Raw genomic sequence first — 72,089 nt, 5'->3', positions numbered from 1 at the left:
AACCTCAGTACTCGTCGGTACCGCAAAATATTTATCCAACCTACACATTTTCTCTGGTATTGCAACTGTGTTACAAACATTCAGAGCCGCTAACACCTCCCCTAGTAATACACGGAGGTTTTCCAGTTTAAATTTAAAATTTGAAATATCTGAATCCAGTCTGTTTGGATCAGAACCGTCACCCACAGAATGAAGTTCTCCGTCCTCATGTTCTGCCACCTGTGACGCAGTGTCTGACATGGCCCTAATATTATCAGCGCACTCTGTTCTCACCCCAGAGTGATCACGCTTACCTCTTAGTTCTGGTAATTTAGCCAAAACCTCAGTCATAACAGTAGCCATATCCTGTAATGTGATTTGTAATGGCCGCCCAGATGTACTCGGCGCTACAATATCACGCACCTCCCTCTGAGCGGGAGATGTAGGTACTGACACGTGAGGCGAGTTAGTCGGCATAACTCTCCCCTCGTTGTTTGGTGAAATTTGTTCAATTTGTACAGATTGACTTTTATTTAAAGTAGCATCAATACAGTTAGTACATAAATTTCTATTGGGCTCCACTTTGGCATTGCAACAAATGACACAGGTATCATCCTCTGAATCAGACATGTTTAACACACTAGCAAATAAACTTGCAACTTGGAAATACAATTCAATTAGAATAATATTAAAACGTACTGTGCCTTTAAGAAGCACAGAAGATCTATGACAGTTGAAAATTAATAAATTGAAACAGTTATAGCCTCAATCCTTGTAAACAACACAACTTTAGCAAAGGTTTAATCCCATTAGCAAAGATAACAAATTCTGAAAGCAGGAAACAAATTACAGAATAAACGTTTTTTATCTCAGTCAAACTACAATTCTCACAGCTCTGCTGAGAGAAATTACCTCCCTCAAAATAAGTTTTGAAGACCCCTGAGCTCTGTAGAGATGAACCGGATCATGCAGGGAATACAATGAGTTGCTGACTGAAATATTTGATGCGTAGTAAAAGCGCCAAAAAACGGCCCCTCCCCCTCACACACAGCAGTGAGGGAGAACAGAAACTGTCAGAAAACAGATTAAGCAACTGCCAAGTGGAAAAATAGTGCCCAAACATTTATTCACTCAGTACCTCAGTAAATGAAAACGATTTTACATTCCAGCAAAAACGTTAAACATAATCTCTAGTTATTAAACAGCTTTATGTATTTCTTACAGTGTAATTCTAGTGAAGTACCATTCCCCAGAATACTGAAGTGTAAAGTATACATACATGACATTATATCGGTATGGCAGGATTTTCTCATCAATTCCATTATCAGAAAATAAAAACTGCTACATACCTCTATGCAGATTCATCTGCCCGCTGTCCCCTGATCTGAAGTTTACCTCTCCTCAGATGGCCGAGAAACAGCAATATGATCTTAACTACTCCGGCTAAAATCATAACAAAAACTCTGGTAGATTCTTCTTCAAACTCTGCCAGAGAGATAATAACACACTCCGGTGCTATTTTAAAATAACAAACTCTTGATTGAAGATAAAAACTAAGTATAAGCACCATAGTCCTCTCACACATCCTATCTAGTCGTTGGGTGCAAGAGAATGACTGGGAGTGACGTAGAGGGGAGGAGCTATATGCAGCTCTGCTGGGTGAATCCTCTTGCACTTCCTGTTGGGGAGGAGTAATATCCCAGAAGTAATGATGACCCGTGGACTGATCACACTTAACAGAAGAAATACAGGGCCAATTGTCAAAATAATTAACCATGTTGAGCACAAATACTCACCAACGAGATAACCAGGGGGCATTTGTCTTTCCTCAAACTGGCTCCACAGGGACGACAGAGAGAGGATGCGGGCATCATGACAAGCCCCTCCAAAATTCGCATACACATGCATAATCCTCATCCGTGCGTCACAAACATACTGCACGTTGAGGCTATGAAAATGTTTGCGATTTCTGAAGGGCAAGTCATCAATTGGAGCACGCAGCGCAATGTGGGTACAATCTATGGCTCCCAAGACATTGGGCAATTGAGCAATATCAAAGAATTCCCGCTTCAGGCGCCTCCAATCACCATCATTCTGTGGGAATCCTATGTATTGCTTACTGATACGTACCATGGCGTCCAGAAAGTTATCAAACACCACAGAGAATGTACCTTGAGCCAGGCCATGCATGTACAGTTCTCCGGATTGAAAACTCCCGGAGGCCAGGACGTATAGACAGCTTAGCATCTTACTCATGGGGGGAACAGCAGTCCTTATTTGTATACGTGGCTCCAAATGAGGTTTAAGAAGATCGTAAAGGCCAATGAGCTGTTCGCGATCGAGCCGATACTTATCAAAAACCTCAAAGTTGCTCATGTTTTCCAAGGTGGGTCTCACCCTGTAGACACGAGGACCTCGAACCAGACGACCCCTTCGTCTCGGTCTGAGCCGCCGAGGCTGCCTGATTCGACCAACAGCTAGTTCGCCAATAGCAGCACCAGCAGCGTCTACCATGTCATCGTCATCCATCTTTCAAAACAGCGTAACAAGGTAAGCACTTGATCTGATGTGGATCACAAGTGATGCATTGGCCATGTTGTTTGGGGGATTTATAGTACGATTAGTCCAATGGTATTGAGTTTGTAATGATTGCTGATTGTATTCACTTGTTTGTATGTGAGCGGCGCGAATGCTTTCAAAGTGGGCGTTGTATTTTTTTGGCTGAAATGTTGTTTTCCGCCAATAAATCTCAATGTGAAAGTGTCAAATATCACACATACAGTGCATGTTTGTAATGTTTGTTCATATGCGTAATCAATATTTATTAAACGCGATCTTATAGTAACAAGCACACGTCCAGGCTAACATGAATGAAAGTGCATAGTTGTGTATAATGTGCATCGAATGTGATCGATCAATGTTGCTGCAACATTGTTTGTAAACGATAAAGTAACATCTGCCATCTGTAGTATTGTATATATAAGTGATTGCCGAGCTGTCAATATTGTATGCGTCCCTTTAAAATCGCAATAATAATTCCGAACTTCCCGTCTGCCATCTGTAGTATTGTATATATAAGTGATTGCCGAGCTGTCAATATTGTATGCGTCCCTTTAAAATCGCAATAATAATTCCGAACTTCCCGTCTGCCATCTGTAGTATTGTATATATAAGTGATTGCCGAGCTGTCAATATTGTATGCGTCCCTTTAAAATCGCGTCCCTTTAAAATCGCAATAATACTGAATAACTTCCGGCTGTCATCTGTAGTATTGTATATATAAGTGATTGCCGAGCTGTCAATATTGTATGCGTCCCATTCAAATCGCAATAATAATTCCGAACTTCCCGTCTGCCATCTGTAGTATTGTATATATAAGTGATTGCCGAGCTGTCAATATTGTATGCGTCCCTTTCAAATGGCACTAATACTGAATAACTTCCGGCTGTCATCTGTAGTATTGTGTATATAAGTGATTGCCGAGCTGTCAATATTGTATGCGTCCCATTAAAATGGCACTAATACTGAATAACTTCCGGCTGTCATCTGTAGTATTGTATATATAAGTGATTGCCGAGCTGTCAATATTGTATGCGTCCCATTCAAATCGCAATAATAATTCCGAACTTCCCGTCTGCCATCTGTAGTATTGTATATATAAGTGATTGCCGAGCTGTCAATATTGTATGCGTCCCTTTCAAATGGCACTAATACTGAATAACTTCCGGCTGTCATCTGTAGTATTGTGTATATAAGTGATTGCCGAGCTGTCAATATTGTATGCGTCCCATTAAAATGGCACTAATACTGAATAACTTCCGGCTGTCATCTGTAGTATTGTATATATAAGTGATTGCCGAGCTGTCAATATTGTATGCGTCCCATTCAAATCGCAATAATAATTCCGAACTTCCCGTCTGCCATCTGTAGTATTGTATATATAAGTGATTGCCGAGCTGTCAATATTGTATGCGTCCCTTTCAAATGGCACTAATACTGAATAACTTCCGGCTGTCATTTGTAGTATTGTGTATATAAGTGATTGCCGAGCTGTCAATATTGTATGCGTCCCATTAAAATGGCACTAATACTGAATAACTTCCGGCTGTCATCTGTAGTATTGTATATATAAGTGATTGCCGAGCTGTCAATATTGTATGCGTCCCATTCAAATCGCAATAATAATTCCGAACTTCCCGTCTGCCATCTGTAGTATTGTATATATAAGTGATTGCCGAGCTGTCAATATTGTATGCGTCCCTTTCAAATGGCACTAATACTGAATAACTTCCGGCTGTCATCTGTAGTATTATATATATATAAGTGATTTGCGATCTGACAATATTTCTTAATTGTCCCATTGAAATCTCCATAATAATGCTGTTCAAAAGTGTGGTTTACGTATATGTTGTATTGTAGTATTGAGTGTTAAAGTTCCTAAAGGGGCGGTACAGTGGTGAATCTCTGATGTGTATGGTTGAATCTTCTAATGACGTCATGATATTATTAACCTGCCTATGTAGTTGTGAAATCCTCATTGTGTTGTTGTATTGTGCTACATTGTTATTGTGTGCTGAATAAAATCTAAATGTGTGCTTTGTGGTTGCGTGATGGGTGATGCGTGTTATGTACATATACGTATATATTGTGATTGTGTCCCACATATGCTGACTTCTATATAGCGGTCTGGCATTGTTGTTCCTTCCCATAAAGTGACATCTGTAATCTGGTGTAATGATGTATTTTTTGTAGGTAATTCCTAATGGTTTATTGTGATGGAATAATGATGTTACAAGTACCGTCAAATCCATATGTTGTGTTTTGTGATTCCTGTAGAGAATGTAATGTGTTTGTCCACCATCATTTGAATGCACATGTATGAGTGAATGTTAAAAGTAATATATGTGCATCCATGAGTGATTATGTGTTAATCCTATGTAAATATGCAGTTGCTGCAAGCATATGAGTTGAATAACTGAAATGCAATAATAAAGGTAAATGAGAGGTGTTTCCCATTGTGTAGTGTTTGTGAATCCAGAAATGTGTATTGAATTTTATTTTAATTTTAAATGTAATTTTATTGAAATAATAATGTGTTACTAGTGATGTGGATTTGTAGTTGATGTAATCTAAAAGTGTGAAACAAATTTATGGTGTTGTGAATATTTAATAATTAAAAACCATAAGTCCACCATAGGGAAATAGTCATTTCTTGATCTATTTATCATAGCTGTGTCTAACGCATGAAATCATGTATTTTCTAGCGCTGGTATTTGGAGTTTTTCAGTCTACGCTATTTGCGTGCGTTAGGGAAATGAGGGTTTCGCGTGCACGAGCACGTCTTCCCAATAGAAGTCAATGGAGGCTCTAAAGATTTATAATTTTTTTTTCTAAGACTGGTTTTCCTCATAAAGTGAGTGACGTCATGAGCTTGTGTGAAAAAGTAACTAAATCGTGTTCTTTTTGTAATAAATAAATATTTTGTGTATGTCATGTGGTGTATATTGTTTGTATGCATCGATGAGTGTATGTTTGTGATAATGTTATTAGTTAGATGTAGGTATATGAGGGTCTTTTCCCGTATGTCCATGTAAGTCAATGGGAAAATGGATTTTTGTGGATTTTTTTCAAACACCCGAGATCTCGCAACTTTAATCCTTTGTATTTTACCGAAAACAAAATAAATATGAAAAATAAAGATAGTGTAGTGTTTGTATGAGTGTAAGTGTACTTTGTGTAATATTTGTTTTGTGATTCGTGGATGTTGTTTTTGTCGGTATATGTTTACTACTGGGTCTGAGGTGGCGGTAGAAAGGTGAGCGTTAGGTGTATTTTGAGTGGCGGTAAATAAACTCTAAATACCGGAGTGCGTAAGAAACCAGCGTTAGGAGCCTCTAACGCTGGTTTTCACGGCTAACGCCGAACTCCAAATCTAGGCCTTAGGGTTTATTTTATAGGTGAGTATTTAGTTTTAAATAGGAATAATTTAGTTAATGATAGTAATTTTATTTAGATTTATTTTCATTATATTCAAGTTAGTGGTGTTAGGGTTACATTAGGGTTAAACTTAGGGTTAGGGGTTAATAACTTTAGTATAGTGGCGTTAGGGGTTAATAACTAATGTAGGTGGCGGCGACATTGGGGGCGGAAGATTAGGGGTTAATAACTGTAATGTAGGTGGTGGCGACGTTGGGGGCGGAAGATTAGGGGTTAATAACTGTAATGTAGGTGGCGGCGACCTGTATAATGTTTCACATATAGATACATGATTCTCAGAGGTATTATTCACACATATATGCTATATATTGATATCTAGAGAGTTTAAGTGTTTTTAAACATGTATGATTGAATAGTTAAACCAATAAAGATAAAGTATGAATGGTTAAAAATCATTCCTGTATTATTCAGGGAGAATTTTTCCTAAATAATTGCAGGGGTAAAGCACTCTTTTTTTTTTTTTTTACAGACTTTGTAACTCATTTATCTATGAGTCTCCTTCGTGCTATATTGCCCCCCTAACAGGTGCTTGTTGATTACAAAAATATTTGGCACCTATAGGTACTTAACATTAGTATTACTTTACCTACTATATTTTTACTATAGTTTACACTATATATTGTTTTCTTTTTTTTCCCTTTGAGGATTTTTTTCAAGACCATCAGATTTGATCACATCACTCATTGGACAAATCCTTTATATTTTGAATATATTATAGATCTTTGGATCTTTTATTGAAAACTTTATTACACTTTTCTTTAGTGACATCCACTATCACATTTATTTTCACATTTTTGTTTTTTTGTGATTGGTTTGCACTTGTATATATAGTCCTGAATTGTGTGTCATTGTTCTAGAATTTACTATTATCTACAAAATCACTGCAACATCTCAACTCAAAAATTGTAAAGATCAAAGTGATTTGATCACGTTCATTTTCACAACTGTGAATTCAGTTCCATCATTATCAATGGATTTGTATCTATCTTGTAACTGTTCACTTCTTTTTCCATAGAATGAGTTCCACTGTGAAAGATACCAGTATCACAAAAAACACCTTCAAAACATTGCAAAAATAATTAGATTAAAACTGAAAATATATACCCTCCATAGAACAGTATTCAAACCTATGCTCAAAAGAAACCTTTAAATAATTAGACAATCTCATCCTCTTTGAAGTAGGGAGAGATGACCATGAGACAAGGAACTTAACAAGGGCAATAGAGACTTTATGAATTCTGCATACTCGGTTGAGGTGAAAAATCATGATCACGCCCCCTGGTCACCCCTCATTCTGTCTGCAAGGTGAAAAGATATATACAGGAATATTTTTTATTACAAAAATAGTTGGCACCTATAGGTACTTACCATTAGTACTACTTTATCTACTATCTTGTTACTATAGTTTACACTATATATTGTTTTCTTTTTTTTCACTTTCAGGATTTTTTTCAAGACCATCGGATTTGATCACATCACTCACTGGACAAATCCTTTATATTTTGAATATATTATAGATCTTTGGATCTTTTATTGAAAACTTTATTACACTTTTCTTTAGTGACATCCACTATAACATTTATTTCTCTTTTAAGGTGTATCCAGTCCACGGGTTCATCCATTACTTGTGGGATATTCTCCTTCCCAACAGGAAGTTGCAAGAGGACACCCACAGCAGAGCTGTCTATATAGCTCCTCCCTTAACTGCCACCCCCAGTCATTCTCTTGCAACTCTCGACAAGATAGGAAGTATAAGAGATATGTGGTGACTTAGTGTAGTTTTTACCTTCAATCAAGAGTTTGTTATTTTTAAACTATACCGGCGTCGTACTGTTTTACTCCCAGGCAGAAATTAGAAGAAGAATCTGCCTGGAGGTTGATGATCTTAGCAGTTTGTAACTAAGGTCCATTGCTGTTCTCACGCATAACTGAAGAGTATGGGAAAGACTTCAGTTGGGGGAACGGTTTGCAGATTACCTGCTTTGAGGTATGTTCAGTATATTTATTTCTAGAGAGATGATAAGATCTAGAAAATGCTGACACAGACTTGTATAATTGAGGTAAGCCTGATGCAGTGATTTAACAACGACTGGGATCATGCTTACAAAAAAGGGTAATATTCATGTTAATACTCATATTTCTTAGTGTCAAAACGTTTACATGTTATATAGAAAGAACGTTTTTTCTCTGAGGGTGATAAATCGTTTTTTGGGGCCTAGTTTCCACATGGCTAGTCAGATACTCCTAGGAGTATTTTCTTAAGGCCCTCTGACATCGAGTGCATGGTGGGAGGGGCCTATTTTCGCGCTCTAGATGCGCAGTTCTTATTCAGACTGAGACATCCAGCTTCCCTAAAGGAGTCCTCTGGCATCTGAGGACCACTATAGAGGGCTTATTTCTTCCCTAAATCGTATTTGAGGGCAGGTAGGAGCCACAGCAGAGCTGTGGCAAGGTGTTTAACAGTTTTTTAACGTTTTTCAAATCCGGTTTGGGGCCTAAAGGGTTAATCATCCATTTGCAAGTGGGTGCAATGCTGCTTTAGTCCCTTATACACACTGTAAAAATTTAGAAGAGTTTACTACTTTTTAACACTGTTTTGCAGTTTATGTGATAGTTTTTTTCTCTTAAAGGCACAGTACCGTTTTTGTTTAATTGCTGTTTCACATTTATTAAAGTGTTTTCCAAGCTTGCTGGTCTCATTACTAGTCTGTTAAACATGTCTGACATAGAAGAAACTCCTTGTTCAATATGTTTAGACGCCATTGCGGAACCCCCTCTTAGAATGTGTACCAAATGTACTGAAATTTCTATAAATTATAAAGACCATATTATGGCATTTAAAGATTTATCACCAGAGGTTTCTCAGACTGACAAAAGGGAGGTTATGCCATCTAGCTCTCCCCACGTGTCAGAACCTATAACTCCCGCTCAAGTGACGCCAAGTACATCTAGCGCGTCCAATGCGTTTACCTTACAAGACATGGCGGCAGTTATGACTAATACCCTCACAGAGGTATTGTCCAAACTGCCAGGGTTACAAGGAAAGCGAGACAGCTCTGGGGCTAGAACATATACAGAGCTTTCTGACGCTTTAGTAGCTATGTCCGATATACCCTCACAATGCTCTGAAGCCGTGGCAAGGGAGTTGCTATCTGAGGGTGAGATTTCAGATTCAGGGAAGACGTTACTTCAGTCCGATTCTGAAATGACAGCCTTTAAATTTAAGCTTGAACACCTCCGCTTATTGCTCAGGGAGGTTTTAGCGACTCTGGATGACTGTGACCCCATTGTAGTTCCAAAGAAATTGTGTAAAATGGACAAATACTTTGCAGTGCCTGTTTACACTGATGTCTTTCCAGTCCCTAAGAGGTTTTCGGAAATTATTACTAAGGAATGGGATAGACCAGGTGTTCCGTTCTCTCCCCCTCCTGCTTTTAAAAAGATGTTTCCCATAGATGTCGCTATACGGGACTCGTGGCAGACAATCCCTAAGGTGGAGGATGCTGTTTCTACCCTAGCTAAGCGTACAACTATCCCCGCCGAGGACAGTTGTGCTTTCTTAGATCCTATGGATAAAAAATTGGAGGGTCTCCTTAAGAAAATTTTTATCCATCAAGGTTTTATTCTCCAGCCTCTTGCATGCATTGCCCCAGTTACTGCTGCAGCGGCTTTTTGGTTCGAGTCTCTTGAGGAGGCTCTACAGGTGGAGACCCCGTTAGATGATATTTTAGACAGGATTAAAGCTCTCAAGTTAGCTAATTCCTTTATTTCTGACGCCGTTTTTCATCTAACCAAACTAACGGCTAAAAATTCAGGTTTTGCCATTCTGGCACGCAGGGCACTATGGCTTAAGTCCTGGTCAGCAGACGTTACTTCAAAGTCTAAGCTTCTTAACATCCCCTTCAAAGGACAGACCCTATTCGGGCCGGGCCTGAAGGAGATCATTTCTGATATTACTGGAGGAAAAGGTCACGCCCTTCCTCAGGATAGGTCCAGTAAATTAAGGACCAAACAGAATAATTTTCGTTCATTTCGAAACTTCAAGAGTGGCGCAGCTTCAGCTTCCTCTAATGCAAAACAAGAGGGAAATTTCGCCCAGTCCAAACCAGTCTGGAGAGCGAACCAGGCTTGGAACAAGGGGAAGCAGGCCAAAAAACCTGCTGCCGCCTCTAAGACAGCATGAAGGAGTAGCCCCCGATCTGGGACCGGATCTAGTAGGGGGCAGACTTTCTCTCTTCGCCCAGGCTTGGGCAAGAGACGTCCATGATCCCTGGGCATTAGATTGTTTCCCAGGGATATCTTCTGGACTTCAAAGCTTCATCTCCAAAGGGGAGATTTAATCTCTCACAATTATCTGTAAACCAGATAAAGAGAGAGGCATTCTTACGTTGTGTTCAAGACCTACTGGTTATGGGAGTGATCCACCCAGTTCCAAGGGAGGAACAGGGGCAGGGCTTCTATTCAAATCTGTTTATAGTTCCCAAAAAAGAGGGAAATTTCAGACCAATCTTGGATCTCAAGATCCTAAACAAATTTCTCAGGGTCCCATCCTTCAAGATGGAGACTATCCGAACCATCCTCCCTATGATCCAGGAGGGTCAATATATGACTACCGTGGACTTAAAGGATGCTTATCTCCACATTCCGATTCACAGAGACCATCATCAGTTCCTCAGGTTCGCCTTCTTAGACAGGCATTACCAGTTTGTGGCTCTTCCCTTCGGGTTAGCCACAGCACCAAGAATCTTTACAAAGGTTCTAGGGTCCCTACTGGCGGGTCTAAGGCCACGGGGCATAGCGGTGGCTCCTTACCTAGACGACATTCTGATACAGGCGTCGACTTTTCAAATCGCCAAGTCCCATACGGACATTGTTCTGGCCTTTCTGAGATCTCACGGGTGGAAGGTGAACGAAGAAAAGAGTTCTCTCTCCCCTCTCACAAGAGTTTCCTTCCTAGGAACACCGATAGATTCAGTAGAAATGAAATTTTTTCTGACAGAGGTCAGGTTATCAAAGCTTCTAACTTCCTTCCGTGCTCTTCATTCCACTTCTCGGCCGTCAGTGGCTCAGTGTATGGAAGTAATCGGCCTAATGGTAGCGGCAATGGACTTTGCCCGCCTACATCTCAGACCACTGCAACTTTGCATGCTCAATCAGTGGAATGGGGACTACACAGATTTGTCCCCTCTGCTAAATCTGGATCAAGAGACCAGGGATTCTCTTCTCTGGTGGTTATCTCGGGTCCATCTGTCCAGGGGAATGAGTTTTCCGCAGGCCAGAGTGGACTATAGTGACAACAGATGCCAGCCTTCTGGGCTGGGGCGCAGTCTGGAACTCCCTGAAGGCTCAGGGTTCGTGGACTCAGGAGGAAGCCCTCCTTCTGATAAACATTCTGGAACTGAGAGCGATATTCAATACTCTTCAGGCTTGGCCTCAACTAGCTGCGGTCAGGTTCATCAGATTTCAGTCGGACAATATCACTGTAGCCTATATCAACCATCAGGGGGGAACAAGAAGCCCCCTGGCAATGTTGGAGGTTTCAAAGATAATTCTATGGGCAGAGGTTCACTCTTGCCATCTCTCAGCTATCCATATCCCAGGAGTAGAGAACTGGGAGGCGGATTTTCTAAGTCGGCAGACTTTTCATCCGGGGGAGTGGGAGCTCCATCCGGTGGTATTTGCCCAGCTGATTCAACTATGGGGCAAACCAGAACTGGATCTGATGGCGTCTCGTCAGAACGCCAAGCTTCCTTGTTACGGGTCCAGGTCAAGAGATACCCAGGTAGCGCTGATAGATGCTCTAGCAGTGCCCTGGTCCTTCAGCCTGGCTTATGTGTTCCCACCATTTCCTCTCCTCCCTCGTCTGATTGCCAAGATCAAGCAGGAGAGAGCTTCGGTGATTTTGATAGCACCTGCGTGGTCATGCAGGACTTGGTATGCAGATCTGGTGGACATGTCATCCTTTCCACCATGGTCTCTGCCGCTGAGGCAGGACCTTCTACTCCAAGGTCCATTCAAACATCCAAATCTAATTTCTTTGCGGCTGACTGCTTGGAGATTGAACGCTTGATTTTATCAAAACGTGGTTTCTCCGAGTCGGTCATTGATACCTTAATTCAGGCTCGAAAGCCTGTCACCAGGAAAATCTATCATAAGATATGGTGTAAATATCTTCATTGGTGTGAATCCAAGGGTTACTCATGGAGTAAAGTCAGGATTCCTAGGATATTATCCTTTCTCCAAGAAGGATTGGAGAAGGGATTGTCAGCTAGTTCCTTAAAGGGACAGATTTCTGCTCTGTCTATTCTTCTGCACAAGCGTCTGGCAGATGTTCCAGACGTTCAGGCGTTTTGTCAGGCTTTAATTAGAATCAAGCCTGTGTTTAAACCTGTTGCTCCACCATGGAGTTTAAATTTAGTTCTTAAAGTTCTTCAAAGGGTTCCGTTTGAACCTCTGCATTCCATAGATATCAAGCTTTTATCTTGGAAAGTTCTGTTTTTGGTAGCTATCTCTTCGGCTCGAAGAGTTTCAGAGTTATCTGCCTTACAGTGTGATTCCCCTTATCTGATCTTCCATGCAGATAAGGTAGTTTTGCATACCAAACCTGGGTTTCTTCCTAAGGTGGTATCTAATAAGAATATCAATCAGGAGATTGTTGTTCCGTCACTGTGTCCTAATCCTTCTTCAAAGAAGGAACGTCTATTACACAATCTTGACGTGGTTCGTGCTTTAAAGTTTTATTTACAAGCTACTAAGGATTTTCGTCAAACATCTGCATTGTTTGTTGTCTACTCTGGACAGAGGAGAGGCCAAAAGGCTTCGGCATCTTCGGCTGAGAAGCATAATCCGTTTAGCTTATGATACTCATTCCACTAGAGCGGTAGCTTCCACATGGGCTTTTAAAAATGTGGCCTCTGTTGAACAGATTTGTAAGGCGGCGACTTGGTCTTCGCTTCATACTTTTTCTAAATTCTACAAATTTTATACTTTTGCCTCCTCGGAGGCTCTTTTTGGGAGAAAGGTCTTGCAGGCAGTTCCTGCCTTGTCCCTCCCTTCATCCGTGTCCTAAAGCTTTGGTATTGGTATCCCACAAGTAATGGATGAACCTGTGGGCTGGATACACCTTACAAGAGAAAACAAAATTTATGCTTACCTGATAAATTTCTTTCTCTTGTGGTGTATCCAGTCCACGGCCCGCCCTGTCACTTTAAGGCAGGTGTTTTTTATTTTTAAACTACAGTCACCACTGCACCCTATAGTTTCTCCTTTTTTCTTGCTTGTCTTCGGTCGAATGACGGGGGGTGGCTGTTAGGGGAGGAGCTATATAGACAGCTCTGCTGTGGGTGTCCTCTTGCAACTTCCTGTTGGGAAGGAGAATATCCCACAAGTAATTGATGAACCCGTGGACTGGATACACCACAAGAGAAAGAAATTTATCAGGTAAGCATAAATTTTGTTTTTCACATTTTTGTTTTTTGTGATTGGTTTAAACTTGTATATATAGTCCTGAATTGTGTGTCATTGTTCTAGAATTTACTATTATCTACAAAATCACTGCAACAACTCAAAAATTGTGGAGTTCAAAGTAATTTGATCACGTTCATTTTTACAACTGTGAATTCAGTTCCATCATTATCAATGGATTTGTATCTATCTTGTAACTGTTCACTTCTTTTTCCATAGAATGAGTTCCACTGTGAAAGATACCAGTATCACAAAAAACACCTTTAAAACATTGCAAAAATAATTAGATTAAAACTGAAAATATATACCCTCCATAGAACAGTACTCAAACCTATGCTCAAAAGAAACCTTTAAAAAATTAGACAATCTCATCCACTTTGAAGTAGGGAGAGATTACCATAAGACAAGAAACTTAACAAGGGCAATAGAGACTTTATGAATTCTGCATACTCGGTTGAGGTGAAAAATCATGATCACGCCCCCTGGTCACCCCTCATTCTGTCTGCATTGTGAAAAGATCTATCCAGGAATACTACTTTTCTACAAAAAGACATGCAAATATTCTACACTTGCAGACATTTACATTAAAATGATTGTAAAGTTGAATGAGTTAAAGGCCAGTATTTAAAAATACTCTTAAAAACATAGGCACTTTTTTAAAATACCTTTTTGTTACTGAAAACTTCCCGCCGATACTCTGCCCGCATCTCCTTCTGTATTTTGCGTATCTATAACGATACGTCTTCCTCCAAGGGTTGTGTGCCTCACAAGCTGGACACCAAAGGGGGCACACAACAACTGGAGGAAGCCGGATTTGTCATCAGTCTGCTCAATACTGAAGGAGATGCAGGCGGAGGATCAGCGGTAAGTTTACAGTAACAAAAGGGTATTTTAAAAAAGAAACGTAATTGTAAAGTGCCCATGTTTTTAAAACTATTTTTAAAGGGATATGAAACAAATGTCTTTCATTATTCAGATAGAGCATGAAATTTCTTTCATGTAATTAGCAAGAGTCCATGAGCTAGTGACGTATGGGATATACATTCCTACCAGGAGGGGCAAAGTTTCCCAAACCTTAAAATGCCTATAAATACACCCCTTACCACACCCACAATTCAGTTTTACAAACTTTGCCTCCCATGGAGGTGGTGAAATAAGTTTGTGCTAGATTTCTACGTTGATATGCGCTTCGCAGCAGGCTGAAGCCCGGTTTTCCTCTCAGAGTGCAGTGAATGTCAGAGGGATGTGAAGAGAGTATTGCCTATTTGAATACCATGGTCTTCCTCTAGGGGATCTATTTCATAGGTTCTCTGTTATCGGTCGTAGAGATTTCTTCTCCTACCTCCCTTTTCAGATCGACGATATACTCTTATATACCATTACCTCTACTGATTCTCGTTTCAGTACTGGTTTGGCTATCTACTTTATGTAGATGAGTGTCTTTGGGTAAGTCTTATCTTTTATTTATGACACTCTCAGCTATGGTTTGGCACTTTATATGTAAAGTTCTAAATATATGTTTTATACTTATATTTGCCATGATTCAGGTCAATCAGTTTATTTTCCTTCTTTCAGACTGTCAGTTTCATTTTTTGGGGAAAATGCATGTGAATTAAAATATTTTTCTTACCTAAATTTTCAATTGACTTTTTTCCTTTAAATTGCGGGCTGTTAGGCTCGCGGGTGCAAAAAATGCTAGAATTTATTGCGTCATTTTTGGCACTAGACTTTTTTGGCGCGAGATTGTCGTTTGTCTGACGTCAATGACGTTATTTCCGGCATCGTAGTTGACGCCGGAAGTTTTCACGTAGTTGCGTCATTTTTGGCTCTCGTGTTTGTTGCAGACGTTTTTGGCGCCAAAAAATATGTGGGCGTCATTCTTGGCGCCAGATTTTTTAACATTATTTAAGTCTCATTTTTTAGTTGCTTCTGGTTTCTAGAGGCCTGTTCTGTTTGCATTTTTTCCCATTCCTGAAACTGTCATTTTAAGGAATTTGATAATTTTGCTTTATATGTTGTTTTCTATTACATATTGCAAGATATTCCAAAAACTGTTCCTGTATCAGAAAATACTGTTGGATACCTGAAGACTGATATCAGTCCTACCAAAGCTAAGTTCATTTATTTTAATGTTATAAATGTTTATCTTTAGCTATGGTTTGTAATAAGTTATCATGATAAACTTTTACATGCAGAGTTCATTAGTATTTATGCATTATCTATTGCTATTCTTTTTACATCTAATGTACAAGATATACTTAGGAATTTATAAGAATATTTTTCTGATTCTTTTCTAAAGGCTTTGTCTGCCATCCCGCCTTCTAATAAAAATTTTAGGTCTTTTTTAAACTTCTCATTTAGTTGATGAAGTTTCAAATGACCAACAACATACTGAATTATCCTTCTCTGATGGTGTTTTTTCTCATTCAGAATATTCTTCATCAGGTATTGACACTAAAAGATCTACTTTTTTATTTTTAAATAGAATACATTCGTTCTTTGTTGAAAAGGTGTTGATTATTTTGGATATTGAAGTAACTAGTTCTTTTGATTTTAAGACTAGCTAACATTTAAATTCTGCTTATTAACCTTCTGTAGTTTCTTCAGAGGTTTTTTTCCAGTTCCTGATACTAGGGAATGGAATAGGCCGGGAATTTCTTTTATTCCTTCTTTAAGGTTTTTAAATTGTATCCTTTGCCGGCAGTTAGTTTTAAGTTTTGAGCAAAGATCCCCCAAGTTAATGGGGCTATCTCTACTCTTGCTAAACATACTACTATTCCTATAGCAAATAGTATTTATTTTTTTCCTTCAGATGGGAAACTTGTATCTTATTTAAGGAAAATTATTTATTTTCAGGTACTTTTCTTAGACCTGTAATTTATTTGGCTGATGTTGCAACTGCTTCAACTTTCTGGTAGGATACTTTAGTGCAACAAGTATCGGATTATGATTTGTTTAGCATTGTTAAGTTGATCAACATGCTAATAATTTAATTTGTGTCGCCATTTTTTTTATATTTTCGCAAATGAGGTTTAATCTATGTCTTTAGCTATTTTAGCTAGAAGAACTTTGTGACTTCAATCTTGGAATGCTAATTTGATTTCTAAATTCCATATTTCTTTTTTTCCAAGGTAATCAATTATTTGGTTCACAATTGGATTCAATTCTTCAACTGTTACTCTGGGCTTCAAGATTGAGTTCTAAGACTAAAATCTTAAGCTTATATTAGTTTTTGTTCTTACTAAGGAACGGAATCCTAATTCTTCCCCAAGTAACATGTTTATAATTGGAAGTTTTCTTCATTCAATTTAAGCCATTTAAAAGATCAACGTCAGCTCCCCAAATTTGCATGTAGGTGCGGTTCTTATTCCAGCTTAGCTGGTAAGGGGCAGGTTAAGACTTTTTTTTTAAATTTGTTTGGTTCAATTCGGTCCAAACTTCTTAGATTTGGGTAGAATAGGATTCAGAGTAAAACCGCCTGTGAGAAGTCTTTTTTTCTCTAACATATTCCAGCTATTCCAGTAAGGCTCACACTTCCCTGAAGTGTGTTTCAGACCTGTATGTATTGGGTACTTGTGAAGCGCGGCTGGTCACCCATTGGGGCTCAAGGCGCTGCTCAGACCTGGAGTTTTCTGGGGGTATTTATACCAGTTCCATTTTAGGAACAGGGTTTGGGGGTTTTATTCAAAACTATTCATTGTCCCAAAGATAGAAAATCTTTTTGAATTGTCATATAAGTGTACCATCTTTTAGAATGGTGTTTATATGGTCTATTCTGCCTTTTGGTCAGCGAGGGCATTATTTGTTTACAATAGATACAATAGATGCATATCTTCATTTTCTGTTTTCATTCAGATTATTTTCATTTTCTGAGATTCTCTTTTTTTGACAAGCATTACCAATTTGTTGCTTTTCTTTCTGGTCTAGCGACAGCTCTAACAATCTTTTCAAGGTTCTCAGTGTTTCCTTATTTGGACGGTCTCGTGGTACTGGCTCAGTCTTTTTGTTCTGCGGAATCTCATACAATTCAACTTTTGTTGTTTCTTCATGTTTAGAGGATCTTTTTATCAAAGCTCCTTGATTCCTCAGACAAGGGTCACCTTTTTTAGGTTTTCAGATAGATTGTGTCAATGTCTTTGTCTCTAACAGATAAGTGACAATTTTATTGGGTTCCATTTGTCGGAACCTTCAGTCTCTATTATTTCCTTCAGTTGTTATATGCATGGAAGTTTTAAGTCTCATGGCTGCAGCATTGGATTTGATTCCCTTTGCTCATTTTCATAGGAAACCTTTCCAGTTTGTTATGCTGAATTAATGGTGCAGGGATTCTAGGATATCACTTTTTATATCTTCGAATCCCAATGTTCAACTATCTTTGATTTAGTGGTTAGATCACCATCATATAGTTCTACGGGTCTCTTCGGTTCATTCAACCTGGACCATGATCACTACAGATGCGAGTCTTTTAGGTTGGGAGGCTGTCTGTCAGCACAAGGGGTTTGGAAATATCAGAAGGCGAGATTACCATTCGATATTTTGGAACTCCGTGCATTTCTCAGAGTTCTTCAGTTTTGGCTTCTTTTTGAAGAAAGAGACGTTTATTGTTTTTCCGACAGACAAATGTCACAACTGTGGCGTATGTCAATCATCAGGGTGGGACTCTCAGTCCTTAGGCTGTGAAAGAAGTATCTCGGATACTTGCTTGGGCTAAATCCAGTTCCTTTCTAATTTCTGCGGTCCATTTCCCAGGTATAGACAATTGGGAAGCGGATTATCTCTGTCAATCAAGCTTTGCATCCGGGAGAATGGTCTCTTTACCCAGATGTGTTTTTTCAAATTGTTCAGATGTGAGGGCTTCCAGAAATAGATCTGATGGCATCTCAACTACACAAGGAACTTTCCAGGGGCCTATTCAGGTCCGGGGATCCTCAGGCGGAAGCAGTGTATGCATTGACACTTCCTTGGAGTTTTCAATCTGCCTATATTTTTTCGCCTCTGGTTCTTCTTTTTAGAGTGATTTTCAAAATCATCAGGGAGCAATCTTTTGTGTTGCTGGTGGCTCCAGCATGGCCGCACAGGTTTTGGTATATGGTTCTTGTTCGGATGTCCAGTTGCCAATCTTGGTCACTTCCATTAAGGCCGGACCTTATATCTTAACATTCGTTTTTTCCATCAGGAACTCAAATTATTAATTTGATGGTATGGAAATTTAACGCTTTGTACTTTGTCATAGAAGTTTCTCTGACTCGGTGATTAATACTATGTTGTAGGCTCGTAAATCTGTGTCTAGTAAGATTTATTATCGAGTTTGGAAGATTTACATCTCTTGATGCTCTTCTCATAAATTCTCTTGGCATTCTTTTAGAATTCCTTGGATTTTGTAGTTTCTTCAGGATGGTTTGGATAAGGGTTTTTGTCTGCAAGTTCCTTGAAAGGACAAATCTCTGCTTTTTCTGTGCTGTTTTCACAGAAAAATTTGCTAATCTTTCTGTTATTCATTGTTTTGTTCAGGCTTTGGTTCGTATAAAGCCTGTCATTAAGCCAATTTCTCCTCCTTGGAGTCTTAATTTGGTTCTGAGGGCTTTACAGGCTCTTCCGTTTGAGCATATGCTTTCTTTGGACATTAAAATTACTTTCATGGAAAGTATTGTTCCTTTTAGACATCTCTTCAGCTAGAACAGTTTTTGAATTATCTGCTCTTTCTTGTGAGTCTCCTTTTTCTGATTTTTCATCAGGATAAGGTGGTTTTGCTGTCTTCATTTCAATTTTTACCTAAAGTTGTGAATTCTAACAACATTAGTAGAGGAATTATTGTCCCTTCCTTGTGTCCTAATCCTAAGAATTCTTTGGAAAGATTCTTACATTCTTTGGATGTGGTAAGAGTTTTGAAATATTATGTTGAAGCTACTCAGATTTCAGAAAGACTTCTAGTCTATTTGTTATCTTTTCTGGTTTTAGGAAAGGTCAGAAGGCTTCTGCCATTTCTTTGGCATCTTGGTTAAAGCTTTTGATTCATCATGCTTATTTGGAGTCGGGTTAATCCCTGCCTCAGAGGATTACGGCTCATTCTACTAGGTCAGTTTCTACTTCCTGGACTTTTAAGAATGAAGCTTCTGTTGATCAGATTTGCAAAGCAACGACTTGGTCTTCTTTGCATACTTTTACTAAATTCTACCATTTTGATGTTTTCTCTTCTTCAGAAGCAGTTTTTGGTAGAATAGTACTTCAGGCAGCTGTTTCAGTTCGATTCTTCTGCTTATAATTTCAGTTTTTTTCATTATAAAAATTGAAACTTTTGATTTGGGTTGTGGATTAATTTTTCAGCGGAATTGGCTGTCTTTATTTTATCCCTCCCTCTCTAGTGACTCTTGCGTGGAAGTTCCACATCTTGGGTATCTGCTATCCCATACGTCACTAGCTCATGGACTCTTGCTAATTACATGAAAGAAAACATAATTTATGTAAGAACTTACCTGATAAATTCATTTCTTTCATATTAGCAAGAGTCCATGAGGCCCACCCTTTTTGTGGTGGTTATGATTTTTTTGTATAAAGCACAATTATTCTAATTCCTTATTTTTGATGCTTTCGCACCTTTCTTATCACCCCACTTCTTGGCTATTCGTTAAACTGAATTGTGGGTGTGGTGAGGGGTGTATTTATAGGCATTTTAAGGTTTGGGAAACTTTGCCCCTCCTGGTAGGAATGTATATCCCATACGTCACTAGCTCATGGACTCTTGCTAATATGAAAGAAATGAATTTATCAGGTAAGTTCTTACATAAATTATGTTTTAAGCAACTTTGTAATTTACACCTATTATAATTTTTTTATTTCATGATTCAGATAGAGCATGCAATTTTAAGCAACTTTCTACTTTACTCCTATTATCAAATTTTCTTCAATCTCTTGGTATCTTTATTTGAAATGCAAAAATGTATGTTTAGATGCCGGCCCATTTTTGGTAAACAACCTGGGTTGCTCTTGCTGATTGGTGGATAAATGTATCCACCAATGAACAAGTGCTTTCCATGGTACTGAACCAAATAGCTTAGATGCCTCCTTTTTCAAATAAAGATAGCAAGAGAACGAAGAAAAAAATGATAATAGGAGTAAATTAGAAAGTTACTTAAAATTGAATGCTCTATCTGAATCATGAAAGAAAAAAATTGGGTTCAGTTTCCCTTTAATTCTCTTGGTATGCTTTGTTGAAGAAGCATAAATGCACTACTTATTTCTAACTGAACACATGGGTGAGCCAATGACAATCGGTATAAATCTGCAGCCACCAATCAGCAGATGGAACCTAGGTTCTTTCCTGAGCTTTCCTAGATAAACCTTTCAGCAAGGGTTAACAATAGAAGGAAGCAAATTAAATAATAGAAGTAGATTGGAAAGTTGTTTAAAATTGTATGCTCTGTCTAAATCATGAAAGAAATTTTTTGGGTTTCATGTCCCTTTAAGTCATTCAACTTTACAATCACTTTTAGAGTTTCAAGCATGTTTCCAAAGACGCTGCTGATGTAATTATTTTAACCACTTAGCTATAGGTTCTTGTTCCATGTGCAAGATGTCATGTATTGTGCAACTATTGATGTTAGTAGCAGGTGCACTTAACAATACTCTCAGAAAGATAGGTGAACCAATGCTCAATACATATCACTTTGCCTTTAAAATGACCCCCCCCCCTTGGCTACCTCAAGTGTATATTAATATATCCCATAGGCACCAAACTTCAAGATCAAAACAGAATTTTTTTTTTTTTTTATGGTCTTCTCAGTCTCTGTTTTTCAATCCTGTGGTCTAAATTGCAGTCTATAAGAGCAAAACTCTGATCAGGATCTTGCTATGTACTGTGTAGAGAAATTGTGCAAAATCCATTAAAAAGTGTACAGCAACATTGTCAGACTACATGCAGATATTTGATAGTATCTACTCATGTGGAAAATTCAATTGATTGTAAGGGTTACAAAGTCTGGTTTTCCCCCCAGAAGGATACTGTACTGCTTAATAAAAGGTTGTGTTTGAGACAATGTGTTAAAATTATTGACTCAAGTAACCTTGCAGCACCGACTGTTCTTTTTTTTTTGTTGTTTGTTTAGGTATATAGGCACCACCTTTGCTGTGGTCATTTGGGAGCATATATAAATTAACTCTTACACTGGAAAATAAAATCACTGTGAAATGCAAAAATCCTGGGAACAATAACATGCTGTAGATAGATACTACATGATTTAATCGTCAGAAACAAACGTTACTATATTAACACAAATTGTGTATTACTTGACCAATCATACTGCGTAATTCAGCCATCTTGAATACTTTTAAACTAAAGATCAGCTGACACCGGAAGTGTGATCACGGACATTTTGTTCGGCAGAACCGCGGCACTTTTAGCAATTCACGACAGCCATCTTAATGCTCCACCGACGACATTGCAGCAAATACGCGTTTTGCTAGATCACTCATACTTTATTTTTAGATATATCTATTACTCAATATTTGTATTCCTAATTAGTGTTTTATGCACTCGGTGTTAATAAAACTCAACTATTTTTAGTTTTCCGTGATACATAAACTGTCCAGTTTGGTGTACCAATATGGCGTTGCCACACCCTCTTCTTCGAGGTCAATGAAGGCAATGGTATATACACTTATGCCATATTGGTACACCCATGTCTTTTGCCTGTGTTTTTACAAAATATGACCCGGTTACAAGTAGCGATTTCAATTTTCTACTCGGTTTTTGTCTGAGCTTTTTCTCTAACCAGTTTGTAGCTCACACAACCGTCTAGCGGCCGAGTAAGGCAGGTTCTCTACTTCTCTGATAACCACTGGGACTTCCGGTGAGGGCGGGTTCATAGCAGCACGCACCTCCTCTCACCCTCCCAGACCAGCAGAGGCAGCAGCAGAAGCCGCAGCTCCCGCCAGCCCCTCCCGCCGTCGCCATTCCTCGCCCGCCCGGCTCTCTCCTTCCCTCCCTCCCCGGGGCATCTCGCCTCCGGATCGTTCCTTCCTCCCCGTTCATCCCTTGTTTTTCCTTCCCCTCTCCTCCCTTCCCCGTTTATCCCTCTCACTGTTTCTCTTCCCGCCCTTCGTTTCGCATTACACGGCGGTCACCTCAAAGTCCTTTGTAACTTTGCAGGTAAGTAGCGAACCGCGTATCTAATTATTACAGGGTGACATGGCCTTCCCGCGTGGCCTATTTAAAATTGTCTAAAGCGAAGACGCCACGGAAATTATGCCGATTTTAGGCTTTGTTATCGAAATATCAAGGCAGGCCACATTCATTGTAGTGGAAGACCACGTGAGCTGCTCGCTGGATTATGATTTACATTGTTAAAGTAAACAATGTATCTGTATTTAATTTGCAGTAGGTTATGATTTATTACGAGGCCTTTTGCTTTGATCCGCGCGAGAATTGATTTATTCCCACTACACGTGTTTTTTGTGAAGTTTTCCCCTTTGTCGCTTGTTTCACGTAATTGACGTAGTGTTTAATCAGGCTTGTCATCTTTAGCAATGCTAATCAAAGGTTCGGTGTATCAATTAGTAAACATTAATTGATTGACAGGTTCGCTGTTTTGGCCTGCGCTGCCAGATCTGCGGGTCACGTGTTGTAGCGATGAATCTGTTATTGTACGTACCCAGCTGCGTGCGTATCATCCTATGCTCTAGTTTGTCTAAATATCTGCTTATAATCTATGAATTATTGCTGCACGAGGGCGAACGTACATAAATCTCGAGATTTTTTTTTGCTATAACTTTGTTTTGGTAAAGTCATAATTTAAACTTTTGCAATTCATAGAGAATGCAATTGTTAACAACTTTCCAATTTACTTCTATTTCATTTGCTTCATTCTCTACATTTAGCCACCAATCAGCAAGCGCTACCCAGGTTCTGAAACAAAAATGGGACAGCCAAGCTTAGATTCCTGCTTTTCAACTAAATATGGCAAGAGAGAGAAGCAAAATTGATAAGAGCAAATTAGAAAGTTGTTTATAATTGCATGCTCTATCTGAATCATGAAATAAAAAATGGGGCTAGCATCCATTTAAAAAGGCCAGAAACTATGTATGTTGTATTAAGAGGAATGTTTTTGTTTTGAAATATGGGCCATGTTAAGATACATAAAATGAGTGTTTTTATATATATTTTTTTTTATTGTATTTGTGTTAAATGAATCCTTGTTTTTAACCTTGAGATGTCAATGTCCACAAATATCAATCAACCAGTACATTGAGTCCTTAAAGGGACAGTCTACTTGAAAATAGTTTAAAAAAAGATAATCACTTTTAGTACTGAATCTCTCACCCCGTTTTGCATAACCCCAACACTGTTATAGTAATAATTTTAACCTCTGGCTACCTATATCTAAACCACTGCAGACAGCACTTTATCTCAGTGTTTTTTATAAACTTGCATTTTAGCCATTAGTGGTGGTACTTGTATAATCATCGTTCTTCAATGTAGTGAGCACAATGTTATCTATGCAGGCAAATAAAGCAACTTCCAGCATGATGTATATTATACTTCATTACTGAAAGTCCCCTTTATTTGCAGCACTGGTAAATCTTAGCTTTTCAAAAACTATTATTTACCATCACTTTAACAAAATCTCGATTATTTCTGCTGAAGCCAAACTGAAAATTTTAGACCTATATAAGGCAGGCACATTGGGCATCTGAAGCCTTTCATGCTCTTTCAGTTTCTATGTCTGGAACCTAAAATATTTTACAAGAGGGCAATATAAAGGGGTCGATTTATCATGCTACGGCAGCACGGCCCGCTGCAGCTAGTCGCTGGCGGGCTGAACTCCGCAGCTTGGTAAATACTGGACATTTTTGAAAAAGGCTGATGCTGCTGGACTACTGTACTATCTGTGGCTACCCTACATTCTCCATACTCCAGTGGTTCTGACAAGTAATCAATCTGATGGACCCCTGTGGATGTGACCTCTCATTTGAGAATCTTCTTGCTGGCCCCATTTTTAGAGCTTAGATGTGCTACCAGGGCATGCCATCACATTTAGCACTGTTAGAAAGGACTTATTTCTTATCTATTCAGACCGCTGCCCACATTTTATTACACATCTGGGTTAAATTCTTGTTTGAAATTTTCAATAATTAATGCTATGCACTGGCATAAGTAACTGGGAGACCGATAAATGTGATCAGTCAAGTAGCTGATAAAGCTCATTGTATTCCAAGCAGCTGTGCCCCCCCCCCCTGTTGTTGGTGGTGTTTTTTTCCCTCTCTCTGCCTTATGTTGACATAGGCTTTCTATGGAGAATACTGCAGTATTCATATTCTGTGTAGATTGTGTTTAACAGACAAATACAGCCATTTCAAATAACGGATCCCTTGTCAATTTATTACTTAAAAGTGACATGCAACCGTTTTTAATTATGTTGTAAGTGTAACTGTCCTGCATGTTACTGTATTCTTTTCCTTCTATAAAGCTTCCCCCTTTACCCCATCAAAGATGATCACTTCTTGCTTCTGTGTGGAGAACTGATCAGATTAAGGGCATAGTGACAAAGTTTTTTTGGGGAGCATATCTAAAACGTCTCATCGGTACTGCTATCAGTGTTCTCCACTGAAAATTGCCAGCCCGGTGAGGGTAGTGTAATATTTTCTGCTATCCAAAGCACAAATTAATTGCATTATTTTACATAAATATATTTATTTATGCAATAAAAATTAAACATTTTTAATATAGGCTAAAATTTTAGCCGGGTGGTGCACCCGTTTTAAAAGGTCTTGGAGAGAAACACTGGCTATGTTCCTCAAATAAATTTAAAAAGGCAAACTGAACTATACATATTAGCTATGGAGCTATAGGTAGGCTGGTATTGAATGTACTCAAACGTGCCCTATTTCTTTAAATTTCAATAGCTTTTTACTTGCGTGAGCAAAAGTTAACATACGTAATTGCTGCACATTAATGTGCTTGGCATTTGGGTATAATGCAGGCATACTTTAATATTTACAAGGAGACCTACTTAACTGAATTTGGAAGTATTCTGTGAATTCAAGCTGTGTGTAGTCTTTGATCTGATTTTCCATCATGTTGGAAATTAAGACCTTGACAGAACTGTAGTGCATGGACATTATTCAGTGACCTCTATTCTGTTTAAATGTCAAAGGCTGTGAAATTTCTCCCACCCACTACTATCCCAGCTCTGCTTTTAAAGCTGTTTTTGTAACATTGTTTCCTTGAAATGAGTGTTTAAAAAGCAAAAACATTATGCATATGGAATCTTTACATACCCTAAAACACATACACCAGTGGTAACAAGAAGACTTTCTGTATTATAAAATAAATTTTGTTTTTTCTACTTAACCAATTTTTCGGGCACTGTCATGATTGGGCTGTGTTGGTTAGGGCTTGCTCATTAAACACTGCTTCAAAATCCACAGTATTTGAATGAGCCCAATCTATTGCTGGTTGTAAAATATAAACATAGAAATAACACGTGATTCGTACCAGCTGTCTATTAAAGGGTCATTTTAGTCAAAATGAAACTTTCATGATTCAGGTAGGCCATGCAAATTATATTTTTTTTTGTGTGCGCTATAGCGAAGAGGACGGGAGGGAGAGTATCTGGAGACTAGGTCTGAAATGTAGGGGGAGCAGTGCAATTGAGGGCTTTGTGTCAGTGAGAATTTTGTGTTTAATCCTGGAGGCAAGAGGAAGCCAGTGAAGGTATTGGCAGAGAGGTGCAGCAGATGAAGAGCGACGTGCAAGGAAGAAGAGCCTGGCAGAGGGATTCATTATTGATTGTAAAGGAGCTAGGGAGACCAGAGAGGATAGAGTTGCAGTAGTCGAGGCGGGGAAGGATGTGAGTGAATTCAAATCTTTGTTGTCTTGTGTACGGAAATGTCTAATCTTAGCGATGGTTTTTAAGGTGGAAGCGGCAGGCTTTAGCCAAGGACTGAATGTGAGGAGTGAAAGAAAGATCTGAGTCAAGGGCAACCCCCAAGACATCAGGCATGTGAGGTTGGGGTAATGATGGAGTTGTCAACAGTTATAGAGACATGGGAGGTGGAGATTTTGGAAGAAGGGGGGAAAATGAGGAGCTCAGTGTTGGAGAGATTTAGCTTGAGGTAGTGAGAGGACATCCAAGATGAGATATGAGAGACAGTGACACGGGTTAGCAAGGAAGGAGATAGTTCTGGTGTGGAGAGGTAGATTTGGGTATCGTCGGTATACAGACGATAAAGAAGCCCATGGGACTTTATTAAGGAACCTAGTTAGGACATGTAGATTGAGAAGGGGACAAAGTCTTGCGGTACCCCAACAGAAAGAGGTAACGGGGCAGAGGATACCCCAAAGAAGGCTACACTAAAGGTACAGTTAGACAGATAGGAAGAGAACCAAGAGAGCTGTGTCACGGATGCCGAAGGATTGGAGGGTATGGAGCAAAAGAGGGTGGTCGACAGTATCAAAGGCTGCAGACAGATCATGGAGGATAAGCAGAGAGAAGTGGCCTTTTGATTTTGCTGTAAGTAGGTCGTTGGTAACCTTAACAATTGCTGTTGAGTGAAGGGGCGAAATCCAGATTGTCGTGGGTCAAGGAGGGAGTTTAATGTAAGGAAATGGGAAAGATGTGCATATACTAGCTTTTCAAGAAGCTTTGAGGCAAGAGGTAGTAGGGAAATAGGCCGGTTTTTGGATGGGGAGGTTGGATCGTGAGAAGGTTTTTTGAGGATAGGTGTGACTAATGCATGTTTAAGAGATGTGGGAACTATACCAGTGCTGAGGGAGAGGTTGAAGATGTGTGCGAGTATACGGTTATGGGTAGAAGAGAGGGAGGGGAGTAGTTGTGAGGGGATGAGATCATGGAGACAGGTAGTGAGAGTATAGTATAAGGGCAGAAACTTCATCCTCTTTAACATGGGCAAAAAAAGCTAAATTTATGGCTATGTGGGTTTTGGATGATTGTGAGCTTTTGAGGGGGTGGGAGACCGGTAGTATGTTGAGAGCTGATTTCATTTCTGTTGGAGTCGATTTTGTTGAAGTAGCTGGCACAATCTTGGGCTGAGAGAACTTGTGGTGGGGGTGGGCGGGTAAGAGTATTGAATTTGGAGAACAGATGTTTTGGGTTTGAAGAGAGAGTAGAGATAAGAGTAGATAAGTAATGTTGCTTATATAGATTAAGGGCAGAATAGTGGAGAAAGTCAGCAGAACTCCGAGATTTCCTCCAGTGTCGCTCAGCAGTACGGGAACATCTGCGTAGGTACCGTTTCAGAGGAGTATGCCAGGGCTTAGGATGAGTGTATGTTTTCCGATCCATGGTAGGTGGGGCCAGGTTATCAAGGACCGATGTAAGGGTGGAGTTATAGTGGCAGATGGATTCATCAAGACCGGAAATAAAGGGGATGGAAGAGAGAAGAGGTTTCGAGAGCGCTAGCGAGCTGTTGCTGATCTAATGGCTTGATTCTACTGTGAAGTTTAGTGTGAGGGGTGTAGAAGGAGGGAGAGTTGTAGGGAGGGAGGTGATGGTGGTCAGAAAGAGGAAAAGGGGAGTTTTGAGAGAGTGCATAGATAGCTGAAAATCAGATCAAGGGAGTGACCATCTTTGTGAGTGGGAGAGTCAGTCCATTGTGACAGGCCGAAAGAGGAAGTGAGTTGCAGAGGGATCATCAACAGGGAGGTTGAAGTCCCTGAGAATGAGGGCATTGGTATCCAAGGAAAGGAAGTAAGGTAGCCAGACGGCACTGATCTAGAAATAGAGTTGCAGAGCCAGGAGAGCGGTAAATGACTGCAACTCATATAGAGAGGGGAGCGAATCGTGTGTTTTGAATGAAGAAAATGTGAGGGAAGAGAAGGGATGTATTTGTTGAAAGGTGCAACGAGAGGAAAGTAAAATACCAAAAGCCTGACTGCTGTCAACAGAATCTTTCACCATTTGCATACTTCTCATTATGGAGGCAGAAGTCTAAAAGCAAGCACACTTTGAAGGAATTACTACGGCTGTCAGTGAAAAGCTTTACTCATAGTACAGCTATGAGGATTTACCCTCCTCCCAGCCAGTGAGCTTGCCATTTTATCTGGTGTATTTTATTTCCACTTTTAAATGTTGGGTTTTCTTGTCCCTCTGGGTCAGACTACTAAAGCCATTAACTATTTAAGGAAAATGTAGTTATACTACTGTAGCATGGTTACTTCTCACCATACTATTTTCCCTCCTGCAGCTTTCTTTAAATGTTTTCTTATTTTAAAGGGACATAAAACCAGTCTGGATAGTGACAATATAATTATATTTATATGTACTTTAATTACTTTACCTGCAAATTTATACTGCAGTGTTTCGCCATTAACCCTTTCTTTTAATTTTTCAAATTGTACAGCTCTTAACCCCCCCCCCCCCCCCCCCCCCCCACACACACACACAATTCCTTCTATGGCTGTATCTATATCTACTTTTTTGATTTGGTAGAATGCAAGACTTTAACACTCATCTGCTGGAGCATGCCTAGAAGCAAATAAGCTTCAACTCATTTGAAATAAAATGCCTGTGTTTCTGATGCTAAACACCGATAGGGGGGTGGATCAGACTACTCCAGACAGCATGGCTATGTAACTAATTTTGCTTATTTTTGAAAATTATTTTAAAATGCTTGCCAGCAATTTTTAAACTAATTTTTTTTTTATGCAAACTATTTTAACTTGAGAGACATGAAACCCAAATATTTTCTTTCATGGTTCAGAAATGAAATGCCATTTTAAACAACTTCTCAACTATTGTTTAATTTGCTTCCTTCTTATCCTTTGCTGACAGGTTTATCTAGGAAAACTCAGGAGCAAAAAAGAACCTAGGTTCTAGCTGCTGAAAAAAAAATAAAAATATATATATATATATATATATATATATATATATATATATATATATATATATATATATATATATATATATATATATATATATATATATATATAATATATAAATAAAAAATTATTTATTTAAGTGTAGTCAGTCCACGGGTCATCCATTACTTATGGGATTATATCTCTTCCCCAACAGGAAGTTGCAAGAGGATCACCCAAGCAGAGCTGCTATATAGCTCCTCCCCTCACATGTCATATCCAGTCATTCTCTTGCAACCTAACTAAAGATAGGTCGTTGTGAGAGGTGTCTGTGGTGTTTTTAAACTTAGTTTATTTCTTCAATCAAAAGTTTGTTATTTTAAATGGCACCGGAGTGTGCTGTTTGTTTCTCAGGCAGCATTAGAAGAAGAATCTGCCTGCGTTTTCTATGATCTTAACAGACGTAACTAAGATCCACTGGCTGTTCTCGCACATTCTGAGGAGTGAGGTAACTTCAGAAAAGGGGAATAGCATGCAGGGCCCCCCTGCAAACGAGGGATGTGCAGTAAATTATTTTTCTAAGCAATGGAATTGACTGAGAAATTACTGCTGATACCAATGTAATGTAAGTTCAGCCTTAAATGCAGTGGTAGCGACTGGTATTAGGCTGATGAGTGTGTGTACACTGAAGTATTTTTCTAGGGAATGGAATTTGACTCAGAAAATACTGTTAATACTGAAGTAATGTATGAGCCTTAACTGCAGTAGAAGCGACTGGTAGCAGGCTTATTAATAACACTTCATAACTTTTAAAATGTATGTTCAAAACGTTTACTGGCATGTTAATCGTTTTTTGTGAGGTACTTGGTGATAAAACTTATTGGGGCATGATTTTTACCACATGGCTAACTTTTGTTTCTGCATAGAAATAGTTAACTGAGCTTCCCCACTGTTGTAATATGAGTGGGAGGGGCCTATTTTAGCATTTTTTTGCGCAGTAAAAATTCAGTCACAATCTTCCTACTTCATCCTCCATGATCCAGGACGTCTCTAGAGAGCTCAGGGGTCTTCAAAATTCATTTTGAGGGAGGTAATCAGTCACAGCAGACCTGTGACAGTGTGTTTGACTGTGATAAAAACGTTAATTATTAAATTGTTATCCGTTTTTGGGTATTAAGGGGTTAATCATCCATTTGCTGGTGGGTGCAATCCTTTGCTAACTTAATACATTTACTGTGAAAATTTGGTTGCTATAACTAATTTGGTTCATTGTTTCAACTGTGACAGCTTTTTGTGCTTCTTAAAGGCACAGTAGCGTTTTTTATATTGCTTGTAAATTTATTTAAAAAGTTTTTTTCCAAGCTTGCTAGTCTCATTGCTAGTCTGTTTAAACATGTCTGACACAGATGAATCTGTTTGTTCACTATGTATGAAGGCCAATGTGGAGCCCCATAGAAAGTTGTGTACTAAATGCATTGATGTAACTTTAAATAAAAGTCAGTCTTTACATGTAAAGAAATTATCACCAGACAACGAGGGGGAAGTTATGCCGACTAACTCTCCTCACGTGTCAGTACCTTCGCCTCCCGCTCAGGAGGTGCGTGATTTTGTGGCGCCAAGTACATCAGGGGGGCCCTTACAAATCACTTTGCAAGACATGGCTACTGTTATGACAGAAGGATTATCTAAATTGCCAGATTTTAGAGGCAAGCGTGATAGCTCTGGGTTAAGGACAGAGCGCGCTGATGATGTGAGAGCCATGTCCGATACTGCGTCACAATTTGCAGAACATGAAGACGGAGAGCTTCATTCTGTGGGTGACGGATCTGATCCAGGGAGACTGGATTCAGAGATTTCTAATTTTAAATTTAAGCTTGAGAACCTCCGCATATTGCTAGGGGAGGTATTAGCGGCTCTGAATGATTGTAACACGGTTGCAATTCCAGAAAAATTATGTAGGTTGGATAGATACTATGCGGTACCGGTGTGTACTGACGTGTTTCCTATACCTAAAAGGCTTACAGAGATTATTAGCAAGGAGTGGGATAGATCCGGTGTGCCTTTTTTCCCCTCCTCCCATATTTAGGAAAATGTTTCCTATAGACGCCACCACACGAGACTTATGGCAGACGGTCCCTAAGGTGGAGGGAGCAGTTTCTACTTTAGCTAAGCGTACCACTATCCCGGTGGAGGATAGTTGTGCCTTTTCAGATCCAATGGATAACAAATTAGAAAGTTACCTTAAGAAAATGTTTGTTCATCAAGGTTTTATCTTACAGCCCCTTGCATGCATTGCGCCTGTCACTGCTGCGGCGGCATTCTGGTTTGAGTCTCTGGAAGAGGCCATTCGCACAGCTCCATTGGATGAAATTATGAACAAGCTTAGAGCACTTAAGATAGCTAACGCATTTGTTTCTGATGCCGTCGCACATTTAACCAAACTTACGGCTAAGAACTCCGGATTCGCCATCCAAGCGCGCAGAGCGCTATGGCTTAAATCCTGGTCAGCTGACGTGACTTCTAAATCTAAATTGCTTAATATTCCTTTCAAAGGGCAGACCTTATTCGGGCCCGGCTTGAAAGAAATTATCGCTGACATTACGGGAGGTAAGGGCCATGCCCTGCCTCAAGACAGAGCCAAACCAAGGGCTAGACAGTCTAATTTTCGTGCCTTTCGTAACTTCAAGGCAGGAGCAGCATCAACTTCCTCCGCTCCAAAACAGGAAGGAGCTGTTGCTCGTTACAGACAGGGCTGGAAAACTAACAGTCCTGGAACAAGGGCAAGCAGGCCAGAAAACCTGCTGCTGCCCCTAAGACAGCATGAAGAGAGGGCCCCCTATCCGGAAACGGATCTAGTGGGGGGCAGACTTTCTCTCTTCGCCCAGGCTTGGGCAAGAGATGTCCAGGATCCCTGGGCGTTGGAGATCATATCTCAGGGATATCTTCTGGACTTCAAAGCTTCTCCTCCACAAGGGAGATTTCATCTTTCAAGGTTATCAGCAAACCAAATAAAGAAAGCGGCTTTTTTTACGCTGTGTACAAGACCTCTTACTAATGGGGGTGATCCACCCAGTTCCGCGGACGGAACACCGGCAAGGATTCTATTCAAATCTGTTTGTGGTTCCCAAAAAAGAGGGAACCTTTAGACCAATCTTGGACTTAAAATCTTAAACAAATTCTTAAGAGTTCCATCATTCAAAATGGAAACTATTCGAACCATCCTATCCATGATCCAAGAGGGTCAGTACATGACCACTGTGGACTTAAAGGATGCCTACCTTCACATACCGATTCACAAGGATCATTATCGGTACCTAAGATTTGCCTTCTTAGACAGGCATTACCAGTTTGTAGCTCTTCCCTTCGGGTTAGCTACGGCTCCAAGAATCTTTACAAAGGTTCTGGGCTCACTTCTGGCGGTACTAAGACCGCGAGGCATAGCGGTGGCTCCGTACCTAGACGACATTCTGATACAAGCGTCAAGTTTCCAAACTGCCAAGTCTCATACAGAGATAGTTCTGGCATTTCTGAGGTCGCATGGGTGGAAGGTGAACGTGGAAAAGAGTTCTCTATTACCACTCACAAGGGTTCCCTTCCTAGGGACTCTTATAGATTCTGTAGAGATGAAAATTTACCTGACGGAGGCCAGGTTATCAAAACTTCTAAATGCTTGCGTGCCCTTCATTCCATTCCACACCCGTCAGTAGCTCAGTGCATGGAAGTTCTCGGCTTAATGGTCTCGGCAATGGACATCGTACCATTTGCGCGCCTGCATCTCAGACCGCTGCGATTGTGCATGCTAAGTCAGTGGAATGGGGATTACTCAGATTTGTCCCCTCTACTAAATCTGGATCAAGAGACCAGAGATTCTCTTCTATGGTGGCTTTCTCGGCCTACCTGTCCAAGGGGATGACCTTTCGCAGGCCAGATTGGACAACAGACGCCAGCCTTCTAGGTTGGGGCGCAGTCTGGAATTCCCTGAAGGCTCAGGGATATTGGACTCAGGAGGAGAAACTCCTCCCAATAAATATTCTGGAGTTAAGAGCAATATTCAATGCTCTTCTAGCTTGGCCTCAGCAATACTGAGGTTCATCAGATTTCAGTCGGACAACATCACGACTGTGGCTTACATCAACCATCAAGGGGGAACCAGGAGTTCCCTAGCAATGTTGGAAGTCTCAAAGATAATTCGCTCGGCAGAGTCTCACTCTTGCCACCTGTCAGCGATCTACATCCCAGGCGTGGAGAACTGGGAGGCGGATTTTCTAAGTCGCCAGACTTTTCATCCGGGGGAGTGGGAACTTCATCCGGAGGTTTTCGCTCAACTGATTCATCGTTGGGGCAAACCAGATCTGGATCTCATGGCGTCTCGCCAGAACGCCAAGCTTCCTTGTTACGGATCCAGGTCCAGGGACCCGGGAGCGGTGCTGATAGATGCTCTGACAGCCCCTTGGGTCTTCAACATGGCTTATGTGTTTCCACCATTTGCGATGCTTCCTCGACTGATTGCCAAGATCAAACAGGAGAGAGCATCGGTGATTCTGATAGCGCCTGCGTGGCCACGCAGGACCTGGTATGCAGACCTAGTGGACATGTCGTCCTGTCCACCATGGTCTCTGCCTCTGAGGCAGGACCTTCTAATTCAGGGTCCTTTCAACCATCCAAATCTAATTTCTCTGAGGCTGACTGCATGGAGATTGAACGCTTGATTCTATCAAAGCGTGGCTTCTCGGAGTCAGTTATTGATACCTTAATACAGGCTAGGAAACCTGTTACCAGAAGAATTTACTATAAGATATGGCGTAAATATTTATATTGGTGCGAATCCAAGAGTTACTCATGGAGTAAGGTTAGGATTCCTAGGATATTGTCTTTTCTACAAGAGGGTTTAGAAAAGGGCTTATCCGCTAATTCGTTAAAGGGACAGATTTCTGCTCTGTATTCTTCTACACAAGCGTCTGGCAGAAATTCCAGACGTTCAGGCTTTTTGTCAGGCTTTAGCTAGGATTAAGCCTGTGTTTAAGACTGTTGCTCCGCCGTGGAGCTTAAACTTAGTTCTTAACGTTCTGCAAGGCGTTCCATTTGAACCCCTTCATTCCATTGATATCAAGCTGTTATCTTGGAAAGTTCTGTTTTTGATGGCTATTTCCTCGGCTCGAAGAGTCTCTGAGTTATCTGCCTTACATTGTGATTCTCCTTATCTGGTTTTTCATTCAGACAAGGTAGTTCTGCGTACTAAACTTGGGTTCTTACCTAAGGTAGTTTCTAACAGGAATATCAATCAAGAGATTGTTGTTCCATCATTGTGTCCTAACCCTTCTTCAAAGAAAGACCGACTTTTGCATAATCTGGACGTAGTCAGTGTTCTGAAGTTCTATTTGCAGGCAACTAAAGATTTTCGTCAAACTTCTTCCCTGTTTGTCGTTTACTCTGGACAGAGGAGAGGTCAAAAGGCTTCGGCTACCTCTCTCTCCTTTTGGCTTCGTAGCATAATACGTTTAGCCTATGAGACTGCTGGACAGCAGCCTCTTGAAAGAATTTCAGCTCATTCTACTAGAGCTGTGGCTTCCACCTGGGCCTTTAAAAATGAGGATTCTGTTGAACAGATTTGCAAGGCTGCGACTTGGTCTTCACTTCACACTTTTTCAAAATTTTACAAATTTGACACTTTTGCTTCTTCGGAGGCTATTTTTGGGAGAAAGGTACTTCAGGCAGTGGTTCCTGCCTTGTCCCTCCCTTCATCCGTGTACTTTAGCTTTGGTATTGGTATCCCATAAGTAATGGATGACCCGTGGACTGACTACACTTAACAAGAGAACATAATTTATGCTTACCTGATAAATTTATTTCTCTTGTAGTGTAGTCAGTCCACGGCCCGCCCTGTCTTTTAAGGCAGATCTAAATTTTAATTAAACTCCAGTCACCACTGCACCCTATGGTTTCTCCTTGCTTGTCTTGTTTCGGTCGAATGACTGGATATGACATGTGAGGGGAGGAGCTATATAGCAGCTCTGCTTGGGTGATCCTCTTGCAACTTCCTGTTGGGGAAGAGATATAATCCCATAAGTAATGGATGACCCGTGGACTGACTACACTACAAGAGAAATAAATTTATCAGGTAAGCATAAATTATGTTATTTATTTTGTATGTGTGTCTCTCTCCGGTAGTGCATTGCTGCTCCTACAACAAATGATAACAAAATAATGAAGCCAATTTGGTAATAGAAGTAAACTTGAAAGTTGTTTTAAAATGGTATGTACTACATAAATCATGAAGGGAAAAAAAAGAACTTAATTTTCATGTCCCTTTTTAATTAGCCCTTTTTAGGATATGCACAGTTCTCAACATGTTTTATGGCACTTAAACTCATTACAGAATTCAGTTGGTAAAGCTCTGCATTTTATACTTGGCGCCATCCTCTTGTTGGCCGTCTATTGCGTCATCCTGCTATAGGAGCAGTGCTGTTTCACAGATCTGCTTTTTGACAGCTGCACTTTTTATTTCAGTTTAGCTCACATAAAAGAGAAGTGTTACATTTTTGCACAGTCTAAACGCTTAACCAATAAGCTCCAAAATGGCGCCGCCCAATGTGTATACAGAGTTTCACGGACATACTTGTAAGGGGTTAAAATAAGAGACAACAGCAGGCACAGGAGGAACAATAGCATAGTGAGTAGTAACCATTCTGTTGTAGTTGTACTCGTCAGTTTAATGTCCCTTTCCATTTTTTATTCACCTGCACTTTAGTGTGATGGCAGTTTCCTCCCTTTTAAATGAGGCTATTGGGTGCCTCTAGCTGCTGTGGGACAGTGATTCTACACACACACACACACACTTGTAAAAGGAAATAGTCTGCTTTAGCGGATGATATGTCAAACCATTTTAGTACTGTCAACTTTTTGATGTGAAGGTGTTGCAGATAATGTGTATGCACAATGACTGTTTGGATATCAATTTATAGTTTGGCTGGTATCTCTAACTTCCAAAGCTGTATGGGTGTGGACATTAACATGCCCCCCGAACTTAAACAATTTCCATCCTTCATAAAGACCTATAGAAACCCTATGGGACAGTACATTGCAACTCTAGATTGTTTATAGAACAGATAGACCAATACCAGTTATAAGGCTTAGCAGTAAATTACTAACCTAATGTGTACTAGATTGTTGGGTCTTCTTAAATATGTTTTTATTCATATTTTTAAGATTAATTTCTACAATATGCTCTTCATTAACTCAGTCTCGTCTTCAGTGACCAAAGATCAGACTTGTACAGCACCTGATACAACAGAACTTGGTTAACCATGGACACCGGTGTTATTGAAGGAGGCCTGAATGTTACACTCACCATTCGGCTGCTTATGCATGGAAAGGTGGGTAATCTCATGAATGGTCCTTATCGGTTTGACCTTGTAACTTAAGTAATGAAGCATGTGAATCACTTATATGTATTTACATTTTTTTTTTTTTTTTTTTTTGAGTATTGAGGTGTCTCCTCTTGCTTGCCTCCACGTGAGGCTTGAAAACAGATAATTGTATGGTTAACAGTAAAGTTAAATATAGGAAGTCTAAATTCTAAAGTGTTTGTATATTTTTATTTCCAGGAAGTTGGAAGCATAATTGGAAAGAAAGGAGAGTCTGTTAAGAAGATGCGTGAGGAGGTAAACAATTTTGTATAGTGTATAGAATGATTATAGCAATGATTAGGAATTTTAGATCATGCAATCCTGAAAATTATCGGAAAGAGGCTAATGCACTTGAACATTTTTACTTAGTGTGCTGTTGCCAATTAGGACAGATATCAACCAATCCCCTTGCAGCATGTAGAAGTATTGGGGTTCTGCATTGCATGGTTGGCATGAGGGGTATAAATGTTAAAGGGACACTAAACCCAATTTTTTTTTTTTTTTATAATTCATATAGAGCATGCAATTTTCTAATTTAGTCCTATTATAAATTTTTCTTTGTTCTCTTGCTATATCTTTATTTAAAAAGCAGGAATGTGATGCCTAGGAGCCCGGCCCATTTTTGATTGAGGACCTGGGTTATGCTTGCTTTTAGTGAGTAAATGTAAGCCTCCAATAACAATAAGCAAGCACTATCCATGGTGCTGAACCTAAAATGGGCTGGTTGCTAAGATTTACATTCCTGCTTTTAAAATAAAGATAGCAAGACAACAAATTAGAGTAAATTAGAAAGTTGCTTAAAATGTCATGCTTTATCTGAATCCTGAAAGAAAAAAATTGGGTTCAGTGTCCCTTTAACTTTCAGAGCTAAATTAGAAAAGCAGGCCAAATCAGTGTATTTGTAGTGGGTCGCACAACCCCCCCCCCCCCCCCCATCAATTTTATTTTTGTTTTTTCCTCAAAGAGTGGTGCTCGCATTAACATCTCAGAAGGAAATTGTCCTGAAAGAATAATTACTCTAGCAGGTCCTACAAATGCTATCTTCAAAGCCTTTTCAATGATCATTGACAAACTGGAAGAGGTAAGCTTGATACCATTAATACAGGACTTTTGTCTTGAAAGTGGAAAAACTTTGAGCTTTATGTATGAAATTGTGAGATCCTAAACCCTAATGTGAAGGTTAACAATTAACTTTTTCTTCTTTCTTCTTCCGCTTAGGATATCAGTAGCTCTATGACAAACAGTACTGCATCCAGCAAACCTCCGGTTACTTTGCGTTTGGTGGTTCCTGCCAGCCAATGTGGATCCCTTATTGGGAAAGGAGGATGCAAAATAAAGGAAATCAGAGAGGCAAGTACACAAATTCATAAGTGGTATTGACACATTTGTCATTTACTCATTGCAGATATAAAGTACCATACTCTGGGATATTAAAAGGCTCCTCAAGATGTTTAATTTAATATCAGTTTTAAATGCGCAGTAAAAATTAATTTTCAGGATTCAGAGCGTGCACATTTAAATCGCCTATTACCAAATTGGCTTTGTTCTTTTTATATACTTTGTTGTACAGTAGGCTCAAAAGTTACAATGCACTAATAGGAGCTAGCTGAATGTTTGAGTAAATGAGGAGGCATTTGTGTAGCTACCTATCACCAGCTAGCTTCCAGTAGTGCATTTCTGACCTGAGCTTTCTAGGTATGTGCTTAAAGGATATTGAATTAGAAGTAAATTGGAAAGTTGTTTCACAATTGCATGCTCTGTCTAAAACGGTTACAGTTTGAGTTTACTGTATCTTTAAGGGAATTTTCGTAGATCGATATCTTAAAGTGTAAAGTATTTAATGTTTTTTTTTTTTTTTTTTAAATAAGCAAAATATTTCTAGCCATGCAATCTGGAGTAGTCTGATCCACCCCCTCTTATCAGTGTTTAGCATCAGAAACAAGCGTTGTATTTCAACTGAGTTCCCAGCAGCTTATTTGCTTCTATCCATGCTCCAGCAGATGAGTGTTAAAGTCGTAGTCTTGCATTCTACCAAATCAAAGGTGGATATTGATGCAGCCATAAATGGAATTGTTGTGGGGGGGGGGGGGGTGTTGGAGATGTACAATTCGAAACTTAAAAGAAAGGGTTAATGACAAGGCACTGCAGTATAAATTTGCAGGTAAAGTAATTAAAGTACATATATTTTGTCTATCACAACTTGTTTTATGTCCCTTTAAACTGTAAAGTTTAGGTATGTGCATTTGCAGTATTTGGGCAGATTTTAAATGCCACAAGCCAAAGTTGGGTATATGGGTTTAAAAACCACTAGTCCTGTAAGAGTAAGGGGTTGCAGTGGTCAAGTCAAACATGTTTTGCTTTTTCCTATCTTTAGCAATAAGTGGATTATTAACTTCTTTCTATCTAGTCAAGTAACTGTTAACCCCTTAATCTACTAAACTATATTTCTTTTACAAGATATGACAAGTCAACGGATTTCATCCTTGCTTATGGGATTACGCCTCCTGGTCAGCAGGAGGAGGCAAAGAGCACCACGGCAGAGCTGTATATATAGCTCCTCCCTTCCCTCCCACTCCAGTCATTCTCTTTGCCTGTGTTAGTGATAGGAAGAGGTAAAGTGAGGTGTTTAGATTCTTCAATCAAGAGTTTATTATTTTCAAATGGTGCCAGTGTGTACTATTTTACTCAGGGTACAGCTATAGGGTCTGTGCAGATTACATCCGTTCCTCTGTGACTACTAATAGGGGCTGCCCTGATGAATATGGTCTTAGCAAATTTTATCTAAGACCCAGTTTGTTCCCACAGATTCCTGGAGGAGATGAAGGACCTCTTGCAGTGTGGGACGAGTCATGTTACTCAACATGGAGGTATGTGCAGTCTTTTATTTCTGTGACACTTGGTACCTCAGAAAGGACTGTCTTTCTCTCTATAAGCTGACCTATGTCTGTGCCCTATTATTCTTGGAGCAGGATATGGCTTGGGGCAAACAGAGAAGGCTGCTATCATTATGGGACATAATGAAACTAGTGGGTGCGGTAGTAATTTAAGATACACTATTTCAGTGCTTGACGAATATGTTCAAAAATTAGGAGCCAATAAGAATATTTAGGAGCCAGGCATATTTTTTAGGAGCCAGATAGTTGGATTTGTTTAGAGATATATGGAGAATAACCCAAAAAGTTAGGAGCCAGGGGTAAAATTCTAGGAGCCAGTGGCTCCCAGGCTCCTGGTTTTGTAGAGCCCTGCGTGACTATTTTAACCATTTCATGTGTGGACTGACGCTGGGGGTCCTCGTAGTAGTGCTCTCCGGATCACGTTAGTTTTAATACGCTTGCGGCATTAGGATGTGACATGAACAGGGGGACTGGCTTAATGTGGGGCACTTTTATGAGGTGCAACACTACTCCGGCGGCTCCATTTTTGTTGTTACTATAGAGTAATGAGCTGCGCAGGAGTTCCGCTCTGATACGCCCACAATGGGTGAGGCAGTCTTTCGCGCGCAAGTAGAAGCAGCGCCGTGTCTGTCTGGACCGCATGGGTAGTTAGAACTCAGGCGGTCTAGACACTGCTGCACGGGTGACATTCTTCTGTCTCAGAGAGGGGGGCAGGTAAGCGCCGCAGCAGAGTTGTGTCGAGGTGTTTAAATTTTGAAGTGTCTAAATTTGAGGGCGCAGTTATCCTTTAAAAGTTAACTGTTCAGGAGATATGTGTAACTGCGACTTTAATTTTTCAAGGCCACAATTTATTAGAGTTTTTCGTTAGCACAGAGTGCTGCGCTAAAGTTTATTTTTATTTTTTTAAGGCACAGTTTTTATTCTACAACTAGTTTGTGCATAAAAAGTGTTTGATATAACTGAATACAATTTGTTTTTTTTTTTTTACTATGGATGACCTGGAAGCCATTACTTGTTCCATGTGTTTAAATGCCATTGTGGAACCCTTGCTTACTTTTTGCCCCTCATGCACTGAGAGGGCATTACAATGTAGAGAGCAAATTTTTCTTTAACAAAGATATAGCTCAGGATGTTTCTCAGACTGAGACTCGGGGTATGCCAATTCTTTCTCCCCAAGCGTCACAGCCCTTAACACCCACTCAACCGACGCCATGTTCTTCAACTGCATCCACTTCGTTTACTCTGCAGGATATGGCTGCAGTTATGTCATCCGCTCTTACAGAAATTTTATCCAAGTTGCCAGTTTTGCAGGGCAAACGCCACTTTGGTTCCTGCGACTTCTGATGCTTTGATGGCTATCTCCGATGTGCCCTCCCAGGGATCTGATTTTGGGGGGGGGGGGGGGTAGGGAACTTCTGTCTGAGGGGGAACTTTCTGACTCAGGGAGTGCGTTGCCTCAGACAGACTCTGACGTCATGTCCTTCAGATTTAAGCTTGAACACCTCCGTCTGTTACTACGGGAGGTTTTAGTGACTCTGGGTGACACTTGACTCTATTGTGGTACCGCCAGAGAAATTGTGTAAGATGGACAAATACTTAGAGGTTACTTCTTATTCTGATTTTCCGGTTCCTAAGAGAATTTTGGAAATTATGCGGGAATGGGAAAGACCGGGTATTCGGTTATCACCTTCTAATTTTAAGAAAATGTACCCTATAGCTGACTCTGTTCGGGATTCTTGGCAAAGACCCTGTTCAGGCCTGACTTGAAAGAAATCATTTCTGACATGGGAGGTAAGGGTCATCTCCTTCAGGATAAAACATCCAAACAAAGGGGTAAACAGAATAATTTTCGTTCATTTCGAAATTTCAAGGGAGTCCCCTCCTCTTCTTCCGCTAAACAGGAAGGGAATTTTGCACAAGCCAAGTCCATCTGGAACAAGAGTAAACAACCCAAGAAGCTCGCAGCTGCTCCCAAGACAGCATGAAGGGGCGGCCCCCGATCCGGGACCGGATCTAGTAGGGGGCAGACTTTCTTTGTCCAGGCTTGGATAAGAGACGTTCAGGATCCCTGGACACTAGAAATTGTGTCTCAAGGGTATCGTTTGGAGTTAAAAAATTCCCTCCCAAAGGGAAGGTTTCTTCTTTCACGATTATCTGTAGGCCAGATAAAGAGAGACGTTCTTACGTTGTGTTAAAGACCTCTCCACTATGGGAGTAATTTGTCCCGTTCCAATGCAGGGGTTTTACTCGAATCTTTTCGTAGTTCCAAAAAAAGAGGGAACATTCCGACCCATTTTAGATCTCAAGAGTCTAAACAAGTTTCTGAGTCCCATCCTTCAAGATGGAGACTATTCAGACAATTCTTCCATTGATCCAGGAGGGTCAATATATGACTACCGTGGACTTTAAGGATGCATATCTTCATATTCCTATCACCAGTTTCTAAGGTTTGCCTTCCTGGAAAAACTTTCAGTTCATGGCTCTTCCTTTCAGACTGGCCACAGCACCCAGGATCTTCAAGAAGGTTCTAGGGTCTCTACTGGCGGTTCTCAGACCGGGGCATTGCAGTGGCGCCTTATCTGGACGATATTCTGATCCAGGTGTCTTTTCAACTGACAAAATCTCATACAGACATGATTCAGTCCTTTCTAAGGACTCACGGGTGGAAGGTGAATCTAGAAAAGTTAACTAATTCTACAGACAAGGGTTCCTTTTCTGGGAACTCTAATAGATTCTATATCCATGAAAATTTTCTTGATGGAAGTCAGAAAGTTAAAGATTTTGAATACATGCCGAGCCCTTCAGTCCAATCCTTGGCCATCAGTGGCTCAGTGCATGGAGGTAATTGGATTGATGGTGGTGGCAATGGGACCTCATTCCGTTTGCTCGTTTTCATCTCATACCGCTACAACTGAGCATGCTCAGGCAGTGGAATGGAGATTATGCAAATTTATCTCCTCAGATAGATCAGGAGACAACAGACTCTTCTTTGGTGGTTGTCGCCGGATCATCTGTCCCAAGGGACATGCTTCCGCAGACCCTCATGGGTGATAGTGACGAAGTCTGGCCTTCCGTGAAGGCTCAGGGTGTGTGGACTCGGTCGGAGTCTCTACTTCCAATCAATATTCTGAAATTGAGAGCAATATTCAATGCGCTTCAGGCTTGGCCTCAGTTGGCTTCGGCCAAATTCATCCATTTTCAGTCAGACAACATCACGACTGTGGCTTACGTCAATCATAGAGGAACAAGGAGTTCCTTAGCGATGACAGAATTATCCAAGATAATTCGGTGGGTGGAGGCTCACTCTTATCTGTCAGCAATCTACATCCCAGGAGTGGACAACTGGGAAGCGGATTTTTTGAGCAGACAGAAGTTTCATCCGGGGGAATGGGAACTCCATCCGGGGGTCTTTGCCACTCTGATTCTCAGATGGGGCAGGCTGGATCTTATGGCATCTCGTCGGAATGCCAAGCTCCCGAGATACGGATCCAGGTCCAAGGATCCCCAGGCTGAACTGATAGATGCCTTGGTCGTTCAACCTAGCTTGTGTTTCCACGGTTTGCTCTCCTTCCCCGGGTGATTGCTTGAATCAAACAGGAGAGGGCTTCTGTGATTCTCATCGCTCCTGCGTGGCCTCGCAGGACTTGGTATGCCGATCTGGTGGACAAGTCCTATCTGCCACCGTGGAAGCTTCCATTGTGGCAGGACCTTCTCATTCAGGGACCCTTCCATCATCCGAATCTAGTTTCTCTGCAACTGACTGCTTGGAGATTGAACGCTTGATTTCATCTAAGCAAGGGTTCTCTGATTCGGTCATTGATACCTTGATTCCGGCACGTAAGCCTGTTACCAGAAGGATTTACCATAAGATATGGCGTAAATATCTTTATTGGTGCAAATCCAAGGGCTACTCATGGAGTAGGGTTAGGATTCCCAAGATTTTATCTTTTCTCCAAGAAGGATTGGGGTAAGGGTTGTCAGCAAGTTCCTTAAAGGGACAGATTTCTGCTTTGTCTATTTTGCTACACAAGCGTCTGGCAGATCGTTCCAGACGTTCAGTCTTTTTGTCAGGCTCTGACTCGAATCAAGCCTGTATTTAGACCAATTGCTCCACCTTGGAGTTTGAGTTTAGTTCTTAATGTTCTTCAAGGAGTTCCGTTTAAACCCATTCATTCCATAGATATTAAGTTGTTATCTTGGAAAGTTTTATTTCTGGTTGCTATTTCTTCTGCTCGCAGAGTTTCTGAGCTTTCAGCTTTACAATGTGATTCTCCTTATCTTATTTTCCATTCTGATAAGGTACATACCAAATCTGGTTTCCTTCCTAAGGTTGTTTCTAATAAGAATATTAGTCAGGAAATTGTTGTTCCTTCCTTGTGTCCTAACCCTTCTTATAAGGAGCAGCGGCTGTTACATAACTTGGACGTGGTCCGTACCCTGAAGTTTTACTTGCAAGTGACTAAAGATTTTCGTTAATCATCTTTATTATTTTTTTTCTGGAAAGCGTAGGGGCCAAAAAGCTACGGCTACCTCTTTCTTTTTGGCGGAAGAGTATCATCGGTTTTGCATATGAGACTACTGGACAGCAGCCTCCTGAAAGAATTACGGCTCATTCTACTAGGGCTGCGACTTCCTCATGGGCATTTAAAAATGATGCTTCTGTTGAACAGATTTGCAAGGCTGCAACTTGGTAGTCTCTTCACACTTTGTCCAAATTTTACAAATTTGATACTTTTGCCTCATCCAAGGCTGTTTTTGGGAGAGAGGTTCTTCAAGCAGTGGTGCCTTCCGTTTTAGGTTCCTGTCTTGTCCCTCCCTTTCATCCGTGTACTATAGCTTTGGTATTGTATCCCATAAGTAAGGATGAAATCCGTGGACTCGTCATATCTTGTAAAAGAAAAGGAAATGTATGCTTACCTGATAAATTTATTTTACGATATGACGAGTCCACAGCCCGCCCTGTCATTTCTAAGACGGGTATTTTTTTGTTAAACTTCAGTCACCTCTGCACCTTTGGCTTTTCCTTTCTCTTCCTAACTTCGGTCGAATGACTGGAGTGGGAGGGAAGGGAGGAGCTATATAAACAGCTCTGCTGTGGTGCTCTTTGCCTCCTCCTGCTGACCAGGAGGCGTAATCCCATAAGGATGAAATCCGTGGCCTCGTCATATCGTAAAAGAAACAAATTTATCAGGTAAGCATAAATTTCCTTATATTTTTTTTTTTCTCCACCCTTAACACTGTGTATATAGTTTTAAAGTGAAGGTAAATTTTGATGCTAAAGTGCCTGGTTTTTAAAAATTTGATTAAAAACTGGGGCACTTTAATTAATCAAAATTTACACTAAGTCCCCTATGTCTTGCGCGAGCACGCACATTTTCAATAGTGACGCAATTGTTATGCAAAGCCCCCAATGAGGGGGTGAGGGCTGTTAAACTAAGATTTCTTGCTTTTAAGTGATAGAAATCTTACTCTTATTTAAACTAGTTTTCAGACCGTTTGATAAATCCCAAGTCACTCAACCACTCCTGAAACTTCTGCTCTCTGATTTTTAGAGAGATGCTATCTAAAAATGTGTGGTCAGCTCTAAAGTTTTTTACTTAGACTTTAGTCTCCTGGAAAGTCTTAAACTGTTATTCTCTCTTATTGCACAGTTATGTGCCGAGAGTAGAGGAGTTTCAGAAACTTAAAGCTTAGAGTAAAGCTTATTAAGCTTCAAGCTATTTATTGTTGAACACACTGGCAACTTAACATGCATCTCATTTCAGAGTACAGGGGCCCAGGTCCAAGTAGCAGGGGATATGCTACCTAATTCCACAGAAAGGGCAATCACAATTGCTGGCATTCCTCAGTCTATCATAGAATGCGTGAAGCAGATCTGTGTGGTCATGTTGGAGGTGAGTATTGATTGTGGGTCATCGTGTCATCTGTGGTTTAATTGCCTATATATGCGATTGGCCATCAGCCAATAAGACTAGTATAGACTGACTTATGCACAGTATGAACTGGTGCTTCAGTAAGAATATAAAGACACTGCGAAACTTGATAATGGAAGTAAATAGGGAATGTTAATTGTTATGGTGAATAAAATTCTTTGGGAGTTAAGTATTCCAGTGTGCAGTAGATAACTTGGTATTAGTTCCACTTGGGAGGTTCACTTTTAAATTTTAAAGCTTAACCATTCACACACTTTGTGCTCTTTTTTTAAATACAAATATTGAGTACCAGGTTTCTTTAAAATTTGTTAAATTGCATGTGTGCTTTTATTTAAAAAATAATGGACTTTCTAGTTGGTAACTTTTAAAACATTACATTTTCTTGATTATAACACTATGAATCCTTTTGGATGTCAAGCATGTAGTAAAAATGCAAGTTGGCTTGGATAATAATGTAAAAGTGCTTTAAACCGTTGGTGTATAGTAACACACAAGTCAAAATTAAAATTTCATGATCCATATGATTCAGAGCACACTTTCCAATTCACTTCCATTATCTAAATGTTTATGTGTGTATATATATATATATATATATATATATATATATATATATATATATATATATATATATATATATATATATATATATATATATGTGTATTTTATTACACCCACCCACTTTCTATGGCACCAGATACTGCTTATATTCTGTTAATCTTGCACATAAGTATATTCATTTTGTGATTAACCGTTGGCTTTCACATGATGTAGTGGGAGGGAAAATAGAACTACATTTTTAAAGTTATATGGAGGGGGCGGGGGGGGTTTCAGGGGATGGGGTCACATGTGACAGTAAGCACTGTGGGTGTGCTTTTGGTCCACAAACATGAACAGAGCTTCAGTGACCAAGTATTATTTCTCAGTGTTTGTGTCCACAAAGCAAGCTACCAAGTGTCTCCAGGTACACACATTTTCGTTATTCTATGATAACAATTTTTTTTCTTGCGATTTAGTCCCCTCCGAAGGGAGTTACCATCCCATACCGACCCAAGCCCTCAAGCTCTCCAGTGATCTTTGCAGGTGGTCAGGTAAGCATTCCTTTTACCAGGGACTTGATGCATCATTTGCATACTTTGACTTCATTATGGTCACTGGGTTTTATTCAAGCTGCATTTCTGTGACTTGCACATGATCTGTGAATTATTTTATTTCCCCCCCCCCCCCCTCTGGAGATCTACAGTGTCAGTCACAATGGCAATAAGCATTTGTAAGAGAATATTACCAGTGTTTATTTTCTTCCCCTATTTTAAAAATTGGCATCTTTTGTGCATCACCTGTTTTTAGAATTTAATGTGCTTAACATTCTATATGCCCATGTTAAAGTAAGATGTGAATAAAGTGTTTGTATTTTATTTATAAAACACTATGTCTAGAGATAATAATGTAGAGAATAGACAGTTTTTAATGTTTTTCTACTACCAGTTATGCCTCCAGGCTATTTAGGTCAACTAATTCAACTACTAGAAGCTCATTAGCTATTGACTGTGCATGAATTACTGTTGTGCGGTGCATGTGATTTGGTTAGACATACATCCTGTGTGGCTTTTTTTGTTGTTTTTTGGTAAGTGTAACTGTTGCATCACCTATCTGAACAAAGTGTTAGTGTCTCTGTAAAAGCCTACCTTAGTCTTCATTTTAAAATACTGTACAATTGTGTAATGGGTTTCATTCATGGATCCAAAATGAATATTTGGTAGTTATTGAGCCTACTCTCACTGCCTTGTGATAAAAACTGTACCATCCTAGGAGCATGTGTTCCATCAAATGTGGAATACGTCTGACAGTCAGGTGGTTGTTAGAGAAAGCATGTTGTAATCGGTATGCTACAATTTTAGTGTAATCTTTTAGGCTTTGGGTCCTACTCAAGTTTAATAAAACATTCTGAAGTTAGATCAATCCTAGGAAAAAGTTACTTTAAATCTTGGTCCAAATTCAGCAACTTTATCACCATACATTTCAAAGTAGAGCTGTAGTGAAGTTTATAGGAAGAGTAAATACAGAATTCTATAATTTTTAGCATTTAAATGCTGCAAACTTGTAGCCTCCTAATTCTAGATTGTCATTCTCAACCTTTTTTTAATAGAAGTCTTAACTATAGCATGTACAAACACTACTAAGGCTTCTAGGCTTTTTCAGCAGAGGAAGAGTGTGTGTATATATATATATATATATATATATATATATATATATATATATATATATATATATATATATATATATATATATATATATATATATATATATATATATATATATATATATATATATATATATATATATATATGTCAGTGAGAAAAGGGAGTAAATATATCTAAAGTAAAAATGGGCTGTTATACAATTTTTAAAGAGTGGTTTATACATTGGCTTTTATTTCACAGAATACCAGTAGCTTACAATTTTGGTTAGTTAGTTTTTAACATTGGATAATTTGTGACCATTGTACCCTCTGGGTACAATGTTTCAAATTCAACAAGCTGTATTGAACATGTGTGAGTGGGCTTAAGAGATAGAAATGAGTGCAGGTGTTGGGAAGGAAGAGCATAATCCTCTGGCTTCATTTTGGATCCATGAACTGACTCTCCCTTCCCTCATCAAAGGGTATGTGGTGGTGGATTAAATATGAGGACCGAGGCTATGACTTATCAGAGATAACTGAATTCGTTTTCGCTTTGTTCAACAGGTGTCGCGCCAGGCCGGAGGGCACGCATGTGAGACTGACCTGTGGGAGGGACGAAGGTCCCACACAGGGGGGGTCTCCCTAGATGCTGTGGATCTCCATGGGGTAGGTTCTAATGAGCTGTTTTTCAATTTACTGATATTTTAGTCAGACATCAATCATTTTCTGAGCTGTCTATTCAATGGTATATGGTTTTTATACTTTAAAGGGACACTGAATCCAAATTTTTTTTTATTCAGATAGAACATGCAATTTTAGGCAACTTTTTAATTTTACTCCTATTTGTCTTCGTTCTCTTGCTATCTTTATTTGAAAAGGGCATCTAAGCTAAGGAGCTAGACACTTTTTGGTGCAGTACACTGGACAGCACTTGTTTAGATACCAAGAGAATAAAGAAAATTTTGATAAGAGTAAATTAGAAAGTTGCGTAAAATTGCATGCTTTATCTGAATCACAAAAGAAAAAATTTGGGTTCAGTGTCCCTTTAAGTCCTTTTCCTGAACACTTACGGTGTTTTATCACAGATCATGTGCAATTAGTCTAAGCAGCTTTATAAATCAGATGGGTCCCCCCCCACACACATGTACTTTAATGTTTAGTGTATCACCTGGAGGTTTGCATAATGAGACCTCTGCAATATACTTTTTTTTTATTTATTTTTTGCCACTTTTCATGTAATTTAGTTCTGAATATTAAAGTGACAGTCAACTGTCCCTTTATTACCTATTCCCCAGTTTTGCACAGCCAGCACGGTTATATTAGTTTTCTTTTAACCTTTGATTTACCTTGTATCAAAGCCTCTTTTGACAGCCCCCTGATCATATGGCTGGCTAAAATGCAAGTCAATAAATATCCAATCAGTGCAATGTCATTAACAACCCATTGGCGAGAGTACGATGTTATCTATATGGCCCACATGGATGAGCAGTCTCTTGTGAAAAGCTAATAAAATAGTATGAGGTAAGAGGCTGTCTGTAGTGGCTTAGAAACAGTCAGAAATTTGGAGGTTTAAATGTTATAAAGTATATTAATAGAACGTTTGTTGTGCAAAGCCAGGGAATGTGTAGTAAAGGGATTATCTTTTGAAACGATAACAATTTTGGTGTTCTGTCCCTTTTTAAGTTTCTGTTCCTTAGAATTTAAGGGGATATGAAACACAAGATTTTTCATGATTCAGATAGAGAATACATTTTTAAACATTCCAATTTACTTCTCCAGGGGTGTGGAATTTTAAAAAAAAACTACTTGTCCAAGGGACTAAAGCGGGAGCCCAATCTACTTGTCCCTCGTGACAATCTCCTTGTCCTGATTTGCAAAATAATTTGAATCAAAACTGTATTTAAATTAGGTTTTTATTGATAAGGAGACAGACCTAGCAATACTTTAATGCAATCAACAAATGCAAGTAGGTAGTTAAATTAAACAGAACATATTTCCAAATGAGAATTGTAGCTTATTTTATATATATAAAAAAAAAAACTTAACGGAGACAACCGCATGAGTCTATTTATATGCATTGAAATGCTGGTTACACTAGATCAGTGGTTGCCAACCGCGGTCCTCAAGGACCCCCAACAGGGTGTTTTCATTATAGCTGAACCAGTGCACAGGTGAAGTAATCAACTGATGGATGAGAGCAGGTTGGTTACAGATCAGCTGATTACTTCACCTGTGCACTGGTTTAGCTATAATGAAAACCAGGACTGTTGGGGGTCCGCGGTTGGCAACCACTGCACTAGATGATATAACTGTGTTGGTTATGTAAATCTGGGGAATGGGCAATAAAGGGATTATCTATCTTTTTAAACAATAACAATTCTGGCGTAGACTGTCCCTTCAGAATTGCCTGCTCTATCTGAATCATGAACGTTTAGTTTTGCCTAGACTATTCCTTTAACTTCTTAAATTCAGGAGTAAGAGCTTTGCAAACCGTGAAAGGCTAGGAGGTGAGGTTAAATATATGTGTGTGTAACTAATGCAGGGACATGGCAAACTTTATAATTGTATTACTAAAAATTGCCATGTTGCTATGTGCCTGCATCATTTGCTGCATTAGTTGTCATTAAAAGGATGGCAAATGTCTTGTTGTTTACAAATAAAGGTAAAAGGCTTTATATCATCTTAGACAATAATAACCTCTAGTTTATGGCTTATTTTATTAATATAAAAATCAGTAATTCTCACCAAAGGTGTCACCTGCTAAGGTAATATGAAGTAATAAAGTAAATTATGGCTGTGCAATGTTCCTAATAATTTGTCTACTATTGTGATAACTGGTATCCTTTTTTGTTATTGGGGTATGAAAGATATATAAATTATTTCTCTAAATTTAAAAATGTTCCAAAGCAAGACTGGACTGAAAACCACTGCTTTTAATGTAACAGAGGTACAAGTAATATAAAAAGGCATGTGTTAAACACACTGGTCTCTAAACACACAAGTTGCATCACATTTTCAAAATGCTCAGTTAAAACATTTGTAGACTTTTTAAATCACTGATATAAACAGCAAAAAGAAAAACACCCTACACACGGTAACAATATCATCTAAGCTCAACATAAATCTAAATAAGAGCCTCACCAACACCGTTCCACTGACACTGTTTATTTAAAGTGAGGGCTGTATAAATCAAGCCTCGGCAGGCTTGTAGGAAGTAGGCACTCTGACACTTTCTCCCGCATTGAAAAGGCTCAGCAGTACCGCGTGTGCTGAGCAGCCCTCCTCCACAGCTTCTAATCTAAACAAAGCAAATGTTAACCCCATGGCTTCCAAAATAGCTGCAGTGTATTGCACAGAAATACATTGCAGCAACCTTTGTTAGCCATGGGTGTTAAAAGGCAAGCAGTGCAACCACTACTATGAAAAAGGAAAAAAAAAGCTTTAGCCCTAACGCTGTCTGCTTGCCCGCAGCAGGGCTAAATGTAATAAGAAACCACATGCCCGGCACACAAAACTGCATGTCCTGGCGTCGGGCTATAGGAATTCCACATCCCTGCTTCTCTTTAATTTGTTTCATTCTTCAGATATCCTTTGTTGAAAAATGTTAACTTGGCTAACACCACAACAGAAATATCTTAATTACAAGGTGTTTACTATCTCTTTAGGAGCATTATTTTGTTAGATGCGCAATGATTGATTACCCCTTATTCATGCTAAGTGCTTGAAACCTTAGCTTTATTCACCCATCTACCTACATAAAGCTTTTTATTGCATATGTGCTGGGGAGTTGATTGGACTTTGGGAATGCCTTTCTGATGGCAACCTTCATGTTGGGTGGCCGTGGAAACATTTTATATATAATTTTTTTTGTACAAATAAAGGATAAAAAAAGTTAAAATGTTAAATCAGTGTTAATTTTTGCAAAAGAAGCCATCTTGCAGTTGCTAGTCCTTTTGGCAGGAGCGGTGCATGGTCTTACAAATTAGTGATGGTCACTCACTAGACTATATTTTGTGAAGCGTCCAATCACATCATGAGCCTGAGCTGCTGTTTAACTCCTGTTTAACTCGATGTGATTGTATGCCGCACATATGAATAAATGCAGGCTAATATGGAAAGAACAACGTACAATAAAATATCTGGTTTAAAGTATGAGATTTGTGCCAGGTTTTTCAGAATACTGTGTTCAAAAAAAATCCTGAAGAGACTTGTTCAGAGCACTGAAACATCAAGAGAAAAATTTAATTTGCTCTTCATTGATATTGTTAGTGTGCATCTTCAAAGTGTGTATGTATGTGTGTATATATATATATATATATATATATATATATATATATATATATATATATATATATATATATATATATATATATAATATGTGTATATATATATATGTGTATGTATATGTGTGTGTATGTGTATATATATATATATATATATATATTCTGCTTTAAGGAAACATGTCAATTCATGCTAGGTTGTCAGTTGCCTATTTAACTATCTAGTAATCCCCCTGCTCTGGTTGGTTGACTGCGTTGTTTGATAATACTCCTTTTTCTTTGTTTTTATAGGCCTACACCATTCAAGGACAATATGCCATTCCTCAGCCTGATGTAAGTTTTTTTTTTTTTTTGCTTTTGTCCTTCCCTGTTGATACGGTGACATGAAAGTAATGTATTGTTTGATTTTTATAACTGAGCTTTTTTTTTCCTTTTCTGTATAATCTCTTCACCCTTCAGCTGGCATTTTTACTTAGCTTCCTTAGGTTTATTGGCAAGAGGCTTCGGTGTGAATTCTACTTGCAGTTGTATGAGTTTTCTGCTCATAAATGCATGGAAGTGATGCATTATACATAAAGGGGATCTACATGTGATACGTTTCTTTTTGTTGATTCACCCTGTGATCTTTGCACCTTCCTAGTCCTTAGGAAAATTCTACATTGCCAGGATGCATCTAGATGATTTATATAGAGCACTATTAAACAGGAGTTAAACAGCAGCTCAGGCTCACTACTCTGCTTTTTTTGATTTTCTGAATATTTAACAGATTGCAACTTTTTTTATATATTTTATTTTTATTTTCAGCTGACTAAGCTGCACCAACTGGCAATGCAGCAGTCTCACTTCCCTATGTCTCATAGTGGTAACACTGGATTCAGTGGTAAGAAACCTATCCTGCACTCACTGTAGTCGGCTATAAATGTTTGCTAGTTGTATTTTAAATTTAAAATGATGCACACATTCCTTTTTTGAGAGCTCTGGTTTCAGAGTTGTATCAGTGAAACCCACAAGTTCCCTAGCCTGCATTTCAGCGTATGTAATTTTGTGGCATGCAATCTTAAAGGGACATAAAACAAGTTGGGATAGAGACAAAATATATCCATTTTAATTACTTTACCTGCAAATTGATACTGCAGTGTCTCGCCATAACCCTTTAAGTTTCTGAATTGTACAGCTCTAACCCCCACCACCACCACACACTTCCTTTTATTTGTCTGTATCTAGATCTAGTGTAATAGACAGTGATTATCTGCTGCATCATGCCTAGCAGCAAATAAGCTGCTGTGAACTTAGTTGAAATACAGTGTTAATGTCTAAACTAACAGAGGGCGTGAAACAGACAGCATGGCTATGCAAATAATTTTGCTTATGGGGGGAATTAAAATTCTTGCCAGCTTTATTTTATTTTTAAATGCAAACTATTTTTTACTTGAGCCCTTTTAGGATTTGCACAGATCTCAGCATTTTAAAGAAGAAAACAAAATTGGCCTTTAGTTATATTGACTTAGTAGTAGTAAATCCCTAGTGTTTGTGAATCACTAGGATTTACCAGTGGAACAAATAAAGGGGACTTTTAGTCATAAAGTATAAAATAGTTGCTTTATTTGAGTGCCTCAGGCAGTTCACGGTAGAAGGCTATTTCTCCAACATAGGTGTGTCCGGTCCACGGCGTCATCCTTACTTGTGGGATATTCTCTTCCCCAACAGGAAATGGCAAAGAGCCCAGCAAAGCTGGTCACATGATCCCTCCTAGGCTCCGCCTACCCCAGTCATTCTCTTTGCCGTTGTACAGGCAACATCTCCACGGAGATGGCTTAGAGTTTTTTAGTGTTTAACTGTAGTTTTTATTATTCAATCAAGAGTTTGTTATTTTAAAATAGTGCTGGTATGTACTATTTACTCAGAAACAGAAAAGAGATGAAGATTTCTGTTTGTATGAGGAAAATGATTTTAGCAACCGTTACTAAAATCCATGGCTGTTCCACACAGGACTGTTGAGAGGAATTAACTTCAGTTGGGGGAACAGTGAGCAGTCTCTTGCTGCTTGAGGTATGACACATTCTAACAAGACGATGTAATGCTGGAAGCTGTCATTTTCCCTATGGGATCCGGTAAGCCATGTTTATTAAGATAGTAAATAAGGGCTTCACAAGGGCTTATTAAGACTGTAGACTTTTTCTGGGCTAAATCGATTCATTATTAACACATATTTAGCCTTGAGGAATCATTTAATCTGGGTATTTTGATAAGATTATATCGGCAGGCACTGTTTTAGACACCTTATTCTTAGGGGCTTTCCCAAATCATAGGCAGAGCCTCATTTTCGCGCCGGTGTTGCGCACTTGTTTTTGAGAGGCATGACATGCAGTCGCATGTGTGAGGAGCTCTGATACATAGAAAAGACTTTCTGAAGGCGTCATTTGGTATCGTATTCCCCTTTGGGCTTGGTTGGGTCTCAGCAAAGCAGATACCAGGGACTGTAAAGGGGTTAAAGTTAAAAACTGCTCCGGTTCCGTTATTTTAAGGGTTAAAGCTTCCAAATTTGGTGTGCAATACTTTTAAGGCTTTAAGACACTGTGGTGAAATTTTGGTGAATTTTGAACAATTCCTTCATATTTTTTCGCAATTGCAGTAATAAAGTGTGTTCAGTTTAAAATTTAAAGTGACAGTAACGGTTTTATTTTAAACGTTTTTTGTACTTTGTTATCAAGTTTATGCCTGTTTAACATGTCTGAACTACCAGATAGACTGTGTTCTGAATGTGGGGAAGCCAGAGTTCCTTCTCATTTAAATAAATGTGATTTATGTGACAATGACAATGATGCCCAAGATGATTCCTCAAGTGAGGGGAGTAAGCATGGTACTGCATCATTCCCTCCTTCGTCTACACGAGTCTTGCCCACTCAGGAGGCCCCTAGTACATCTAGCGCGCCAATACTCCTTACTATGCAACAATTAACGGCTGTAATGGATAATTCTGTCAAAAACATTTTAGCCAAAATGCACACTTATCAGCGTAAGCGCGACTGCTCTGTTTTAGATACTGAAGAGCATGACGACGCTGATAATAATGGTTCTGAAGGGCCCCTAAACCAGTCTGATGGGGCCAGGGAGGTTTTGTCTGAGGGAGAAATTACTGATTCAGGGAACATTTCTCAACAAGCTGAACCTGATGTGATTACGTTTAAATTTAAGTTGGAACATCTCCGCATTCTGCTTAAGGAGGTATTATCCACTCTGGATGATTGTGACAAGTTGGTCATCCCAGAGAAACTATGTAAAATGGACAAGTTCCTAGAGGTCCCGGGGCTCCCAGAAGCTTTTCCTATACCCAAGCGGGTGGCGGACATTGTAAATAAAGAATGGGAAAGGCCCGGTATTCCTTTCGTCCCTCCCCCCATATTTAAAAAATTGTTTCCTATGGTCGACCCCAGAAAGGACTTATGGCAGACAGTCCCCAAGGTCGAGGGAGCGGTTTCCACTTTAAACAAACGCACCACTATACCCATAGAAGATAGTTGTGCTTTCAAAGATCCTATGGATAAAAAATTAGAAGGTTTACTTAAAAAGATGTTTGTTCAGCAGGGTTACCTTCTACAACCAATTTCATGCATTGTCCCTGTCGCTACAGCCGCGTGTTTCTGGTTCGATGAGCTGGTAAAGGCGGTCGATAGTGATTCTCCTCCTTATGAGGAGATTATGGACAGAATCAATGCTCTCAAATTGGCTAATTCTTTCACCCTAGACGCCACTTTGCAATTGGCTAGGTTAGCGGCTAAGAATTCTGGGTTTGCTATTGTGGCGCGCAGAGCGCTTTGGTTGAAATCTTGGTCAGCTGATGCGTCTTCCAAGAACAAGCTACTTAACATTCCTTTCAAGGGGAAAACGCTGTTTGGCCCTGACTTGAAAGAGATTATCTCTGATATCACTGGGGGTAAGGGCCACGCCCTTCCTCAGGATCGGCCTTTCAAGGCCAAAAATAAACCTAATTTTCGTCCCTTTCGTAGAAACGGACCAGCCCAAAGTGCTACGTCCTCTAAGCAAGAGGGTAATACTTCTCAAGCCAAGCCAGCTTGGAGACCAATGCAAGGCTGGAACAAGGGAAAGCAGGCCAAGAAACCTGCCACTGCTACCAAGACAGCATGAAATGTTGGCCCCCGATCCGGGACCGGATCTGGTGGGGGGCAGACTCTCTCTCTTCGCTCAGGCTTGGGCAAGAGATGTTCTGGATCCTTGGGCGCTAGAAATAGTCTCCCAAGGTTATCTTCTGGAATTCAAGGGGCTTCCCCCAAGGGGGAGGTTCCACAGGTCTCAATTGTCTAAAGACCATATAAAGAGACAGGCATTCTTACATTGTGTAGAAGACCTGTTAAAAATGGGAGTGATTCATCCTGTTCCATTAGGAGAACAAGGGATGGGGTTCTACTCCAATCTGTTCATAGTTCCCAAAAAAGAGGGTACGTTCAGACCAATCTTAGATCTCAAGATCTTAAACAAGTTTCTCAAGGTTCCATCGTTCAAAATGGAAACCATTCGAACAATTCTTCCTTCCATCCAGGAAGGTCAATTCATGACCACGGTGGATTTAAAGGATGCGTATCTACATATTCCTATCCACAAGGAACATCATCGGTTCCTAAGGTTCGCATTCCTGGACAAGCATTACCAGTTCGTGGCGCTTCCTTTCGGATTAGCCACTGCTCCAAGGATTTTCACAAAGGTACTAGGGTCCCTTCTAGCTGTGCTAAGACCAAGGGGCATTGCTGTAGTACCTTACTTGGACGACATTCTGATTCAAGCGTCGTCCCTTCCTCAAGCAAAGGCTCACACGGACATCGTCCTGGCCTTTCTCAGATCTCATGGATGGAAAGTGAACGTGGAAAAGAGTTCTCTATCTCCGTCAACACGGGTTCCCTTCTTGGGAACAATAATAGACTCCTTAGAAATGAGGATTTTTCTGACAGAGGCCAGAAAAACAAAACTTCTAGACTCTTGTCGGATACTTCATTCCGTTCCTCTTCCTTCCATAGCGCAGTGCATGGAAGTGATAGGTTTGATGGTAGCGGCGATGGACATAGTTCCTTTTGCGCGCATTCATCTAAGACCATTACAACTGTGCATGCTCAGTCAGTGGAATGGGGACTATACAAACTTGTCTCCGAGGATACAAGTAAATCAGAGGACCAGAGACTCACTCCGTTGGTGGCTGTCCCTGGACAACCTGTCACAAGGGATGACCTTCCGCAGACCAGAGTGGGTCATTGTCACGACCGACGCCAGTCTGATGGGCTGGGGCGCGGTCTGGGGATCCCTGAAAGCTCAGGGTCTTTGGTCTCGGGAAGAATCTCTTCTACCGATAAATATTCTGGAACTGAGAGCGATATTCAATGCTCTCAAGGCTTGGCCTCAGCTAGCGAGGGCCAAGTTCATACGGTTTCAATCAGACAACATGACAACTGTTGCGTACATCAACCATCAGGGGGGAACAAGGAGTTCCCTGGCGATGGAAGAAGTGACCAAAATCATTCTATGGGCGGAGTCTCACTCCTGCCACCTGTCTGCTATCCACATCCCAGGAGTGGAAAATTGGGAAGCGGATTTTCTGAGTCGTCGGGCAAAGATTTCCGGATGGAGTTCCCACTCCCCCGGATGCAATGTCTAAGTCACTCAACTGTGGGGCATTCCAGACATGGATCTGATGGCCTCTCGTCAGAACTTCAAAGTTCCTTGCTACGGGTCCAGATCCAGGGATCCCAAGGCGGCTCTAGTGGATGCACTAGTAGCACCTTGGACCTTCAAACTAGCTTATGTATTCCCGCCGTTTCCTCTCATCCCCAGGCTGGTAGCCAGGATCAATCAGGAAAGGGCGTCTGTGATCTTGATAGCTCCTGCGTGGCCACGCAGGACTTGGTATGCAGATCTGGTGAATATGTCATCGGTTCCACCATGGAAGCTACCTTTGAGACGAGACCTTCTTGTTCAAGGTCCGTTCGAACATCCGAATCTGGTCTCACTCCAGCTGACTGCTTGGAGATTGAACGCTTGATCTTATCGAAGCGAGGGTTCTCAGATTCTGTTATCGATACTCTTGTTCAGGCCAGAAAGCCTGTAACTAGAAAGATTTACCACAAAATTTGGAAAAAATATATCTGTTGGTGTGAATCTAAAGGATTCCCTTGGGACAAGGTTAAGATTCCATCCTTCCTTCAAGAAGGATTGGAAAAAGGATTATCTGCAAGTTCCCTGAAGGGACAGATTTCTGCCTTGTCTGTGTTACTTCACAAAAAGCTGGCAGCTGTGCCAGATGTTCAAGCCTTTGTTCAGGCTCTGGTTAGAATCAAGCCTGTTTACAAACCTTTGACTCCTCCTTGGAGTCTCAACTTAGTTCTTTCAGTTCTTCAGGGGGTTCCGTTTGAACCCTTACATTCCGTTGATATTAAGTTATTATCTTGGAAAGTTTTGTTTTTGGTTGCAATTTCTTCTGCTAGAAGAGTTTCAGAATTATCTGCTCTGCAGTGTTCTCCTCCTTATCTGGTGTTCCATGCAGATAAGGTGGTTTTACGTACTAAACCTGGTTTTCTTCCAAAAGTTGTTTCTAACAAAAACATTAACCAGGAGATTATCGTACCTTCTCTGTGTCCGAAACCAGTTTCGAAGAAGGAACGTTTGTTGCACAATTTGGATGTTGTTCGCGCTCTAAAATTCTATTTAGATGCTACAAAGGATTTTAGACAAACATCTTCCTTGTTTGTTGTTTGTTCCGGTAAAAGGAGAGGTCAAAAAGCAACTTCTACCTCTCTCTCTTTTTGGATTAAAAGCATCATCCGATTGGCTTACGAGACTGCCGGACGGCAGCCTCCCGAAAGAATCACAGCTCATTCCACTAGGGCTGTGGCTTCCACATGGGCCTTCAAGAACGAGGCTTCTGTTGATCAGATATGTAGGGCAGCGACTTGGTCTTCACTGCACACTTTTACCAAATTTTACAAGTTTGATACTTTTGCTTCTTCTGAGGCTATTTTTGGGAGAAAGGTTTTGCAAGCCGTGGTGCCTTCCATCTAGGTGACCTGATTTGCTCCCTCCCATCATCCGTGTCCTAAAGCTTTGGTATTGGTTCCCACAAGTAAGGATGACGCCGTGGACCGGACACACCTATGTTGGAGAAAACAGAATTTATGTTTACCTGATAAATTACTTTCTCCAACTGTGTGTCCGGTCCACGGCCCGCCCTGGTTTTTTAATCAGGTCTGATAATTTATTTTCTTTAACTACAGTCACCACGGTATCATATGGTTTCTCCTATGCAAATATTCCTCCTTAACGTCGGTCGAATGACTGGGGTAGGCGGAGCCTAGGAGGGATCATGTGACCAGCTTTGCTGGGCTCTTTGCCATTTCCTGTTGGGGAAGAGAATATCCCACAAGTAAGGATGACGCCGTGGACCGGACACACCGTTGGAGAAAGTAATTTATCAGGTAAACATAAATTCTGTTTTTGTTGTGAGGCGATTAATAGCTTGCTAGTTATCGGGCATGGTGCCAGCTGGCCCACACGTCTATTAGCCAAGAAGTGGAAACGTCACCTCACAGCTAAATAGCGTTCTGCCGTGGAGCTCAGTGCGGCGAAAGCTTCAGACAAATAAAGGACCTTTCAGCATTAGTACTTTAACTAAAGTTCCCTTTATTTGTTCCACAGTTAAATCCTAGTGTTTCACAAACTCTAGGATTTACTGTCACTTTAAATGCTACAAATTGCAGAAATCCCTTCTTGTGCACAAGACTTGGCCTTAAATCACCTGTGTACATCTGTTTGCATTTATCATTGGACTGTTGTATGAACCACTGCTTTTGATCATTCTTCATGCAGATTTGGAAGCAAAGCTTGAACCTGCGCAAACTTATTTCTTTTTGAGTTTTACCTTTATGGCAGCATATTGCTACTGTTTTCAGAAGTGTTGTCTGTATTTGGGCTAATATCAGTATTTCTAGTTCTAAAGGGTCCTGTGTTGCAGAATTACACGTGTGTGTGTGTGTAGCATTTAACTTATTTAATTGCCCTCTTACAGGTGGCATTGATGCTTCAGCTCAAACAACTTCTCATGAACTCACCATTCCAAATGATGTAAGTATTTAAGACCTCAAAGGGTACTTTGTGCACTGGATTTTTCTCTGCGTAAATGTTTTGTATATGATCTATTTATATAGCCCATCTAGGAGTGTTTTAGTAAAATGTATATTTACCTATGATTACTTTGCATCCAAGCCTCTGCAGATTGCCCCTTATCACCATTCTTTTGACACATGCATTTTAGCCATTCAGTGCTGACTCATAATATTGTGCTCACTCCAGTGGAGTTATCTATATAGCCCACATGAACTAGCACGGTCTATCTGTAAAACTGTCAAAATACACTGAGATAAGGTGTCCTTCCATTTCTTAGAAATTAGCATATGAGCCTACCTAAGTTAAGTTTTTAATAAAAAAAAATACCAAGAGATCAAAGCAAATTTGATGATAAAAGAAATGGGGCATGCAATTTAAGCAACTTTCTAATCCTGAATCGTGAAGATTTAATTTTGACTAACTTTCTTTAATGCTTTAGAAATGCTTCATCTTTAATACTCGACCAAATGTTGCAGACACAAAGGCTAGATTACACTGAAGTTGCAGTTTTAAAAATTAAATCATAACAGATTGTTTCTCCTTTCAGTTGATTGGCTGTATAATTGGACGGCAGGGTGCAAAAATAAATGAAATCCGCCAGATGTCTGGGGCACAGATTAAAATTGCTAACCCTGTTGAGGGTTCAACTGACCGTCAGGTGACCATCACTGGATCTACAGCCAGTATCAGCTTGGCTCAGTATCTTATAAATGTCAGGTAAGACATGAGCAGATATGGTTCTAAAATGTTTCTGATGTCTGCAACCTGATTAGATTTGGTATAATAGGAGTGAGACATGGCTCTCATGATTATTTGACATAATTTTATGTAGACTCAACCCGTTTTTTTAATATGCTTTGGACGTATGCTGATGTGTTTTCTGTTGGATTATGGTGGTTGAAAAAGCCAGTGCTCCATGACATTTTTATGTCAATTTAAACAAGGGGTTACATATTAGATGTTTAACCTACGAGCTTAGAGGTTGGTGAGGGTTTTCACCTAAAACAAGGAAATTCCTTTTTAGACCAGACTTGTTCAACTGAAGGCTTACACACACCTTATGTTTAGTCATCAGTATTCATCAAACAAATGTGCTGCATATGCTAGGGATACAAAATTAAGGGGTTCTAGATATGCACATGGCTGCTTTATTCTGCCTGGGAAGCATTGGGTCTTTGAGTATATTCACAGATAGCTGACTTAGAGCTAATTAAGTAAAAATAGTTTGCATTTAAAAATTGCTGACAAGTATTTAAAAAAAAAAAAAAAAAGCAAGCAATTATGTAGCCATGCTGTCTGGATTAGACTGATTCTCCCCCCCCCCCATCAGTGTTTAGCATCAGAAACACAGGCATTGTATTTCAACTGAGTTCACAGCAGCTTATTTGCTTCTCGGCATGCTCCAGAAGATGAGTTAAAGTCTTGCATTCTACCATATCAAATGTAGATGCAGCCCTAATGTGTGGGGGGGAGTTATAGCTGTACAATTCGGAAACATAAAATAAAGGGTTAATGACTAAGCACTGCAGTATAAATTAGCAGGTAAAGTAATTAGTTACATATATTTTGTCTCTATCCCAACTTATTTTATGTCCCTTTAAATGGACAGTAACCACCCTCTCTCCCATAATTTTGCATAATGAGTAATATCTTTATTTGTGGCCCCCAAAGTCCTCTGTTCACACAGCATGCAGAGAGGAATTTTTATTCCTGCCCTGGATAAAGCTGCTGGCTGGTTTCTGTGAGAGCCAGCTACATTTAGCGGAACGATGTGATTAAAGGGACACTGAACCCAAATTTTTTCTTCCGTGATTCAGATAGAGCATGAAATTTTAAGCAACTTTCTAATTTACTCCTATTAAATTTTCTTAAATTCTTGCATTTCAAATAAAGATACTAAGAGAATTAAGTTTAGATGCCGGCCCATTTTTGGTGAACAACCTGGGTTGTCCTTGCTGATTGGTGGATTAATTCATTGACCAATAAAAAAGTGCTAGCCAGAGTTCTGAACCCAAAAAAAGCTTAGATGCCTTTTTCAAATAAAGATAGCAAGAGAACGAAGAAATTGATAATATAAGTAAATTAGATCATGCAATTTTAAGCAACTTTCTATCTAAATCACGAAAGAAAACATTTGGGTTCAGTGTCCCTTTAAGTGAGTTGGGATTTGAGACCCCTTCCAACTTTTTAAGGGAAAAATGCATTGCCATAAGGGAGGTTTTAAGTTGTAAAAAATCAATAACAACAATTTTAACTACCCCTATACCTGTTTAGTGCCCTGTGCATTAATACAAATAGCCTGCGTTAATAAGCATAAGACATTGCCAATAGTAGCCATTGTATCAGATGCTTTAATGGAGCAGTAAACTTTTTTTTTTTTTTTTTTTCCCCCCAACATTGTATACATTGGGCGATGCTTAATTGGCGCTTGCTTTTTGTTAACATTACCGAGATCTTGGACCTTGAAACTGCATAACTAGCCTCTCCGTAGCAACAGCTTCTGTGTTTCTTTTTTTTTTTTTTGTGTGTGTGTGATTATTGCTGTGATTTAACAGCTTATACCGAGCCCTGCTGTTTATGGGGGACATTGGCTATTTCAGGGGTCTATCTTGGTGAGTAATAACATTTTACAAATGTGAGTGACTATTAATCTTCCAGTGTGCACATGCTTCATACAATGTTAAAACGATAAACTGATTTGCAAGTTTAACATCTATGGCCTGTCTGTAAAATCTGAATGATGGGGACATGTTCTTTAAAGGGACAGTCTACACCAGAATTTTTATTGTTTTAAAAGATAGATAATCCCTTTATTACCCAGTCCCCAGTTTTGCATAACCAACAGTTATATTAATATACTTTTAACCTCTGATTATCTTGTATCTAAGCCTCTGCAAACTGCCCCTTTTTTCAGTTCTTTTGACAGACTTGCAGTCTAGCCAATCAGTGATGGCTCCCAGATAACTGCACGAGCACAGTGTTATCTATATGAAATACGTGAACTAACACCCTCTAGTGGTGAAAAACTGTTAAAATGCAATCTGAAAGGTCTAAGAAATTAGCATATGAACCTCCTAGGTTAAGCTTTCTACTAAGAATACCAAGAGAACAAAGCAAAATTGGTGATAAAAGTAAATTGGAAAATTGTTTAAAATTGCATGCTCCATCTGAATCATGAAAGTTTATTTTGGCCTAGACTGTCCCTTTAAGCAGGAAGTGTTTGGCCCCTTGTCTATTCAAAGCAGATGTGCTTTTAGTTTACATGTTTCGCACAACTTATGTTTCTAGCTTTCACTGAACTAAAGGTAGTTGGTGGTATTGAAATAGAGGATATTTTATTTTAAATGAACTCTCCAGACCCTACAAATACTTTTAAAGGGACATAAGTAAAAATGTAAAATCCCATAGATGAATTACTTAAAACAAACAAGTCTAGTAAAAGTTAAATCAAATATGTTCTTTTTTTAGTCATTTTTCTCAGCATGTGAAGCATAGCTAGATATTCTCAGTGCACCTGCACTTACTGCATCTGCTCAGTGGGGCTTGTATCATGTCAGAAATTAACAAATTGAGTAATTACCTTATGGTACAAGCGCCTTAAAGGGACACTGAACCCAAATGTTTTTTCTTTCGTGATTCAGATAGAGCATGACATTTTAATCAACTTTCTAATTTACTCCTATTATCAAATTTTCTTTATTCTCTTGGTATCTCTATTTGAAATGCTAGAATTTAAGTTTAGATGCCGGCCCATTTTTGGTGAACAACCTGGGTTGTCATTGCTGATTGGTGTATAAATTAATCCAGGTTGTTCACCAAAAATGGGCCGGCAGTTCTGAAACAAAAAAGCTTAGATGCCTTTTTCAAATAAAGATAGCAAGAGAACAAATAAAAAATGACAATAGGAGTAAATTAGTTGCTTAAAATTGCATGCTCTATCTGAATCACGAAATAAAAAAATTGGGTTCAGTGTCCCATTAAGCTCTCTGAGCAAGTGCCGTTTAAAATGCCGCTGCTATTACAAAATGCTTCTGTTCTAAACTGAGATCCATGTTGGTTCCAATTATGGCTGGAATGTCCCTTTTTTTTTTTTTTTTTTTTTTTTTTTTTTTTTTAATGGAACAGTCTACTCCAGAATTTTCTTTAAAAAAGTTAATTTTCCATTGTTGTCTCAAAGTATTGATGATTAGTTTATGGGCAGATATAAAATAAAGCAGGTTTATCTTATATCTGCCCGTAAACTAATCATCAATACTTTTAGATATAATCAGATTACTTTATCACATTATTTACATACTCTCCAAGCTCAACCCATTTTATTAGGGCCTGGCTTCAAAACACAAAATAAACTAATTCATACATTTTATACTCCTGCAGCTGGGGAAAAAAAAAGTAATTGGAAACAAATGAAGGGAAAAACAATTGTATAGTATACTGTCCCTTTAAATAAGGGGGCAGTCTGCAGAGGCTTAGATACAAGGTAATCACATAAGGTAAAAAGTGTATTAATATAACTGGTTATGCAAAACTGGGTAATAAAGATTATTTTATTACCTTATCTCTTCTATACCCTACTGGGAGTAATTTCTTCTACTGGCTGTTTGCACAGATTGGCCTTGAGGTCAAAAACTTTCAGAATGGGTGTGGATGCCACAGGCTAAATCATTTCAAATTCCAATATAAGGGTAATGGAAATACTTGTAAACAATTTAATACACTCCAGCAGGTAAAGTGGATCATTGGAAACAAATTAAAGGGGAGAATTTTTTTTAGTAAACTGGCTAAAATGCAAGTCTACCAAAATAACATTAAGGGACAATCAGTGCTGACTCCTAGGTAACTCCATGTAATGTTATCTATATGACACATATGAACTAACACCCTGACATAAGAGGCGGCCTTCAAGGGCTTAGAAATTAGCATATGCATCTACCTAGGGGGTTTAACTTTCAACATAGAATACCAAGAGAACAAAGATAATTTGTTAAAAGTAAATAGGACATGCAATTTTTAAGTTTCCTATCTGAATCACGAAAGTTTAATTTTCACTAGACTGTCCCTTATAATTTTCACTTGAAACTGAATTGGGTCATGCACATATAGAATTGTGGACGGACCAAGTTTAAAATATTTAATGCAACTGCCTTGAGTTGCTACTATAATAGGAAGATACATTATTTGGTGGGTTGCATGAGTTTCATGAATACACCGGGTGTCAGGCAACTGAAATGAGAAATATTTTAAATTACAAAAGGAAATATATAAATAGTTTCTTCTACATCGTGCAGACCTTAAAAGAATTAATAGTCTGAAACTTTTTTTTGTTAAAATATTACAAGCCATTTTATCTCAGTGGGTGGTTCCACCATACCACATTAGTAACTGGATGAAACCAGTAGTCCTGGTAAATGTATAAATAAAAGGCACTCTTACCAAATTTCTGCTGTTTTTCGAAATTTAGCAGTGGGGAACTTCGGCTAACATATGGAATATCCAAAAACTTCACTGAAGTGATGTGGGTGTTAATGCCTATTTTGTGCTAAGTGTTAAATCATGTTATACTTTCTATACAGTGCATGATCAATACTGATTGTATTGTTTAGACTTGAATCACTATCTAAACAATTTGCCACCTAGTTCTAGTTACTTGATTAGTATATCACCAGCATTGTCTCTAGAAGCAAATATGTATGCATAGATTTATATACTGGTGTTTGGTACTTTTGGATACTCAGTGCCTGTGCTGCACTCAGCTTCCATTGTATCCTCCTGTGCTCCTCCGTTTGTACCTACCCTCCCACCCACCCGTTTTTGTTTTGTTCCCTTTTTTCTTTTTCCTCTGTTACAGTCTTGAAAGCGCTAAACCCTCCTCTTCCCAGAGCACCTCGACCCCTGACCTTCTCAGCATCTCTCAAACCTCAATCCCTTCCTCCTCCAACGCCGCCCCTTCCTCTCTGGTGACTGCCTCCACAGCCGGGGGTTGCGAACCTTCCTCAGCCTCCACAAACTCTTCCTCCTCCTCGGAATCACCTTCCAGACTCCCCAACCCCTCGACTGTCCCCCGTATCGCCAATCTGCTTGATATGAAACCTGTCCCACTCCTGGCGCTAAATGTCGTGTCCACAGCCTCTTCCTCTACCTCCTCCTCTGCTGCTCCTGCCTGTGCCGCCCAGCTGTACTCTAAAGTGAAATCGGACAAGCCACGTTTCTCTCCCTACTGAATTTCCTACTGTATGAGTTGCAGACTGCTGGCATGTCCCATGTATTGGGATGTCCTATACAATTTTTATTTTAACATGTCCAGTTTGAAATATGTATGTAATGTTGCATTTGCTGTAATCCTTAATGTTAAATTAATGCATTACCTTTACTACAGAAAGTGTTTAGACAGCAAGATACAGACTTAAAAACATTTGGTAAGAACAGCTTCCTGCTTGCCAATTTTCTTGTAATTTTCTTAGTGTTCTGTATTGATTGAAATAATTGTTTATAGTTGATTGTGTGAGTATTGTTTTAATAAAAACAGCCATTGGTTTGCCAAACAAAGGCTCTATTTGCCATGACTTTATTTGGGTAAGTGGGATTATTTTTTTTATTCCAAATTCTGGGTACTACTGAATTTTGTTTTGCGTCTGCTCTTCTGTGTGGAGATGCTATAATGACTAATTTGTGTAGTTAAATAGTTTGAGATGGCTAATTGTTGTCAAATAATTTTTAAAATGTAATATGGTATACAAAACAGCTTCAAGGTTTCCTGACCACTTTAAAGCTTTTAATATGGATTACTACGTTCCGTTTTTATTTTTAAAGCTTAACATTTGTAAGACCTATGTAAGATTTGTATAAATGTATTTAGTCCCTTACAACTGTATGTCTACATTCCATTTATAGACTATTTTCTTTGGACTTTGTCAATCACCTTTCAGGCCTTCTAAGATATGCATTAGTAGCATACCCCTTAAAGTGAAAGTAAATCCTAGCGTTTTACAAACACTAGGATTGACCATTGAAACAAGGGACTGTCATTCATGAAGTGTAAGATACTTCATGTAGAAAGCTCCTTTATTTGTTTCAATCGATCGCCGTTTTTAGCTGCTACAGCAGCCCACGGCTTAAATTTTTTTTTTGCTTAGAGGTGACGGTTTCACCTGTTAGCCAGTAGCCGTGCGATAAATCCGGCTTGGCGCCCATGGGAGCCTGATTTACCTCACGGCTATAGGCTAAGAGGTGAGAACGTCACCTCTTAGCAAAAAAAATTCGCTGTGGGCTGCAGTAGCAGCTAAAAACGGTGATCAATTGAAACAAAGGAGTTTTCTACATGAAGTATTTTATACTTCATGAATGAAAGTCCCCATTATTTGTTTCAATAGTCAATCCTAGTGTTTGTAAACCGCTAGGATTTACTTTCACTTTAACCGGTCCAATGTGAATGACTATCAATGGGGAGTGACGTTGACAAAAATGTGTGGAGATGTCACAAAGGGGTGGGTCCACTTTAAGGGAGCTGGATGGGGTAGGTGATTCAACCACCTCAATATCCTCTCACATACCAGCTACAGACTATCAAAACCCCTTATTTGAAAGAATTGGCTGCTTTTTCACATGGCATGAGTCTTAAAGTGCCCCATAAAAAAAAAAATAAAGTAGATTTTACATATACAGCTTTAGGGGGCTTACAATAAATTTTAAAAAGGCTTTTTTTTACGGTCTATGATACCCAAATGTTGAAGCACTTGAAAGTGATGCAACATAGCTGTAAAAAAGCTTGGCTAGAAAGTATCACCTGAACATCTCTGTAAAAAAGAGATTTTACCTCAATGTCCTAAGTATTTACAACCCATTGTTAAATGACTTTAAGCTGCAAATCGGTAGTGCTGTCCCGGGACCTGCAAGGGAACGTGCCTCATGCATACATGTTGTTGCACACATGTTATTGCCCTATTCAGTTTACTATGAAATCACAGTAAGAGTTCATGACCTCAGCACTACTGATGCTGGAAAAAATATATATATAATTTTTTTTTATTTTTTTTTTTAATTCTGCTGCTGGGCATTAACTGAAATATAACTTTTAACACAGCACTTACTCTGGTGAGCTGAGGCTGTTGGCAAAATATCTTCCTTTTTTTTTTTTTTTTTTTTTACATAGAAAAGTTCTGGGGATTTTTTTCGGTCAGCTTTTTATAGTTATGCTGCATCACTTTGTCATTTAGAATGAGTTATGTGGGTTTTTTTTTTGGTTTTTTTTATGTTGCGAATTCCATAAAAAAATTTTTATTGCATATTGTCCCTTAAATCTAGAAGTAATTAAACAGACTATTTATGGCTACACAATCCAGAAGAAATGTGATAGCTTGGTGTTTGAATCATGTATTACGTTTTTTGCCAAGTAATGTAAAATCAAGATCTCTGTAAATTCTCCATATAGATTTGCACATTGTGTGGTTACTCGTGCATGGTAATTAATTTATCTATTTTTAAGAAGTTTCATTGTAATATACACTTTCTGATATACATATTGTTTTTTTTTTTATTGTTTTTTTCAGGCTTTCATCAGAAGCCGGTGGTATGGGAAGCAGTTAAGCATCTTCCAACATCTCCCTCCTGTTTAGCTCACCGTCAGTCTACATAGCCCTGCAAACGGCTTTTTTTTTTTTTTTTTTTTTTTTTTTTTTTTTCAGGTTTTAACTAGTTTGCAAAAATTTCAGTTTCTTTGTGCTTTCCTTCATCTACATGTCAACTTTTTTTTTATTAAATGAAATTACTGAATTTTAATTCAATGTTTTTTTTTTTTTTTTTTTTTCCAGCTGTTAACCTGCTGACATAAAGATTTTAGTTTTATAAAAGTTTTTGTGCCCCCCCACTTTCTGTTCTCAGTGTCAAGTGGGGTATTAAATGCATTTCAATTTAGTTCTGTAACGTCAGGATTTTTTTTTTCAGAAAACCAATAAAGACGGACTGGAATTTGTGTCTTTCCTGTCTACTGCAGTTGCTTTCAGTTTTAGCCTTGCATAGTATGTGTGCTGTTGAGATTCTGTGTGTCCCCCCCCCCCTTATTTTTTACTTGTTTTCTCTTTGAAGTAAAATTAAACTTTTTTTTTTTTTTGGTTCAATAAAAGTGGTAAAGTAGCTGCTGTATATTTTTCTACTTTTAGAACACAGTTAAGATTCAGTATAAACACTTGACTATTAACAATCTGGCTCTAGTATCATTCTTTTTATTTATTTTTTTCTCCTCCATGCACCTAAACAAAAATGATCTTCGATTGTAAAGACACTTGATTCCTTTTCTTTATAATGGCATTGAGAGTCCACAGTTCCATTCATCACTGTTGGGAAATCCACCACCACCTGGAGGAGGCATAGACACCCCAGCCAGAGCTTAAATGGACAGTTAAGTCCAAAAAAAACTTTCAAATAGGGCATGCAATTTTAAACAACTTTCCCATTTACTTTTATCACCAATTTTGCTTTGTTCTCTTGGTATTAGTAGATAGCTAAACCTAGGAGGTTCATATGCTAATTTCTTAGACCTTGAAGGCTGCCTTTATTTTGACAGTTTTTCTCCACTAGAGGGCATTAGTTCATGGGTTTCAAATAGATAACATTGAGCTCATGCACATGTATTTACAGAGAAGTGAGCACTGATTGGCTAAAATATGTCTGTCAAGAACTGAAATAAGGGGGCAGTTTGCAGAGGCATAGATTCAAGGTAATTACAGAGGTAAAACATTTATTATAACTGTTATACAAAACTGGGGAATGGATAATTAAGGGATTTTCTTTTACAAGATAGGACGAGTCAACGGATTTCATCCTTATGGGATGTTGCCTCCTGGTCAGCAGGAGGAGGCAAAGAGCTGCATAAATAGCTCCTCCCTTCCCTCCCACTCAAGTCGTTCTCTTTGCCTGTGTTAGTGATAGGAAGAGGTAAAGTGAGGTGTTTAGATTCTTTAATCAATAATTTTTTATTTAAAATGGTGCCAAAGTGTACTATTACTACCGGGCAGCTTCTGGAAGAACCAATTATGCTGGGAACTGGTTATGTTTTACACTCACTACGCCTCCCCTATTGGCGCTGCCTGGATATGGACTTGGTGAATTTGCCTAAGACCCTTCCTTATTCACAGGACCTCTGGAGGAAATAGCGGACCTCTTGACACTGTGGGTAATTTCATGCTGTTACTCAGCATGGAGGTAGGTGCAGTCTCTTTATTTCTGGGGCTTGCAGCAGATACTCAGGACTGACGGTGCTCTCTGTTATTGTTTTGGGGGTTAAGGACTCTGGTAAGGGTTCCCTGTACAGTATGTTTGGATGTCATTAGGTACAAGAATGACAACCCACACATAGTTTATTTTGCCAGACAATCCGGCACACTTTAGCCAGAAGCGCTGGGATATGTAATATGCTTCTCAGATGTAGAGTACAATAGCGGGCATAGTTTTGTTTGTTACATAGAAACAGATTTGCAAATAGTGTTTTTGGCTGACGCTGGGGCTATTAGACATTGCGGTACATGGCGGGCAAAAATGACTTAACGTGTGTTACTTTTTTCCCGGGTTCTGTGTTTCCGCCCACGATGGGCGGGACTTGATTTTGCGCGCTTACATGTGCTGCTGCGTCTCAGTTAAGTCCCGGTGAACAAGTGCTTGGAGCTTAGAAGTGTACTTGTGCAGCCCCTAAGTCAGTTTGTCACAACAGCTACAAACGTTCCTAGGCACGCTGATCGGAGGGGATCGGTTGTCACACGGAGGCAGGTAGGAGCCGCCGCGGAGGTGTGGCGGGTTGACTGAGTCTCTGGGACTGGTGCGTTTTTTTTTTTTTTTTAACAAACGGGGCCCATGTGAGGTACATATAATTGATCTGCACCTACCTGCTGTTATTGTTAATCCTTTTTGGGGGCTTACTAAAACGTTTAAAGGCACAGTACACTATTTGCTGCACTAATAGATTGTTACAAGGGACTTGACCAAGCTTGTACTTTGCATCTACTACTATGGAGGACATTGAGCAAAATACATGTCCCATGTGTTTTAGATGCCATTGTGTAACCCCCTGTTACACTTTGTGACACTTGTGTTGAGAGAGCCTTACAATGTAAAGAGGATATTTTTTAATAGATATGTCTAAAGACTGTTCAGACTGATGAGATTCCGGGTATGCCGCTATTTTCTCCCCAAGCGTCACAGCCTTTAATACCCGCTCAAACGACGCCATGTTCTTAATCGGTGCCTGCTTCTTTCACTTTGCAGGATATGGCTGCAGTTACATCATCTACTCTCACAGAAGTTTTATCTAAGTTGCAAGGCAAACACAGCAGGACGGAAGCCCAGGTGGTTCCTGCGACTTCTGATGTTTTGATGGCTATCTCCGATGCACCTTCCCAGGGATCTGAGTTGGGGGGGTAGGGAGATACTTTCTGAGGGGGAACTGTCTTGACTCAGGAAGTGCATTACCTCAGACGGATTCGGACGTCATGGCCTTCAGGTTTAAGCTGGAACACCTCCGACTGTTGCGTGAGGTTCTGCTAGCTCTGGACGACTGACTCTATTGTGGTACCTCCAGAGAAGTTTTGTAAGATGGACAAATACTGTTTTTCCGGTTCCTAAAAGAATTTCGGAATTTTTTACACGGGAATGGGAAAGACTGGGTATCCCCTATGTTTAAGAAGATGTACCCCATAGCTGACACAGTCCGGGACTTTTGGCAAACTATCTCCAAGGTGGAGGGAGCTATTTCTACCCTCGCTAAGCGTACGACTATTCCTATTGAGGACAGTTGTGCTTTCAAAGACCCTATGGACAAAAGTTGGAGGGTGTTCTAAAAAAAGCTATTTGTACATCAAGGGTTTCTATTACAACCAATGGCCTGCATTGTACCGGTCACAACTGTGGCAGCTTTTTGGTTTGATGCCTTAGAAGAGTCTCTGAAGACTGAAACTTCTTTAGACGAAATAATGGATAGAATTAAGGCCCTTAAGCT

General features: G+C 39.6%; 1 protein-coding gene across 6 annotated transcripts; it reads left to right on the top strand.

The window, feature by feature from the left end:
- Positions 1-22,319: 22,319 nt before the first annotated feature.
- PCBP2 (poly(rC) binding protein 2) lies at positions 22,320-69,078 on the top strand. Of its 6 annotated transcripts, XM_053708304.1 has the most exons (14): positions 22,322-22,585; positions 36,495-36,627; positions 36,859-36,915; positions 37,625-37,741; positions 37,879-38,010; positions 45,320-45,448; positions 46,501-46,575; positions 48,228-48,329; positions 52,235-52,276; positions 52,748-52,823; positions 60,009-60,064; positions 60,654-60,823; positions 66,483-66,522; positions 68,653-69,078. In XM_053708304.1, exons 2-13 carry the CDS (start codon positions 36,559-36,561, stop codon positions 66,511-66,513), a joined length of 1,056 nt encoding a protein of 351 aa, XP_053564279.1. In that variant the 5' UTR covers positions 22,322-22,585; positions 36,495-36,558; the 3' UTR covers positions 66,514-66,522; positions 68,653-69,078. The 6 variants fall into 6 exon arrangements, with proteins under 6 accessions (XP_053564275.1, XP_053564274.1, XP_053564277.1 ...); XM_053708300.1 differs by lacking the exons at positions 66,483-66,522; positions 68,653-69,078 and adding an exon at positions 65,955-66,458 and having other exon boundaries at positions 22,320-22,585; positions 36,507-36,627; XM_053708299.1 differs by lacking the exons at positions 66,483-66,522; positions 68,653-69,078 and adding an exon at positions 65,955-66,458 and having other exon boundaries at positions 22,320-22,585.
- Positions 69,079-72,089: the final 3,011 nt, after the last annotated feature.

The sequence above is a fragment of the Bombina bombina genome, chromosome 3 (genome assembly GCF_027579735.1).
Source record: "Bombina bombina isolate aBomBom1 chromosome 3, aBomBom1.pri, whole genome shotgun sequence".
Taxonomy (NCBI): domain Eukaryota; kingdom Metazoa; phylum Chordata; class Amphibia; order Anura; family Bombinatoridae; genus Bombina; species Bombina bombina.
The sequence above is the reverse complement of the archived record's forward strand: the minus strand, read 5'-3'. Positions and strand labels throughout refer to the sequence as shown.

Coding starts and splice junctions, on each gene's coding strand:
- PCBP2 (XM_053708300.1), top strand. CDS start 36,559: ATGGACACCGGTGTTATTGAAGGAGGCCTGAATGTTACACTCACCATT. Junction 36,916..37,624: donor TTAAGAAGATGCGTGAGGAG/GTAAACAATTTT, acceptor TTTTCCTCAAAG/AGTGGTGCTCGCATTAACAT. Junction 52,824..60,008: donor TGGTAACACTGGATTCAGTG/GTAAGAAACCTA, acceptor GCCCTCTTACAG/GTGGCATTGATGCTTCAGCT.